The sequence below is a fragment of the Episyrphus balteatus genome, chromosome 1 (genome assembly GCF_945859705.1).
Source record: "Episyrphus balteatus chromosome 1, idEpiBalt1.1, whole genome shotgun sequence".
NCBI lineage: Eukaryota > Metazoa > Arthropoda > Insecta > Diptera > Syrphidae > Episyrphus > Episyrphus balteatus.
The window spans coordinates 116,240,815-116,300,254 of NC_079134.1; the positions used below are offsets into that span (position 1 = coordinate 116,240,815).

General features: G+C 30.2%; 2 protein-coding genes across 3 annotated transcripts; one reads left to right on the forward strand and one right to left on the reverse strand.

The window, feature by feature from the left end:
• Window positions 1–22,633: 22,633 nt before the first annotated feature.
• On the forward strand, window positions 22,634–41,318 carry LOC129913600 (GTP-binding protein Di-Ras2-like). The gene is made up of 6 exons (XM_055992364.1): window positions 22,634–23,013; window positions 35,433–35,600; window positions 37,446–37,555; window positions 38,886–39,046; window positions 40,077–40,191; window positions 40,982–41,318. Exons 1-6 carry the CDS (start codon window positions 22,849–22,851, stop codon window positions 41,058–41,060), a joined length of 798 nt encoding a protein of 265 aa, XP_055848339.1. The 5' UTR covers window positions 22,634–22,848; the 3' UTR covers window positions 41,061–41,318.
• Window positions 41,319–42,123: 805 nt separating this feature from the next.
• On the reverse strand, window positions 42,124–57,775 carry LOC129913493 (uncharacterized). 2 transcript variants are annotated; one of them, XM_055992212.1, is made up of 9 exons: window positions 57,572–57,775; window positions 49,462–49,535; window positions 48,413–49,401; window positions 48,210–48,356; window positions 48,011–48,154; window positions 47,872–47,939; window positions 43,180–43,781; window positions 42,960–43,120; window positions 42,124–42,900 (listed from the first exon to the last, which is right to left on the reverse strand). In XM_055992212.1, exons 2-9 carry the CDS (start codon window positions 49,528–49,530, stop codon window positions 42,342–42,344), a joined length of 2,739 nt encoding a protein of 912 aa, XP_055848187.1. In that variant the 5' UTR covers window positions 49,531–49,535; window positions 57,572–57,775; the 3' UTR covers window positions 42,124–42,341. The 2 variants fall into 2 exon arrangements, with proteins under 2 accessions (XP_055848187.1, XP_055848194.1); XM_055992219.1 differs by having other exon boundaries at window positions 57,568–57,775.
• Window positions 57,776–59,440: the final 1,665 nt, after the last annotated feature.

The window sequence follows — 59,440 nt, forward strand, 5'->3', positions numbered from 1 at the left end:
GGTTCCCTAATATTCCCATTTTTGTATCTTTTATTCCTCCAGTATGTGTTGTTTGTTTTAAGATTTTTTTTTTTACAGAGAACTCCTTAGTTCTCTTGATTAAATTTGAGTTAGAATTCTCATATAAGCCGTGTTTTATTTTTAGATTTAGATTTTAGATTAGATTCTTTTTTTCTTTACAAATATGATTTAACAAACTTTTATAATAATAAAAATTAAAATAAATTTATAACATATTAATTATATAAAAAAGAAATAGATAAAGATACAATCTGTTGTCTTACAAACAAGTGAATTTTACATCCTGGATTTATAAAGTTAAACAGACTTCCAGAGAGCAGTTTAAATATATTTGGATTTATTAAGATTGGATTTATGTTGGATTTTATGTTTGTTATCTCATAACTTTGGACTGAGTGAACCAATTCTGATAATTCTTTTTGTATTGGAAACCTGGTGCCTGCAGGTTTTGGCTGTAGAAACTATGAGAAAAAGCATAAAACCCAGTTTTGATCCATGCAAGTCGGTTTTGTTTTTTTTTGATAAAAATGATTATTTAATATGTACTATTTTTTTAATTTTAATTGATTTTTTATATACCCCCCTCCCGCCTAGAGGGGAGTAGATAGACCCTCCCTACACGGTAGTAAAAAATGATTGTATTGAATCCCTCTACAAAAACCCGCAATCAATTCTTGTCGCCAAAATTATCGTACTCTCCCCAAAGTAATAGTTTCTTGTTTACAGCATAAAATGTTAACTCCGTAAAATAAAACACGGCGATAACTATTAAATGAGATTTTCGTTGTTAAAATCAAAAATCGATTATTCGTGATGAGTTAGCCTTTCAGGCTAGACATATCATAATCAAGACAAAATTTTTCGGTTATAAGACTTGAATGGCCTGCCTTGGCAAATTTTCCAATTACTAATAATTATTTAAATTGATAGTGGACAAGAACGCATCTCTTAAATGGGATTAACTAACAACAACGCAAGCAATGTCCATCAAACTTCTTTCTTGCCTAACCCCTTGATCAATAAGTTAGAAATTTCTTCGAAACGTATCTACCAGATGAAAATATATATTTATGAACCTATTTCTTATAAACGGAATGAGTTTTCGTAAACGTGTCATTCCTTATTTATTAAAATGCAAAGCAATAATCGAATGTGTTTTTACTGAATCTTCACAGCACAAAATCCAGAGAAAAGTGAAATCAACACCCTAATAAAATGAATTTACATTTGGCAACATATGTAATTAATTTTTTATTAGATAGTTACCTTTCATTATAATAAAAACATTAATGAGTTCGAAGTAGATAAGTCCTTAGCCCAATTTGTAAGAAATGCAAACTACATTTTTTCATATTTTTTTCTCTTCTCCTTTAAAACATTTCCATTGCTGCCCACGTTTTCGAACTCGAAAATATTTGAGTGAAAACCTTACCAACTTCTTTCCCCAAAACCTTCTCCAGCTAGCAAAATGTTGGTTCTAAAAAGAATATATTTTCGAACTTTAAAAGTAACCCTGAACAAAATTGGACATGCGCTGCATAGAACTGGAAATACTTTTCGAAATTTCTCCAACATAGTGAATCTTATTCATCTCAGCTCCTTGTTGATACGTTTACGATAATTTGTTTTGTAAACAACAGTCATGCAGACTGTTATTGCTTGTTCCTTGTCCAGTCTGTAATTTTAATACGTCCTGTTCGGAAGCAATCACTGCGATAATTATCGAGATATTTTTAAAGATTAATTGAGCAAGTGCTGCATGTTATCTGTTCAGTTGTTGCACTTGCTTAAAGCGATTTTTTTTTCTAAAACCTTCCAATCCATATTGCGGCCACAAAGGAAATAATATTGTGTTAGTGTGTGTTTTCGTAGCATTATTTAAAATTTTTGCAATTGTTTGTTGTGAAGAAATCTCCGTGCAAAGCTAAATCCTGGAGATATACATTGGCTCAAAAGTGAAGAATTTGGTCAAATCATATAGTGTTTTTGGTTCATTGTAAATAAGAAGTTTCTAAATGTGATTGGAAGAATTGAATATTTACTTGAAAAATAATTCTTTCATATGTTGTATTTGATTGTGTTTCATGCGAATGTAATAAAAGAAAATCATTTGGATTACTCAAACTTATACTTAATTGTAAGTATGAAACATTGATAAATTTATACATATCGTTTAAATCGTTATTGTGGGAAAGCACAGTGCAAGAGGCTAAAGTAGTTAGGATTAAAGATATGGCTCGTTTTTTGTAGGTATTTAATAATACTTTTAATTCTGACGAAGAAGGAAATACAATATCCAAAGCAACGGAACCATCATAAGAAATTCATGCCAAAGTTACGAAAAAACCTTGTGAAGGAAAGAAGGAGTGGTCTACACCTTGCAAGTAGGGTTGTCCGACGTCCCGGTGTTGTTGGGACAGTCCCGACACTTGGACACTGTCCTGATTTTGTCCCGACATTCCGTTTCTTAATTCTTCTTCGTTCGAAAAATGTCGTGATTTAACTGCTTTAGTGAATCACTGATGATGTGTTACAATTTCAATTGATTTCGGCCATTTCAGGGGATTAAGAGGCTTAGTCATCAATAGTATTTATTACACATTTACAGTCATATTGATTAGATTTTTTTTATATAGACACTGTTTAACTTTTTCTAAATTGTTAGAAATATGTTTTATTTAATAAAAAATAAATATCAAATCATTCTCGGTTAAAACAATCTACTCTTTTGTAGTTAACTTTGTAGCTAATGTTAAAACTCAACGAAATCTTAAATATTAGACACCCATGATTGCCTAAGGCTCAATTTCTTCACTCTCCCTTATATTTAAACTTTTAAAGGGGACATTTAAAAATAGAGTTTGAATAAATTGGGCCTTAACCTTTTAAATGGATGAAAATTATGATGTTTTGTTTACACGCACCCAACTAAATTTGAGAATAACTTAGGTAATTGAGGACATTTCTGTACTACGAAAAAAACACAGCCAGTTTTGTAATGCTTTCATTTCTTTTTTTTTTTGGTAAGAGTTGAGAATATTGAACTCTAATGTCAATATTTTTAAATTGCTAAGATTACGTCGTTTCAGATTAAAAGCTTCTAGTGCATTTATTTAAACATCCATCAAAAGACAGTTTCTTTTAAGCGATACACTACAAATTTGATTTTTTTTTAATGAAGAATATCATTTTTTATGGTGTTTTCAAAAAATTAAATATCTTACATTTCATACATTTAATAAAAATCGAACAATTTCTAAAGAAATCCACACAAAAGAAGTAAATAAATCATAGGTTTAGGTTAGGTTAAGTTAGGTTAACAAGGCTATCCGTAGTCCATGATTAGTCCGTTGTGATACCTCAATAAACCTTTAATACTCTCTTCCTAATCGTTGAACTTTTGGGAGCTCCTAATGAAGCGAGCAAGATTGCTTGAGATTCTCCTAAATAAATAACGTTTTCGAATAACGCAGGACATTCACAGAGAATGTGAGATACCGATTCCACATATCCATCATCCATGTATCTTCTACAGATATCGTTAAAATAAATTACAAAGCGTGGTGCGTGCTTGATTTACCTATTTATTTTATTAGGCAGTGTCCTGTTATGACACCTAACGGAGTCGATTTGTGATCTGATTAGAGACATTCTATTTATAGAGCTTCCAGTTACTGGTCAGATTTGCTTTGTAGCTATGCAAGTGGTGATATTATTCCACCTAAAGTTTGTTTTGTTCTCAGCATCTTGTTATAATGATGTTGACCTTATTTGGTATTAAAGGTATCTATATTTGGTAATAAAGGTATCAATTGACAAGTTCATCAGCTCTACAATTTCCTGAAATTTCCCTGTGGTCCGGTTTTCAGCAAAAGTTGAATGTTCAACTAGCATCATTTAAATAATTTTGCAATCACCCATTTTATTCTTTTTATTTTTTTTGTACATAATTTTCGATTTCATGTGTGCTTTTTTTTTTTCTTGCTGTCCTGATTTGTCCTCACTTTTAGGACCTCTTGTCGCTTCACAATTAAATTAAACATAACAAAAGAATACCTTTTCTTTCAATTTAAGTATATTTTATACTTAAATACTCAGATCGGAAAAGAAAAATAGGGTACCATAGAACCGTAACCCTTACCCTTCCATCCTTTAGGTTCAAATCCTTCACAAAACTGGATGGGCCAGGTCAGGCATGTTTATGCGATTCACTGATCTCGTCGGCTTTGGGATGGGTTCTTTTTGAACCGCCAACCTAAAATCCGGCTATAAAATCAAGCCACATGTATCACAAAATAACAAAAATCTCAAAACCAAAAAACAAAACTGAGGTAAAAAAATACTTGACCAAACTTACAACACGGACAGATAAAAGTAAGCTACCTTAAAAAACAAAATAAATTTAATGATGCCGAACGAACGAAGAATTTTTTTTACCGATTAAGGTGGAATTAGCTCCGTTAAGCCAGAACTGCGACCTCAAAACATGTATAGTTTTTATAGTTTATAGTTAGTCTGTTAATTAAGGTGCTAAGTTATTTGAATAAGAATAAGTGCTAAAATTTTTGAATATCTCCTAAACGTAGGATGGACAAACGAAGATTTTTGGTATAGGTGAAGAACTCGAGGTGGAAAAACGACAGAAATTTGAATTTTTGAAAAAATAGGGGATTTTGAATTTTTCAGTACAAATTTCGTTTTTTGAATATCTCCTAAACGAAGGGGGGACAAACGATGATTTTTTGTTTGTATCCATTCCTCGAGGTGGACAAACGATTGCGGTTTGAATTTTTGAAATAAAATTAATTTTCAGTAGGTACACTGTGGTGTATGCGTATTTTTTTGAGAGTTGCTAAAAAAATATCATTTTGGAATATCTCCTAAGCAGAGGGTGGACAAAAGATGATTTTTGGTTTACGAAAAGAACTCGGGGTGGACACACGACAGCAAATTTGAATTTTTGGGGATTTTAGGGGAATTTTAATTTTTCAGTGCAAAATTTGTTTTTTTGAATTGCTCCTAAACGGGCCTAAACCCCCGCGAGGGGTGGAAAAACGATAATTTTTGGTATGTGTAAAGAACTCGAGGTCAAAAAACGATTACAGTTGGTTTTAAACGTCTATCTCAAAATTTGAGCGTTTTAGACGATTTTTCATTTTTCAGACTTCCTATAAAAAAAAAAGAATTTGCTCTAAAATTTTTTTGAAGGTTCGACAAACGGAAACTTTGGGTGTACAAACATGGACAAACGGTGGATAGACGAATTAGACAAGTTTGGTTCAAAAATTTTGAGGTCGCGGTTCTAACTTCACGGAGCTGGTGGAATTGGCACTCCTGAGCTCCTCTTTGTCTATCTCATAGCTGAGATAAACCCCTTGGTTATCACTTGCTCATAAAATACGACAGCCCCTGCGTCAGGTCTAAACCTTACCTTTGTTAGTTTCAGGGTTGTGAAAATATCAATTGAAAAATATGCATTTGAAAAAAAAAAATATTTATTGCAAATAAAAAAAACGCATTAAAAAAATATGTATTGCAATTGAAAAAAATTTGCATAGAAAATATTTATATTGCAACTGAAGAATATTTGCAATAAACAAAAAATTTATTACAAATAACAACATTTTACATCAAAAAAAACTTTATTACAGATACAAAATTTTCTCCATTAAAAAAAATATCAATACAAAATGTGTGCATTAAATATTTATCTGTCAAATTTCTTACAATTTTGGCTATTTGACCTTTGGTTCAATATTATAGAAAATAGCTGATGCATGGTCAAATAGCCAAAATTGTAAAAAAATCGACGAATAAAAATAAAAAAAAAATTTACCGCACACATTTTGCGTTGATTTTTTTTTCCAATGCAGAATCTTTTTTTAATAATAATTATTTTTTATTATAAGGCGTGTTTTTTCTACTACTCATTTTATCAACTCACTTTAAAAATAGAAAAAACTGTTATACTCACTTTTAGCCCAGGAAAATTAGTAAATCAAATCGCATTTTTCGCGAGACAAAATTTTTTTCATGGAATGGGTTCGGGTGGTTGTCCTTATCATAAAATTCAATTTGTTGGGATAATTGGAGGTTGGGAACAGCCGCCATCTTGGAAAAGAGATTGGTATCGTTTTTATTGAATAGCTCCATTGTTATTCATTTTAACAAAAAATGACAAAGGTTAGACTTATTAACAATAAAATTATCTAAAAAATGATATAAAAAACAATTCCGTGAGTTAATTAAATAAAATTTTATAGTTTGTCAAAGTGCGGGTTTGTATCGCAAGGTTGGGACAAAATGACATTTGTTCATATATCTGACGAACTTTTGATTTGTCTGGATAATTCTTCAAGAATGAATTATAGTACTTATAATTACCTATAAAATGAGCCCACAATTGTTATTCTAACCATCGTATTGTAGAAGTAATCTAACTCCGAAACTCTCCATGTATTAGTCAAAAGTGAGAAAAAAGCTAGTTTTTTGCTAGTAGGCCGAGAAAATTTTGGGAGTAGAGGTATAACCAAAATATAAGTACGTAGTTTTGCAGCCATACGCGTGTAAGTGTCGATTTCAAAGGTCTGACAACTCTAATTTTGTGCTTTATACGGTTTTTGGGAGGTTAAATAACGTACCTAAGTTTTCCAGTTAATGTGAATGGGCTAAATTTATGCGATACAAACCCGCACTTTGACAAACTATAAAATTTTATTTAATCAACTCACGGAATTGTTTTGTATATCATTTTTTAGACAATTTTATTGTTAATAAGTCTTACCTACGTTATTTTTTGTTAAAATGAATAACAATGGAGCTATTCAATAAAAACGATACCAATCTCTTTTCCAACCTCCAATTATCCCAACAAATTGACTTTTATGATAAGGACAACCACCCGAACATATTCCATGAAAAAAAATTTGTCCCGCGAAAAATGCGATTTCATGCCCATATTTTGACTAATTTCCCTGAGCTATTTATACACATTTTAAAATGGGCACGTTCAGGAAATATTAGGGACTAAATATTTAGGCAACGTCATTTTCTGAACGGAAATTTGAGTAATTTGGCTAAATTAGTTTGGATACACCATTATTGTCAAATTTCGAAATTTATTTGAGAATTTTACAAATCGCGTGGGGCAAACACCACATTTCACTTAACTTCAATAAATAAATATTATTAATTATAACCGATAATGCACTTTTTACCCGTTTTTCACACAAATTGATTTAATTCTGCAATAATTAAAAATAATCATCTGTCATGTTGACAAAAAAAACTTTCCTAAATATTTAGGGAGAATTTTCTTGCCTAACTTTCCAGTCAGCTTCCCAATAAAATTACCTAAATTGGAAGGATTTTTTTTGACAGTTGACCAATCAGAGAGCGAGAAATTACCTAAATATTTAGGCCCTAACGTTTCTGAACCTGCCCAATATCTTATTTAAACTGTCATTGAAGATATCCAATTTGATAATATTTCCTCAAACACGACAAATAATTGGATAACGAAAAAAAAAACGTAAGAAATCTCAAGATAAGTTTTTGAAAATATTAATTTTGTTATCGGTACAGATACTTTTGCAACTACTTTACTCTTCAAGCGATGAAGATGGTAATGAATTAAATTTTGAACACTTTTTTCGAGGTTAAGTTCAAATAACTCTGCCTTCGTTTCTTCTTTTGTCCAACGTTTTGATAGCCTTAATTTCAAATATGTTAATTAAATTGAAATTTTTTAATTAAAAATTATTAAAATACAAACCTTTTTGGCATCTTGAAAAGTTTTATTTGCACAAAATTCTAAAACAAAAGTCTAATAAATAATTTTTCTGTTTGACATAAAATTTCTTTATTGATTCGAGCGCTGCCTGGATTTCAATATAAGTATTTTATCCTCAGTATTCGTTTACTGAAAAAATATTACACAGTTTCGTTTGTTTTTGTTTCTCGTTGAAAATAAAAAATGAGTAGCTACTATAGGTCGTTTCAAATCAAAAGTCCCATAGAAAATTGAGCAAAAATAAAAAAAACTCATTCGCTTACTGGAAGGAAGCATTTATGAGGCAGCTCAACTTTTTCTAAAATTTCTATAAAATAATGAAGAACAGTTCTTGACATCCCTATTTTAATTAATTGATCTGTCTGTGAGGTTCACTGGGTTAGCCTCAGAAAGCGGAGGCAAGTCTCCCGGGCTTGCATCACTTCATATCCGCAGGCAATACAAATAAAACATACAATTATTTAATTATTTATCATTTGAAGGCAGTTGGGATAACTTTGCCGAAGATATTATTATAGGACTAGGTGAAGATGGACCAGAAATGTCCCGTTTATAACTTAAAATTCTATTCACATCTTTTCATTTGTATAATTGGGCAGTAAATATCTTATTTTTATTTTTCAATTATTTTGGAGTCGTCACCATAGAAATCGTTAATAAACAAATTCAGATTTTTCGTTTGTTTATATTTTTCTCTAGCATTTCTTTCATTCAAACAAGCATGATTTGTTGTTATTTTTGAGTTTGTTTGTAGCAATGAGCCAATAAAATTGAGTTTTTTGTTTATTTGTTCTCAATTTTATTGGAAGGGAGAAAATAAACTCAGAGTCAGGACTTTTGATTTGAAACGACCTATAATAATAATTATTTTTTATTATAGTCGTTTCAAATCAAGATTCCTGACTCTGAGTTTATTTTCTCCCTTCCAATAAAATTGAGAAAAAATAAACAAAAAACTCAATTTTACTGGCTCATTGCGACAAATCAACTCAAAAATAACAACAAATCATGCTTGTTTGAATGAAAGAACTGCTAGAGAAAAAAATAAACAAGCAAAAAATCTGAATTTGTTTATTAATGGGCACGTTCAGGAAATATTAGGGACTAAATATTTAGGTAAGGTCATTTTCTGAACGGAAATTTGAGTAAATTGACTAAATTTGTTTGGATACGCCATTATTCTCAAATTTCGAAATTTACTTGAGAATTTAAGAGACAGCATGCGGCAGGAAGTAAATAATAATAAATAAATAATATTAATTATAACCGAAAATGCACTTTTTACTCGTTTTTCACACAAATAAATTTAATTCTGCTACCATAATTCTTTAATTAAAAACAATCAGCTGTCATGTTGACAAAAAAAACTTTCCTAATTTGTTAGGGAAAAATTTCTTGCCTAACTTTCCAGTCAGCTTTCCAATAAAATAACCTAAATTGAAGGCCGAGAAATTACCTAAATATTTAGTCCCTAACGTTTCTGAACCTGCCCAATGATTTCTATGGTGACGACTCCAAAATGATTGAATAATAAAAATAAGATATTCACTGCCCAATTATACAAATGAAAAGATGTGAATAGAATTTTAAGTTATGAATTGCTATCATATAAACTGGACATTTCTAGTCCATCTTCACCTAGTCTTATAACAATATCTTCGGCAAGTTATCCCAACTGCCTTCAAAAGATAAATAATTTAATGTTTTTGTGTATTGCCCGCGGATATGGAGTGATGCAAGCCCGGGAGACTTGCCTCCGCTTTCTGAAGCTTACCCATTGAATCTAACAGACGGATAAATTAATTAAAATAGGGATATCAAGAACTGTCCTTCATTATTTAATCGTAATTTTAGAAAAAGTTCAGCTGCCTAATACATGCTTTACTTCCAGTAAACGAATGAGTTTTTTTTGTTTTTGCTCAATTTTCCATGGGACTTTTGATTTGAAACGACCTATATCATTATTATAATCAATAAAAATTTTATTTTCAATACAGATATTTTTAAAAATTTTTCACTTGCAAAAAAAAAATTCTTTTTAATGCAAATATTTTTCTGTTGCAATCAAAAGTTTAATGCAAATTTTGGCACTTGCAATAAATATTTTTTTAATGCAATTTTTTTTTATTTGCAGTAGGTACATATTTTCTTTAATTTGTAATGAAAAACATATAGACCGGGCGGCCACTGCAGAAACGCTCACTGCTAAGCTCGATGAGTTGAGCGTGTCAGCAGTGGCCCTCCGCTCTAATGTACATTAAAAATAAAATGCACGGCTAGTGTCGCACGTACTTGCTCTAATGGTAAAATCAACTCTAATGTTAAAGCTTTTTACTGAACAAAATTAGGGAACATTTAAAATTTTATATTTTTAATGAATTTCACAAGTAGTGTAAAAAAATAAAATCTAATTAAACACCGCACAGTGCGGTATTTTGGTTTAAAACCTGGCCAAAAATATTTGGGCACATTTTTCACTTCAAATAGCTACCAAGTGACTAAAAAGTTATTTGGAAGGAAAATTTTTCATTTTCTTGGTTCAGTAAAACCAACTTAAGTGCTTACCTCTCGATTAGCCATGAAAAAAAAACATATCAAAAATCAAAAAATGCACGTACAGTCCTGTGCTATTACTTTTCTTAAAGCTGGTAGTTTATCCTTTATTTTGCTTTCTGACTCAAGTTATTTCATTTAGTAGTTTTCAAGAAATTAAGTTTAAAAGATGAAATTTAGAAAAAATTTGTTTTCTTTTTTTAACTAATTCTGTATAAAATTTTGCATTATTATGAACCTTTTTTATAATTATTTAATGACCTGGTAGTTTTTAGTCAGATTCTAAAGAATTCATTCGAATAAATATCAAAGTTCCTAAGAAATTAAAACAAAAACTGAAACATAATTTTTTCACGGAAACCCTGTTCCTTTTTTTTATTTGCAATAAAATTTTTTATTTGCATTTTTTTTTTAATTTTTAACTGAATGGACTGTATTTTAAGAATGTTGTGTCAAAATTTTAGGTCGATTGGAGCTAAATTGACTATGTTATGAGTATTTTAATACTTCGCTTACAAATGTTTTATTCCAGAGTTCAAAATTTAGATCGTTCTCCCCACAACTAACGTTTTCAAAGCCTCATAAGTTTAAAACTACAACAATGATTCTTATGAAATTTAAAACACTATTTCTGTACATAGTTTCAAAGGTATCCCTGGAGAAATTTTCTCAATGATATAATACATTCAATGGAATAATATAAAAATCTTTTAATAATAGACCAGTGCCAATAATTTTTGAAAATTTAGGATAAATGGTATATGGAAGGGGAAAAATAAATTGCCCACAAACAAATTGGGTCAAAGGGGGTGGGTGGGCGAAATAGTGGGATGGGTGTCAAAAATCGTGTTTTTTTACGATTTCTGTCAAAAGTAAACCTCCTATTGAAAAAAGTTAAATGCAAAAGTTGTAGATAGTAAAAATGTCTACAACTTTTACTCAAATCATTTTTTTGTATAACCTCAAAATCATTGAGAGAAATGCAAAAATACGATTTTTTTATTTCTTATTTTTATCTTTTACAAAAATGGTTGGTTTTAACAAAACTTGGTCAAAAATGACTTTGTTATTTTTTCTATCCATTTTAAATGTTTTTTGGACAAAAAGTAAATTTTTGGATTTTTGACGAATTTAATTTGAAAAAATAGCCTATTTTTCAAACAAAAAAGTTATGGAAAAAATTTTTGATTTTTGAAAAGTTTGAAATGAAATTATTTAGATCAAAACCTATTATTTAAGATTATTTGGAAAAACTCTACTTTTGTTTTAGAAAATATTGAGAAAAATTGAAAAAAAAAAAACAAAAAAAAAACCATTTTTAAGATCGATTTTTCGGTAAATGACAGTAATATTGGCGAGAAATAATTTTCCATAGAAACTAAATTATACTTTTCTAATGGCCTTTGACCTTCTTAATTTGAATCTAGTATTAGAATAGCTCTTACGTGAAAAGTTTTTGAGATATTGAATTTTGAACGTCTAAAACACTATTTTTGTGATGTTTGCATGGTAATATCTCAAAAACGTGATGACTTCGGATTCGAGCTCAACGTTCAATGAAATTGAACAAGGCATTCGATTTTTTCTGCCCTGTTCGATTTCACTAATCAAAAAGTTTTTTTTATAGAAATCAAAATATATTTTTCGAATGGTTTTTTGTGCGCTGAGCACAATTTTTCGAATCCGAAGTCAGAAAAATTCTATCACATCACGTTTTTGAGATATTACCATGCAAAACATCACAAAAATAGTGTTTTGGACGTTCAAAATTCAATATCTCAAAATCTTTTCACGTAAGAGCTATTCTAATACTAGATTTTAAAAAATCGGTTAGCAAATTGTCGACAGAAAATATTGACTGGTTGAAAGCCGATTAAGACGACTTAGAATTTTTTTTTCTCTAGTCACAAATAGATATTGCGTGGATTCGAGGTTTGGGTTTATGTTAAGTTTTTTTTTAAAACCAAATATTCCAATAAAAAGGGACTTTTGTGAAGTGATTTCAAAATTTACTTCTCTAGAGATGTTAAACATCCATTTAAAAATTAACAATAACTAAGTTGATGGACGCTTTTTTTCTTTGAAAAAAAAAAACAAACAAATTTTGTATCGTTTTAAAAGTAAGTCCTGATCAGCTGATCCTGTATCCTAGGTCCCCTACTTATAAGTAACTGCTTAGGAAAAATATATTTATATTGTTTATGTTAATGGTTATTTTTCAATTTCTCTCTTTTTTGTTCTCTTTTTTTTTCTTAAAAATCCTCTTTTTTTGACGACTCGAGAGTAAAATGTTTTCTTTTTAGTAAGGTCCCAGATGGACACCCTATCGTAATGTCATGTCTGATTGTTATCTCGAGTCCAATTTTTTTGTTTCGAATTCTAAACTTGCAAGTTAAAATGATTTTTTACAACCCTGGTTAGAAAAGGATGTATTTTATAAAAAATGGAAATTCCTAACTGAAGGAATTTTAGTTTGTATGGGTATTCACTTATGTATATCTAACGGATTGCATCAAAATCTTTTAGTAAAAAAATGTAGTTAAACACTTTGGGCGCGTAACAGATAAAGTAGGCTTGATTTTCGTCGTTCTCCACCATGACAGCGAATGCTTGCTAAATCCCGGTGGAAAATATTCATGTAGACTCTTGTAGAGTATCACAAACTACACGGCAAAATAATAAACTTAAAGCAAACACAAATCGCAGAATATTTTTCCGTTGAGTTTCGTTTGGAATTTTCGAACCAGCAGCGAACTAGATTTTAAAGCAAAACCTGACGACCATAGTCGTATTTAGGGGGCTCGAAAATCTCCCTTTAAGTCTATTCTAATTTTGTCGCGGCTTTGAACAAAATAAAATATCTGAAAAAGTATTTTTTTTTTTTTTCAAAAAACACCGCTTTGGATGGAATTTTCAACCCTCTTATAAGTGGTAACTATAAGTCGTATACACAAAAGCGGATAAACATAGATTGAGTGTCTCTTCTTTTAAAAAAAATTGTTTTTGCTAAAAGAGTTCAATTTTGGAATGTCATTCCTATAGTTGTATACTGAATTATTGGTTTGGTCAAATTCAGATTCGTGCCCAGCACCCCACTGACCTGTTATGCCAGTTGTACAAACGCGGTTCAGTCTCGGATCAGAAATAGATTTTAATCTGAATTCGATATTAAGGCCTTTTGTGAATTGAGTTGAATATTTAGCCAAGGATGTACATATGTAGACAATAATTCCTATCTTCGTGTCCTTTTTTTTTTGAATACAAATTCAATCCTAAGTGGGCTTGAGGTCTTATGTTTATAAATGTCTGCCTATCTTTTTTTTTTAATTTCTTAAAAAAAATAATAATTGGCCCTGAAGAAGACTGTAAATCGAAACGTCGGCGTCGGAGAAAAGACAGACAAACATTTATAAACAAGACCTCAAGCCCACTTAGAATTGAATTTGTATTCAAGGATATAGACACTATAGAGGTGAAAAGATGAAATTTCAGCTGTTAAAGATTAATCCTGTTCTGGGTACAGGTTAAATTTGTATATTTTTATTAAAAGGGTTTTGTGTATTTTTGTAAATGTTCAACATTTTTAATAAACGAAGAAATTTGAAAAAATAATTCAAGAACGTTGACCAAACATAAAACGCAAAGCATAACGCGTTTTAGGAGTTTAAAATTGTAAGGACTTACTAATATGTTACACCATTAACGGCTATATTCTTCACTCTGGATTTAGGTTGGATTTAAGTTAATTTTAAATCTAATCACTTTAATCTGAATTTAATAAATCCAATTATTTAATTTTTTGTTCATATTATTCACTCAAAAAAAAAATAATGTGATTATTCAATAAATTTTGTATAATTTGCATTTATCTTTACTTTTCCTTTTCAAAATGCTCGAAAAATCAATTAAACGCTGTGAAAATTAATTTTACATCTGGATTTATTAAGTTAAACAGACCTCCAGAGAGCAGTTTAAATTAATTTGGATATAACAAGATTGGATTTAAAAAAAATGGATTTAAGCAGTGAATATTATGGATTTGGATTTATTTTTGACATTTGACATTTTTTTACATCCAGATGAATTTTTAAACAAATCATCATTAACGGCCATATTATTCATTAGTTTAAAAAATACATCTGGATGTAAACAATGTCAAATGTCAAAAATAAATCCAATTCCATAATATTCACTACTTAAATCCAATCTTAAATCCAATTTTTTAAATCCAATCTCGTTAAATCCAAACAAATTTAAACTGCTCTCTGGAGGTCTGTTTAACTTTATAAATCCAGATGTAAAATTAATTTTCACAGTGTTCGGTTGTTTTTTCACGTATTTTGTGGAGGAAAAATAAAGATAAATGCAAATTATACAAAAATTATTGAATAAACACATAATTTTTTTTGAGTGAATAATATGACCATAAGAGAAAAGTCCATTTGCCGTTTTATTGCTGTTTAAACCTTTGATTATATCTAGGTTTTTTTATATGATATTTTATGAAATAGTTTTTTGTAAAAGGCTTATAGACCAGTGCCAATTATTTTTGAAAATAAAAAAATTATTAGCAGCATATGGGATATGGGTGCTTGGAAAATTTAGGATAAATGGTACATATATGAAAGGGTATGGTATTCTAACAGGGCAGACAAAATCGAATGCCTTGTTCGATTTCACTAGTCAAAAAGTTTTTTTTTATAGAAATCAAAATACCTACAACAGTCGGAAAAAGTATTTTGACAAAATGAACATTTTTCTATTTGATGAGAATAATCTTTAACGGTTAAGCATAAAATAAGGAAGTTGACGGTTATTAATAAAGTATATTATGGTGAATCTCATGATGGTCAATGTCAGTCATATAGTTGGTATTATGCTTCGAGGCTGCATTTTTTGTATAAAAAGTGCTAATTTTTGAGGGAAAAAAGTATTTTGACAAACGTTCTTTTTCAACGTTGGTAAGGTAAGGTAATGCATTTTACGTGTTTCAAGCACGTATACAACTGACAGACTTGTTAAGTCCCCGATTTGTAAAAAATTGGGCAAAACGGCGGAACTTAACATTGAAATTAGTGCATCTTCTGTTGCGAGTCATAATTTCTGTGTGTCTGTTAAAAAATCTGTGGAGAACTGAATTTATCGCGGGAAACTAAAAATTACCAAATATACAAACCAGAAGATGCACTAATTTCAATGTTAAGTTCCGAGTCATAATTTCTGTGTGTCTGTTAAAAAATCTGTGGAGAACTGAATTTATCGAGGGAAACTAAAAATTACCAAATATACAAACACAAAATATAATTATACTATTCAAAATTTACCTCAAATGGACAAAAATGAAAAAAATGCACTTAAAAAAATTGAAGCATTTTGAAGAATTCACTTTATCGCGGATTGACTCCAAAAAGTCTGAATTTGGAAATGCCATTCTTTCATCAAAAACTTTGTTAGCAAAAGTACCCTTTGCATTGAGCTCGAAGAAGACAATTTTACTATGTTTATGGGAAGATAATACAGTACTTACCTCATAAACAAAAATTGAAAAAAACTGAATTTTCAAAGGAACATATAAGTATGCTTCTTTCATTCAAACACAAAGTTTTATGGACCACATTCTCACAAATTTCTATCTCAATGAACCGGGAAACGTAAAGGAACTGTTGAAGCTCCGTAAAATTTTGGTCAAGTTTGTTCCAGAAGCGAAAAGCACAACAACATGTCCCTTTGAGAATTCAATTTTCTTCGATTTTTGTTTTATGAGATAAATACTGTATTATCTTCCCATAAACATGGTAAAATTGTCTTCTTCGAGCTCAATGCAAAGGGTACTTTTGCTAACAAAGTTTTTGATGAAAGAATGGCATTTCCAAATTCAGACTTTTTGGAGTCAATCCGCGATAAAGTTATATATTGTTTTATTGTAGCAAAATTTACATTATTTTTTCTTAAAACTATATTGCACAATTTACAGAGATTGGTATATAAGCTACCTAACTGCTGCCAAGTTTAATTTATTTGAACAAGTTAGTGATTTATTTAATTATGTTTGAAGGAAAAGCTACTTGTAAAAACCTTCATTAAAGAGAAAAAAAAAATAATAATAATTACAAAAGAAGTTATAATTAAAATAGTAATACAAAAAAAAATGGATACTAAAGATAGGAAAATTTGTTAAAGATGGAGAAGGGGTGGCTTAAATTTCAAGACCAACAATGAGTTTTCAAAATTAACTTTTACATGTATATAAACTAAGATTATCAGTCTTAAAGGAGTTATAACTAAACGTAGATGAATAAATAAACAAACGCATGAATAAATAAATAAATAAATAATAGATAACAAACGAATAAATAGAAAAACAAAAAAAAAAACAATGAATAAATTAATAAATAAATTAAAGAACAAACAAAAAACAAAAATATGAATATGTAAATAAATATATAAATAAATAAATGAATAAATAAATAAATAAATAAATAAATAAATAAATAAATAAATAAATAAATAAATAAATAAATAAATGAATAAATAAATAAATAAATAAATAAATAAATAAATAAATAAATAATAAATAAATAAATAATTAAATAAATGATTAAATAAATAGATTAAAAAATAAATAAAGAAATCAATCAGTAGATAAATAGTAATTAATAAGAATATGATAAGTAAATAAATAAATATTTAAAGAATTAATTTGCAATTTAAAAAAGAAAATGCATATTGTAAACAAAAAACAAAAAGTATCATTTTAGTAAGTTAAATTTGAAATCAGAACATTGTCAGACATAACGCATGACAAATTATAGCGTTCTTTAAGATTTAAGATTCTGTTGGAGACATATTCAACATTTACTAACGCGTGCAGTTCAGAAGTTGAAAAACACCAAGGAAGGTTTAGCATCATTTTTAAAAGTTTATTTTGCATGATTTGGAGCCTTTTAATATGGCTTGTAGCACAACTTCCCCAAGCAGGTGATCCGTAAAACTTGAAATATAACTTTGAAAATTATAAGTTTGTTTTCTTCACTTAACTTTGATTTCCTGTTAATAAATGGATAGAGTATTTTGATTGTTATATTAAGTTTTCTTATAATTTCTTGAACATGAAGACCAAACGTTAGTTTTTTATCTAAATGAACCCCAAGATACTTTACATTTGATTTCCAATCAGTCGGTACGCTGTTGATAATAAGCGAATTACTAGGTAAGAAACAGGGTTTTCTTTTTCGAGTAAAAAAGATTGCCTGAGTCTTAGAAGCATTTATTTTAACTTTCCAACTGTTGAAATATTCTTCCAGGATATTTAAAGCAGATTGCAAATTGGTTCCAATAGTAGAACCAATTGAATCCTAAGAAAAGATACACGTATCATCAGCAAATATAGCTTTTTCGCAATTTTGCAATTGGGGAAAATCTGACGTAAAAACTGAATACAATATTGGGCCAAGAACAGATCCCTGGGGAACACCCGCAGAACTTACAAAATCATCGGAACAACAACCATTGACAAACACGACAAAACTTCTCACAGACAAAAAAGACTTCACCATTTTAATCAAGTACATAGGAAAATTAAACATTAGAAGTTTGTGTAAAAGCCCTTCATGCCAGACAGTATCGAATGCCTTTTCAACGTCTAGCAACACCATACCTGTACTTTTTCCTTCTACAAAATTGTTTTTAATGTGTTGAGTAATGCGATGAATTTGTTGCACAGTACTGTGATGTGAACGAAAGCCAAATTGTTCCAAGGGCAAAATATTATTTGAGCTTATATGCTCCGTGAGTTTATATTTGATTATTTTTTCGAAGCATTTACTTATGGAACTTAGCAAACTAATAGGCCTATAACTAGTAGGTAGAATAGCAGATTTTCCTGGTTTTAGAATCGGAATAACTTTTGCCTTTTTCCATTCATCGGGAAAGTAACCTAACTTAAAACAAGAATTGAATAAGTTTTGTAGGAACTTCTTTCCTGACCTCGGAAGGTTTTTCAAATAAAGATTTTTGATGTTGTCAAATCCAGCTGACTTTCGAGTCTTTAAACAAAAGAATGCATTTTCCACATCTTCGATGGTAACATAAACTCGATCGTCATTTTCATAGTCTAAACTTGAATTAATTGTATTTATAGAACAAGATACTTGAGTTTCCACGCTACTATTGGGCCTTAAACTTCTACAATTAATATGATTATCGGTGAAAGTTTTTGCTAAGATATTTGCCTTTTCCACAGTTGAAATTGTTACTAAACCATTTTCAAGTTTTAGCGAAGGCAAATGAAACTTAGGTTTTTTTATGACCTTGACAATGTTCCAAAAAGGCTTGCTACCTTTTTCAAGCCCTTTTAATTTATTGTTCCATTCATTGTTCCTAAAACTCGCAATTCTATCTTTAATTACGTTTGTCAAAATTTTCATTTCAGCTAAATAGAAATTGTTTCTTGTTCTAATCCACCTTGTTCTATAACTATTTCTTATTTTAATAAGCTGAACTAAGTTTGATGGTAGAGCATTCGTACTGTTAATTTTGATTTCTTTCAAAGGAACGGATTGTTCTACACTTTCGGTAATAGCTTCAGTAAAAGAAGAAACATTAGAATCGATGTCTGACTTGTTTATTGTATTTGTGTTTAATGGAGGAATATTTCTTAATCTTGCTCGGATTTGATTCCTAAATGTAGCCCAATTTGCTTTTTTGAAATCCAACACTTCATTTCTGTTTTCATTAGGGCGGGAAAAAGTACTTATACACACAGGAAGGTGATCGGAACTTAATTCGTTCAAAACCATAGGTTGATTAAAAAAACCAGGCATGTTAGTCAAAAAGATGTCTAATGTAGAGGGGGTTGCACGATTATTTGCAGGGTGATACGTTGGATGTGGAGGAAATAGTATGTCAAAACGGTGGGTGGTATTAAGATTTGCAAGTATATTACCCCATGAATTTGCTCTTAAACATCCCCAATTTCTGTGTCTGCAATTTAGATCACCTCCGACCAAAAAAATATCATTTATATTTACTAATTTTTGCAGATCGTTATTAAATTCATATTTAGATTGTGGAGATGATGATGATCCGCGATAAAGTGAATTCTTCAAAATGCTTCAATTTTTTTAAGTGTATTTTTTTCATTTTTTGTCCATTTGAGGTAAATTTTGAATAGTATAATTATATTTTGTGTTTGTATATTTGGTAATTTTTAGTTTCCCGCGATAAATTCAGTTCTCCACAGATTTTTTAACAGACACACAGAAATTATGACTCGCAACAGAAGATGCACTAATTTCAATGTTAAGTTCCGCCGTTTTGCCCAATTTTTTACAAATCGGGGACTTAACAAGTCTGTCAGTTGTATACGTGCTTGAAACACGTAAAATGCATTACCTTACCTTACCAACGTTGAAAAAGAACGTTTGTCAAAATACTTTTTTCCCTCAAAAATTAGCACTTTTTATACAAAAAATGCAGCCTCGAAGCATAATACCAACTATATGACTGACATTGACCATCATGAGATTCACCATAATATACTTTATTAATAACCGTCAACTTCCTTATTTTATGTTTAACCGTTACAGATTATTCTCATCAGTTAGAAAAATGTTCATTTTGTCAAAATACTTTTTCCGACCATTGTATATTTTTCTAATGTTTTTTTTTGTGCTCTGAGCTCGAATCCGAAGTCAGAAAAATTTTATCACATCACGTTTTTGAGATATTGCCATGCCAAAATATCACAAAAATAGTGTTTTGGCGTTCAAAATTCAATATCTAAAAAACGTTTTACGTTAGAGCTATTCTAATGCTAGATTCAAATTAAGAAGGTTAAAGGCCATTTGAAAAAAAATAATTTGGTTTCTATGAAAAATTATTTCTCCCCAATATTACTGTATTACTGGGAAAATCGATCTTAAAAATCGTTTTTTTGTTTTTTTTTTCAACTTTTCTTAATATTTTCTTAAACAAAAGTGTAGTTTTTCCACATAATCTTAAAAAATAGGTTTTAATCTAAATAATTGCATTCCAAACTTTTCAAAAATCAAAAATTTTGTCGGTAACTTTTTTCATTGAAAAATAGGATTTTTTTTCAAATTTAACTCGTCAAAACATTTAAAAGTAAAAAAAGAAACATTTGAGGAGAAAGTACAATAACTTAGCAGCCAAGAATTGATAGCGGTTTTTTGAAGAAGGGTTAAATACAATCATTTTCATCTCATCCCAAATAAGAGACACAACCAAAAAAGTAAAAAAACTCAAAAAATCGAATTTTTTTGATATTTTGTATGTTTGTTTTGACTGTTTTGGTAAGGAATTTTTTTTATCAATTTTTGAAAAACATTATTGTTATAGACCAAAACTAACGGTACCTGCCATATAACGGAAATAGAAAAGTTAATTTTTTTCAAAAACGGCTCTAACGATTTTGATTAAAATTTTTGTGTGTAGTACTACACATAAGAGCCAACTTTTGAAATAAAAAAAATATTTTTTGTACCGTTATTAACGGTACCTGTCATAGAACGGTTTTTTTCGTTTCTGAATATCTCGTACAACATTAAACCGATTTAAATGAAAATTTTTATACAAAAGTGCTAAAGTAAAAATAATATTAAACTTTTAGAAAATTTTCAAAAAACGCATTTTTGGATTTTTAAAAAATATTTCAAAATTTTCTTTTGAAAAATCAATTTTTTGAAAACGGATCATTGAAAAATTTTGAAATTTAGTTTTTATGTGTAAATTAATTATTTCTTCAAAATGGCATACCAACTTTTTTTTGAAAAATGTTAAACATTTTTTATATATAAAAAATTATTTTTTTAAAAAACGGCTCCTACAATTTTCGAAAATTTTTTTCTAAAAATACCTTTTTATACAAGAAATAAAATGGCATATTTTTTTTTTTTTTTTTAAGATCATTTAAAACTGTCTTTTAATTAATTATAAAAACAGATTTAATTTTTTTATACTACTTATGAAATTTCTTCAAAATATCAAATTTTAAATTTCTTGAATAAAAAGCTTTAACATTATACACTTAGGAGCAAAAAAATGGAATCAAATTTTGCGTTCTGTAAAAACGATAATTGGTTGTGAAGTAAACGACATACATGAATGCTAATGGTACCATTGAAAAGCTTGAAACAAAAGCGCTTTAAGTCAATGCTAAGAACTCAAAAATCCGTTCGTTGGTTCCATCCATCCAACATAAATGAAGTATGTAAGGAAAAAAAAAACTGAAATTAAAACACAAATTATCTGGAAAATTTAACATTTAAAAAAAATTAAGTGCAGTTCATTGACAGACAACGCTAATACTATCGTTGAAAAAAAAAAAACTGAAATTAAAACAGAGAGTATCTGGAAAATTTAACATTAAAACAAATATGAAGTGCAATTTATTGACAGATAGCGGTAACACTATCGTATGCATTTTTATGTTTTTACCAACAATTCAAAGTAAAGAATACAAGCTTTAAAATGAGACCATGAGACTTTGAAAAAAAAATTTTATCCATGGCAATTTTTGTTTTTAATATAATATAATTTATTTGATTCCGTTTTTCTGCTCCTAAGTGTAGTTACTTTAAGCATAAGAGCAAGTACGTGCGACCCCAGTCGTGCAATTTATTTCAAATTTAACTCGTCAAAACATTTAAAAGTAAAAAAGAAACATTTGAGGAGAAAGTACAATAACTTAGCAACCAAGAATTGATAGCGGTTTTTTGAAGAAGGGTTAAATACAATCATTTTCATCTCAGCCCAAATAAGAGACACAACCAAAAAAGTAAAAAAACTCAACAAATTTTGATATTTTGTATGTTTGTTTTGACTGTTTGGGTAAGGAAATTTTTTTATCAATTTTTGAAAAACATTATTGTTATAGAAAATTTAATTCTCTACAAAATGTGTTAAGTGCAATATCTCAAACATTTGCTTTGTTTACGAGATATATTGAAAAAACCAAAAAGGGGGCTTTTGCACCCCTATCTTCAGTTTCCACCCTCTCATTTAATAGCACTCCGCGGTTTTATCTTCTTTTATAATCCATTGAACGATTCCTGCAATAAAAACCCGTGAACGTCTTACTTCCTTTCTGAAAGACATAATCAATAGCTTATCAGTGAATAACTCTGATTTATTAAACTTGCTATCGCTAGATTTATTTGTATGCAGACTGTTTTGAATAAAAACGAACAGAAGTTCTTATTTTTAATAACATTATACTTTTTTCACTTATTTTCAGGAATAAAAGGAGTTACATAACTTAAGTACAAGGCCAAAATTTTCAAAACGAGGGCATTCTTTTGATAACATCAAAAGGACGAAAATAATAAAAATCCTTCAAGGTTTAACTTTTTCAAACAAAAGCATGAATTTATTAGCATTAAACTAGTTAATGTTCGAATGCATTTATTAAATCAAATTCATGAGGTAAAAAAAGGCCAAAAGTTCAAAATAAATTATATATAATGTCAGATCTGGAACGAATAAGACTGGTAATACTAGGTGGCGCTGGAGTAGGAAAAAGTAGTATACTAAAGCGTTTCCTATTTAAAACGTATACAGACAAATATCGATCAACTGTAGAGGATTTATACAACAGAGAATATGAAGTTGGTGGCGTAACATTAAAGGTAAGTTTTCTAGCAAATATTTACTTAATACTCTTCCGTTCAGTTTACTATTCATATCTACCTTATAACAAGTTAAAACCATTTTTTTTTATAAACTTAAGTTTCATACCATACCTATTTGATATGTTGGTTATTTTTCCAGGTCTTAGAGCCCAGTTGTAATTCATATACAGGGTGTCCGGTAGAAAATGGATAAGCCTAAAATGGCTGATAGGTGCACTTTTAACTGTTCTGAAACCGAATAGAAAAAGTTTCTATCGCAACCAGTTTAGAAAATATTAGCTTTTTTTCGTTCAGTGTACTTTAATTTTCATCATCTTACGTTTTCTTTAACCACAACCACGAATGAATGAATTTTATCAATTTCTTATTTTTATAATTTTCTACAATAATTGGCTCACTACATAAGAAGTTAAAAGTTTTTAAAACTGTTGCATCTTTTCTTAAAAAAAATTTTGAAATTAGTTTTTCGATGCAATATGTAAAAAAAAATATTTTATGAAAATTTTCAAACACCTGCGGTATAAAAAAAATCCATAGGAACGTAGGTGGCCAACTTTTTTAAAAATATGCGCGTCCAAAGGGGATTGCATAATGGTAAAAGTTTTTATCAAATCTAGAGTTACTAGGAAGTTATTGGTACCAAAGTGCAAAAAAAGCCTATTATTTTAATAAATTATTTTAACTGTAAACTCTTAAGTTTTTCACATTGCTGCCACAAATGCATGGACTCCATCAGTTTTTTTTTTAATCAGTCATATTTTACAATAATTCTTCTTACACATAACTATTAAAAAAGTGTTATAACCGTTGAAAAATGGCTATACAAAAATAATTTAACTTTTTTTTAATGCAAAGTACAAAAAAAAATATTAGTTTGCTAATTTGCTAATAATAACCAGTCTAAAAGATAAAATAAGAATTGGCTCACAATATTAACTGGAAATTAAATTGCATCTAACAAATATTGGATGTTTTTCGCAGCCCAATAGGATTGGGAATTGAACACTAATTCGAAAACATTGCAACATTTTTGTTGAGGTTGCATTGGGCCAAAGGGACCGAAAATCTCAATTTTTCTTTAAAACGAGATCATCAAGAAGTCAAAACTCAAAACAAGCTGTCCTGATGCACAATTCTATGCCCATGCTTAAACTGAGCAAACTAATATTTTTTTTGTACTCTGCATTAAAAAAAAAGTTAAATTATTTTTGTATTGCCATTTTCAACGGTTATAACACTTTTTTAATAGTTATGTGTAAGAAGAATTATTGTAAAATATGACTGATTAAAAAAAACTGATGGAGTCCATGCATTTGTGGCAGCAATGTGAAAAACTTAGGAGTTTACAGTTAAAATAATTTATTAAAATAATAGGCTTTTTTTGCACTTTGGTACCAATAACTTCCTAGTAACTCTAGATTTGATAAAAACTTTTACCATTATGCAATCCCCTTTGGACGCGCATATTTTTAAAAAAGTTGGCCACCTACGTTCCTATGGATTTTTTTTATACCGCAGGTGTTTGAAAATTTTCATAAAATATTTTTTTTTACATATTGCATCGAAAAACTAATTTCAAAATTTTTTTTAAGAAAAGATGCAACAGTTTTAAAAACTTTTAACTTCTTATGTAGTGAGCCAATTATTGTAGAAAATTATAAAAATAAGAAATTGATAAAATTCATTCATTCGTGGTTGTGGTTAAAGAAAACGTAAGATGATGAAAATTAAAGTACACTGAACGAAAAAAAGCTAATATTTTCTAAACTGGTTGCGATAGAAACTTTTTCTATTCGGTTTCAGAACAGTCAAAAGTGCACCTATCAGCCATTTTAGGCTTATCCATTTTCTACCGGACACCCTGTATATATATCATTGAAATGCATCAAAATTGTTATTTCTGATTTAGAAGCCTACAATTTTGAAAAAAAAATGTTTCGCAAAAACCGTAACTGACTCACTGACTCACTGATTCACTGACTCACTGACAGATCATCAAAATTATGGAGAACTTCCGAATATCGTAGAAACTTGAAATTTTACACGGTGATAGGACTTGTGGTGTATACAAAGGAAAAAATCGAAAATTTGAGATTTTCAATTCAGGGGCGTGGCATCCGCCAATTTCCGCTGAATTTTCATCAAATATTATAGAGCACTTCTGATTATCGTAAAATCTTGAAATTTGGTAGAATGGTAGAGCTGGTAGTTTATACAAAGGAAAAAATTTAAAATTTGAGAATTTCAGCCAGGGGGCGTGGCAATCGCCCATTTTCACTGAATTTTCATCAAATATTATAGAGCACTTCTGATTATCGTAGAATCTTGAAATTTGGTAGAATGGTAGAGCTGGTAGTTTATACAAAGGAAAAAATTTAAAGTTTGAGAATTTCAGCCAGGGGGCGTGGCAACCGCCCATTTTCACTGAATTTTCATCAAATATAGAGATTTTCAATTCTACAGCCATACCTTGCAAAAAGTAGTGAAATCAGAACAAAAACATTACTGCCAAGTTCTCCTGTGTTGAAATTATGCTGGCACAAAAAGTATTGAGATGTAAAAGTGTACCACACGGAGAAAAATGAATCTAGTATTTTATACTCCATATGACTAGTAAGGAAATTAAAGTAAAAAGCCCTAGATTTTAAGTAAAATTTACCTTACGTATTGAACATTTCTTGGTTCCGTAAAGTAATTTTTACAAGAAAATTATGGTGAACAAAATAAAGTAGTATATACCTTACGAGTAGCAATATTTTCTTTACGTAGAGTAAAATAAACCTTCATCCAAAAAAGTGTATGACTCTTTTCACTTTAAGATTCTAGTAAAACATATTTTACAAATTTAACTATTCTGTGAATAAGTTTTACCTTACACTAAGGTAATAATATTACCTAATTCTAGGAATTTTCCCCTATACATAGTAATAACTCTTAATTGCTGTCATTGAAAAGTCTGCCATTTTGTCTTCCATGTGTTTTGGAAATTTTTTTTTTGTCAAAGCTTTTAGGTGTGCGGGTGCGGAATAATTAATAAAGAAATAAAATCTAAAAAAATTATTTTCTCATTTGTGTTTTTCTTTTGGAAGTGTAATGTTTTCATTACTTTTTGTGTTCTTTTAGGCGTTGTTATTGGCTCCGTAATTACGGATAGCATATTTTTTTCTTGTGTTAGAAAAATATATAGGTATCCATATGGATTAACATCATTCAATCTAATTAATTCATGAAGAATTAGATAAAAATTGGATCAAATAAAGTCAATTCCATTTTTATTGATGATATTTTCCTAAATAAAATTGTTTGTTTGCACCTTACAAAATTATAATAAACTAGGTAATTTATGTAATTATTGAAAAACATAACAGGGTCATACGTTACTTACTTCTAAATAGCTTTGAGGATTAAGTACGTGTTACCTAGTTATGCTTTTCAATAATTACAAAATTCAACTTTTTTATTTTAATTTTTGTAAGATAAATGCACACAATTTTATTTAGAAAAATGTCATCAATAAAAATTAAATTGACTTTATTTGATCCAATCTGGAACTAAATTAGGTATATACCTTCCATAGAGAAGTTCAATTTACTTTAAAAATCAGTATTTTCAGCTTTATAGTAAGGTACAATATGTACCTAACTTTCTAGTAATTTCTATTAGAAAGTCATACAAAAAAAGGCTTTACTGTAAAGTTAATCCTAAGCTATAAATTTACTAGAAAAGTAAGGTGAATTCCATTTTATTGGGGAGTCATCCCTATTTAAACTTTACATTAAAGTTAAATATACCAGAAATAAGGTAGCTCATACCTTATTTTCTCTCCGTGCAAGTTCTAAAGTTTGGGTTCAAATTCCTATCAATAAAATTTCGATTGTTTACTTGGCAATTTTTGAAATAACTTTAAAAATCGGTAATTAAAAGAAAAATTGTCAAGAGAACAATCAAAATTTAATTGATACGAATTTGAACCCAAACTTTAGAACTTGGTACACTTTTACATCTCAATACTTTTTGTGCCAGCATAATTTCAACACAGGAGAACTTGGCTCTTTTTTAACAGTAATGTTTTTGTTGTGATTAATTTTTCAAAAACTGTTTAATTAAAATAGTACGTTGAGTATCAGCTTAAGCCTTTGGGGTTCGGCCCAGTTATAGCTTTCATTCAAATCCATTATAGTCTTTCCAACAAAATTTGTCAGTAGGTACATCCCTCTTATGAAAGCTTTTTTCAAATCAGTAGGAAACGATTTCACAAATGTACACACTAAAATATGTGCCCCTGAAATACATAAGAAAACCACAGACGCGCCATGGCATCGTTATTGGGCGCATTCACAAACCTAGGTGCTACGTAGTCGAACTTCAACTAGCTTTTTGAATTCGAATTTGCACTACAAAGTTAGTCGAACGCAATCTGTCATTTTTGACAGCTAAAAACATATGAAATAAAAAAATTTGAGTTTTGAGCGATTTGAATAGTTTTTGTTCCCAATAAATTAAATTAAATTAAATCAAAACGAAATTGGAAGAATTAAAATGAGTGATTCGGAAGAAAATGAAATCAAAGGTAAGTTAAATAATTTAATTCTGATTATAATCATAAAAGCAGTTAATTTATTGTCCAAATAGCTAGAGCTGTGACCGTAGTAAACGACCTCCTCCTTGGTTCTTTATCTGAGGAGTATCAAGAGCACTTAAAGGAAGACCGCTTAAGGAATACGAACTATTATGAAGTTATAATCCCAGGATATAGTTTAGAAGAATTCAGGTGTCATTTTCGAATGAGTCGGGGTTGCTTTTCGGTAATTTTTTTTTACTGTCTGGGTTTTAAGTAAACAAGAAAGTTTCTTGTCCTCTGGCGATCGTTTTGATTTTGCACCAAGTTCAGCACATAAATCATTTTGCGAGATTCTGGATTTATTGTGTTCCCTTCTGGGTGAATATATTAAGTGGCCATCAATAAGCCAATACATATAATGAAATATGCGGGGATCGCCATCTATCGTAGGTGCGATAGATGGCTGCCACATTGAGATTAAACAGCCGGTGAAGAATCCTATTGACTACTACAATAGGATTCGATTATTTTACAAGGTGATTTAATATAATCGTCCCCATCATAAGGGGGACGATATATAAACCTTATTCAAATACATTTTCAATTTTATATAAATTTCCTTAACAGGAGTTTGTGACCATCGAGCCGTTTTAATAGATATCTACATATGTAGGCGCCCCCGGTCGCCTACATGATGCGAGAGTTTTCAGGAACAGTCCTCTTTTTGATCAATTGACCCAATTGTTACCTGCTGACTATCATCTTGTGGGAGATGCTGCTTACCCTCTTGGTCAAAATTTAATAACACCTTTCAGGGATAATGGCCACCTAAACGAGAGGCAAATTCATTTTAACACACGTCTCAGCAGTGCGAGAATAAACAATTGAGCGAACTTTTGGATTTCTCAAAGGACGCTTTCGACGTTTAAAATATTTGGATGTGGCAAGTCCTATGATGGCCAGCAAAATTGTTACAGCTAGTTGCATTTTACACAACCATATTCAGTTATTAAATGAACCTGGAGAAGACTTACCAGATATTGAATCTGAAGATGAAAACTATCATGGAAATGATTCAACATCAAATGAGGACGTTGAAAGAAACAGCTCTGCCAGAAAAAGAAACTTTTTACTGAATAATTTTTAAAATTAAAACAATTTGTTTCGATTAATTTTTTTTTATTAAAAAAATAAAAGAAATTCTTTTTCAATAAAACAAAAACAAGAAGAACTTATTAATTAATATTGAACACAGGAAAAACATAATTCATTTAGAAAAAAACTAACACAAACGAAAAATGTATTACTAGATTCTAGATTCATACAAACATAAATAATAAAACAAATAACGATTCAGTCTAAGAGGACACTTATTACTAAATAAACAAAACAATATAAAAAAAAAACAATTCATGCAACAATTATTCATTTCAATAACCGATTTAGAGCCGGTTTGTTCACAGTCGATTATCCTTTAATCAAGGATTATTCCATACAAAAAGAAAAAGCCGTGATTAAAAGATAATCGAGTGTGAACAAACCGGCCCTTAGTATCAATTTGTTCAAACTCGATTACCTTTAAATCAAGGATTATTCCAAGGAAAAACCTTGATAAAAAGATAATCGAGTCTGAACAAAATAGTCGCTTATTATCACAATATTAATATCACAAATTGTTACTATAGTGAGGCCTAATTTGTTCAAAATCGATTATCTTTTAATCAAGGTTTTTCCTTGGAATAATCCTTGATTTAAAGGTAATCGAGTTTGAACAAACTGGCCCTTAGAGCACCATCCCTTTAGTTGTGTTCCACTTCCACTCCCTTCTCTTCATTATATTTTTTCAACTCGAACTCAAATTTCCTTTGCCTGAGTATTCTTAACTCCTTAAGCTCCCCCAACACTTCTCTTGCAATGGAAACCTTTTCCTCCTCCAGAGCAACCAGTTTCTCACGTATGCTTGTTGGCTTTTTCGTTGTTTTCTCTTGCATGGGAGAACTGGCAGAGGTAGGGTTGAGGGAGCTTACCGTAGGAGCATTCCTGACACTTACTTCCTCTTGATATATCATGGACATTTGGTCAAAGTAAGGCCAGGAAATGCGGCCACGACCTGTGGAGGTTTTTTTATTGTTATCCAAGATGGGATTGTATCTTATCTTCATATTGGAAAGTTTTTTTTTCGAGGGTACTCTCCTTAAACTTGTACCCCTTTGAATTCAACACGTCTTTAATTTTTAGGAATATGTTTCGTCTCCTTATTTTGGGATTCCTCAAATCCTCTTTATGCTTCCGGCATTCATCCAAGAAAAGCTGCACGGAGCGGTGTTCCCAAGAAGATTCTGAAGATAAAAAAAATCATAAATTAATTTTGTTTTAAGATTGAATATTGTTTAACTTTACCTTCTTCCAAACTATTACTGTTTTGGGTACCTAAAACACCCCCATGTAGGATGCGCCATGCACTGATGGATCTGTAAAAAAATAAAAAAAATCATAAATTAATTTTGTTATAAGATTGAATATTGTTTAACTTTACCTTCTTCCATATCATTACTGTTTTGGGTACCCAAAACACCCCCCATGTTGGATGCGCCATGCACTGATCGATCTATAAATAAATAAAACAAATCATAAATTATTTTTATTATAAAATTAAAGAACATCTAACTTTACCTTCTTGGGAATAATTTACCCTTTGTGCACCTACTTTTCGTTCCATGTAGTCTGCGGCATACACTGGATCTGTAATGACTTAAGGGCCCAACCCATAGAATCCGTCGCATCCGTTACGTCGACGGATTTAACTGACAGCCTGACCGACCGACCCATAAAACGCATCCGTCGAGTCCGTCATGTATGGGTCCATTCTCATAAGAACCTTTGTATTTTATCGCGCTGTCAGTTGAAAACTTCAACGTAACGCACGCGACGGATTCTATGGGTTGGCCTCTTTATAAATATATCATTTTGTTTATAGCAATAAAAAAAAACATTACCTGAAACGATTTTGTGAAACAAACATCTTCTTCGTCCTTAAATTCATATTTTGTATTATAGTCCAGTAATTTTAGGTTTTATCTGCGGAAAAATTCCTACTGGGCTGAATTTTGGTATGCAGCTTAATGACGGATTTCTTATGAAGATGTGAAAAATCGACATTGATATCGTGTCCGCGTTAAGAGTTATTGGGGTCAAAAGGTCACAAAAACTGGTTTTTCACGATTTTCAGCAAAACGGTGAGTCTTATCAAAAAATTTTCGATGCAAGAATTGTAGACCAAATTATTATATATAAAAAGTGTCATGACACTTTTTTTCCTAAGACCCACCGTTTCTTAGGTATAACGATTCAAAAAGTTGAAGTTTAGTTGTAATCGTCATAATCCTATTCCTGAAAAAAAAACTCCTAACTGAAAAGTTCCTGAAATTTCATTATTTTTTTAGCTTGAATTTCGTTCCTCAACTGTTAAGAATATGGGGAAACCAAAAAAAAAATGGAAATTTTCGCCATTTTTCCGATTGGGGCCCTTCTCCCGAAACCATTTCCCTGGGAATTTTTGTTTAGAATATGTCTGAAAATATACAGGGTGTGCAATAGAGAATGGACAACCCTAAAACGGTTTATAGCTACACTTATGATTGTTCTAAAAGCAGATAGAAAAAAGTTCTATCGCAACCAGTTCATAAAATATGGACTTTTTTTCGTTCAGTGTATTTTAAATTTTATCATCTTATGTTTTCGTTCACTACAACCACGAATGAATGAATTTTATTTATTTCTTTTTTTTATAATTTTCTACATTAATTGGATGAGTACATAAACACTTTAAAAATTTCATAGCTATTGCACATTTTCGTAAGAAAAATTTGAAATCTGTTTTTTGATGCAAAATGTAAAAAAAGTATTTTATGAAAAATTTTAAACACCTGTGGTATAAAATAAATCTATAGAAACCTAGGTGGCCATCTTTCTTAAAAATATTCTGGTATAAAGAGAATATTTTTAAGAAAGATGGCCACCTAGGTTTCTATAGATTTATTTTATACCACAGGTGTTTAAAATTTTTCATAAAATACTTTTTTTACATTTTGCATCAAAAAACAGATTTCAAATTTTTCTTACGAAAATGTGCAATAGCTATGAAATTTTTAAAGTGTTTATGTACTCATCCAATTAATGTAGAAAATTATAAAAAAAAGAAATAAATAAAATTCATTCATTCGTGGTTGTAGTGAACGAAAACATAAGATGATAAAATTTAAAATACACTGAACGAAAAAAAGTCCATATTTTATGAACTGGTTGCGATAGAACTTTTTTCTATCTGCTTTTAGAACAATCATAAGTGTAGCTATAAACCGTTTTAGGGTTGTCCATTCTCTATTGCACACCCTGTATATTTTCAGACATATTCTAAACAAAAATTCCCAGGGAAATGGTTTCGGGAGAAGGGCCCCAATCGGAAAAATGGCGAAAATTTCCATTTTTTTTTTGGTTTCCCCATATTCTTAACAGTTGAGGAACGAAATTCAAGCTAAAAAAATAATGAAATTTCAGGAACTTTTCAGTTAGGAGTTTTTTTTCAGGAATAGGATTATGACGATTACAACTAAACTTCAACTTTTTGAATCGTTATACCTAAGAAACGGTGGGTCTTAGGAAAAAAAGTGTCATGACACTTTTTATATATAATAATTTGGTCTACAATTCTTGCATCGAAAATTTTTTGATAAGACTCACCGTTTTGCTGAAAATCGTGAAAAACCAGTTTTTGTGACCTTTTGACCCCAATAACTCTTAACGCGGACACGATATCAATGTCGATTTTTCACATCTTCATAAGAAATCCGTCATTAAGCTGTATACCAAAATTCAGCCCAGTAGGAATTTTTCCGCAGATTGGGCTTAAAAATGACTAAAATGACTGGGCTATTACACCAAACAACTATTAATTTCATTTTGATTGCTTTTCATTAAATTTCACAAATTCAAATTTCACAAAAAGAATCAAAATCAAAATACATCAAACAGCTGACTGAGAACTGTCAACTAACTTTGAAGCTGAAAATTTTTAACCTACGTCGGAGGAGAAATTTTAACTAAATTTGTAGCTGTTTTCAGCCAATCAGAACGAGTCGATTACGTAGCACCTAGGTTTGTGAATGCGCCCATTGTAATTTCTTTATAAAGCGACGTACATCCTTCTATGTATGACCTATCTGCCACACGATCGGCGACCGTGACAGACTGAATATGAAAACTGAAACTCAATCAGGCAGCAAGGGTGTTTATTAAAAATATTCACAATACATAAGAGTTACCATTGGTAAACTTCCTTCATGAAATACTCCCTTTTTCTATTGTTTTTGTGAAAGAGCTTTCAGAATTGATGCTTTTTTAAGCCGGGTTTCTTGAATAAGTAAATTAAAAAAGTTATTTGATTACATCTTTCTTTTAAAAATTTGTTGTTATGAAATTCTACCAGCAAAGGGGTAACGCTGGTACTTTTTTTGATAGGTTAAGTTGTGTGTGCGAAAGGTATCATAACAACAGCTAACTTAAATTTTATTAAATTTAAAAATTTTTTGAAAAAGTTTTGGTTGGTATAAGAATTAAGAATCTATAAAATGTACAAAATTATCTTGAGTGAAAGGGTGTTTTTTTTTTAAGAAATGGTGAAATTCGGAATAAGTACCAGAAAAACTGGGAAAGAATTGTTATACCAATGAAAATTGGTAAAAATATTTCATTTATAACAGAAACCAAGAACCCTCACCCTCACGAAATTCAATAAATATGTTCTATTTCTCATGGGGATTACGAATAAAAGAAATTTATAAACTTTTTTCTTGTGAAAGGGTGTTTTTTTAGGTGTAGAGTAAATATGGGTATATTTGGAAAAGTGTGCAATACTAGAGTAGTACTAGTGGTACCCTATTGCAATTCAGGAATTATTCAATATAAGTTCAAGTGACCTCAACTCCAAAAATTTATAAAGCGTTTCGCTTTATAAATTTTTGGAGTTGAGGTCACTTGAACTTATATTGAATTATATTCAATCACTCCACTTAAAATAAAAATAATTTTAATAATTTTTTATTATTTTTGTTATTTTTTTCTTCGTTATTCAGGAATTATGTTACTTTTGAGATTAGATTCTTGTCTAAAGTGTCTATAAAAATTTCATGGTTGAAAGGGTGTTTTTTTTTATGAAAACAAAAATGATGGACCACCCTAATGAAATTTGGTGAAAACATTGAATTTGGGATAGAAAGTAAGAATAAAGAGTTTTTATAAAAAAAAATTAGGTTAAAGGGTGTTTTTTTCGAAGAAACAATAAAATCTGTAGTTGGTCCCAAAAAGCCAATGATTCGTGTAAAACGTCTAAGAACTTAAGTATAAACGTTGAATTTGTCATCAAAACCAAAATTTCTTTCATTTGGTTTTCGTTGTTGTATAATCTGTATGTACCTAACGTACATAAAGTACCTACAGTTAAACCAGCAGTTGATCGAAAGAAGATTTGTTTCAGGGGAGTAAAGTTTTTCTCAGTGTACTCGTTGACTTTATTAAAAATTTGTTTATACCTATATATTTTAAATTGTATAAAAGGTGATAAAAGTGGTTTTTTTAAATATTTTTACTATATATCGGGTTTCCCATTTTGCGTGGATATGGACCTCGACAAACGACAACACTATAACGAGTTATTCGTTTCCGCTTTATGTAATTAAAATTGGTAAGTTGGTTCCAATAATACAAACAAATAAAAAAAATGCTTTAGGTAAAAGTAAATTGTAAATAGCAGTTCTTAGATTTTCTAAGAACAAAATCTGGATCAGGGTTCGGACTTCAGTTTCAAAATTTCGAAGCAACTTTGAAAAAAAAGTGAAGAAGATCCAAAATTTCGGAAGCAGATCTCAAAATTAAACTTTCAGAGCATTTATTTACAAAAAATTATTCTAAAACAAATTATTTTTCAACAAAATTATCTTTCTTATCATTTTTTTATTTTGTTCTTTTCCAAAAAAACCTCTCTCATCTAGTGGTTGCAACGGTACTGTGGGGTAAAACGGTTAGTTCAGCATAATCTAACAAATTTTTTATCAGGAATTCTTCAAAATTAGTCAAAATTACTTTGATACATTTTATTTATACCTTGAATTCGAATAATAAATTGACCTCCATTCAGCTTTTGATATTTCAGTGCAACTTTATTTCTTAATGCCTCGACCAGATTCAAAATTGAAGTTATATCCCTTTCTCTAATTTCTCGCTTTCTCTTATTTCTCTAAATTTATTGTTTGAAAAATATTTTTCAATCAAGAAATAGAAGTAGTTCTTGAAAAAGTGATGTAGGGAAGTAGATTTTATTTTTTTCCCAAAATCGAAGTAAATCTACTTCGATCGAAGTAAAGTCCGAACCCTGTCTGGATCCTTTATTACTCTCACAATACTTTTAAAAAAGCGTGGCTGCAGTAGGTGGAAATGAATAATAATATTTTCCTACGACTTTAACTGTCATCCCTGAAAATTTCATCCAAATCGATTCAGTAGTTCAGTTTTAATTGAGTTTTTTCCGCACTCCCATACAAATTTCCCCAGTGTGTGGCGTCCCGAAAAACCAGGACTTAAGCTTTTCTACTCTTAATATTTCTAAATTTTATGTAACTACATACTTGAATATATTCAAAACATCATTAGGTTAATGCTAGGATTTCATACTATTAAAGTAAAACAATTGATAAGATTTGAAAGCTTTTGGTATACTTATTTGATCAATTTTTGAAATCATTACATAACCAAGTATGTATGTCAATATTGATTCTAACTAAATAGATTTTTTTCCAAACAGGTTGACATTCTGGACACTTCAGGAGATATGCAGTTTCCTGCTATGCGTCGTCTTTCCATAGCAACAGCAAATGCTTTCTTGCTCGTTTATGCGACCACATCTTCCCCCAGTTTTCTATGTGTGAAACAATGTTTTGAGGAGATCCGTGAACAGAGAGCCGATTTCCAAGTAAGTACATACGAGTAACTAGGTATGTATGTATTTTATATTACGTAGCCAGATGTTTTTTTTTTTCATTTATTTCTATTTTATTAATTAAATTACGTAGCCAGGGGGGTTATTCCGTAATTTTGAAAACGCCCTATTCTGCTATTCGGTTCACGTGAATCGAAAGATTTCCTTCCTTTATCACGTCAAACTGGCTTTCAAATACTTCTTACTTTCGAAAGTAAAGCGTTGTTTTCGCTTGTTTTAGAAATTTTAAAGAAAAAAAAAATTGCTTAAGTTTAATTTTAATCCCCATTGAAACGCTTCTTATTTTAGACTTTCACGTGCATCGAAAATAAATGAAATAAAGCACAACTTCTTTTGAACTTTTTTGGCAAAATGAAATAAAACTCCAATTTTTCTTTTTCATAATGACCTTATTTTAGATTATATCGCGCGATTTTGTCAGCTATTCTGTTACTTAATAATGCTTTTAATGTAAAAATCTTGCTGCAAACCATCAGCTAGTCAGCAATAAGTAGTACTTTGACAATTCAGGATCCTTGAAAAGCGGAATTTCACTAAAGTTTTTGAATAACAATTCAGTTTAGCATTTTCATGTAAATTATGAAAAATGAAATAAGGCCCCAAATTGTTTTTAAAATAAAATGAAAGTTAGCCCCAAAATTAGTGTTTGGGTCTTATTTTATGGGAGCCTTATTTCATAATGAAATTATGCCTCAAAAACAAAATGAAGGCCCCAAAAATGAAACAACACCCCAAAATTTGAGAAATTTCGTTTATGTTGTTTTATGTGTCTTTCTTGGGGCCTTATTTCATTTTTGTATTGCGGCTTAATATCCTAGACCGCTGAACTCGAATCCGAAGTCAAAATATTTAGGTACTTTTTTCGTTTTTGAAATATTAACGCTGTGCTGGAAAATGCAAAAAAAAAAGCGTTTTTTACTGTTTTTGGGGTTATGCTCTAATGTACCGATTTCTCTAAAAAAAAAGTTGTCTTCTGTCAAAACTGTTTAAATCTTTCCGATATTTTTTTTATTGTCTGAGATATCTTCAGTTGTTTGGCGTATTATAATATCATAAAGGATAATGGAGAAATACAACGCCTCGGTAGGGCATTTTTATAAAGGCAGCCTTTTTGAATTTAGGGTATTTTGAGAGCTAGAACATTTTTGAAAGTAGGACTTTTTCATAAGTAGGGCATGTTTTAAGGTAGGACATTTTAAAGGCAGGGAATTATTGAAAGTACGGCATTTTTATAAGAAGGTTATATTTGAAGGTAGGGCATTTTTGAAAGTAGTCCCTATCTGATTTTAGGGCACTTTTGCTTTTCTATGTTAAGTTAAATAGCTATGTTCTAAAAGCAACCTGGGTTCGAATTACGGAATACGACTACGATCATACGTTTACGTTTTGACTATAATTGCTGGCTCTAGGTATTTACTCATTAAAAAAAATAGAGACGTACCTACATATATCTCTAATTCGTTAAAGTATGTTCGTAATCGTATGCCGTTATTCGATCCCTGATTTCTTTAACATTTTTTTATGCAGGCCAAATTAAATTAATTATAACTCAATTTAAAAAAAATTACAATTGGAATGAATGTATACATCGCAAAATACTTTCATATATATGTATATATTTAAAATTTTTAAATATGTAGGAGTAGGTACCTTTATAAGAAAACAAATTCAAAACTTTACTTATATTCAAAAAAAAAGGATTATAAAGTCTTTAACATTTTGCAAAATGGCTATGTATTGAGCTTTATCCATCGTAGTCGTATGATCGTCTGTTAACAACGACTTATTTAAAAACTTTTATTTATTATTTACCTTCAGGACATACCTATTGTAATAGCTGGTAACAAATCGGATCTATCATTATCTCATCGAGAAGTGAGGTTGGATGACGTGACCGATTGGGTGAATTGTGAACTTCCGAAAATAAGGTAAGCTTACCAATTTTTACAGGGGCTTGTAAGCTTTCCATTTTAAAAGATTGAGTTTCATAAGTTTTCTAGTAATTTTAAACAGTTATCAAGTAATCTATCAACTTTATTTACTTGTTAACATTTATTTGAATAGAATTATGATATGTAAAATTGGACATCGTGAACTTATTCCATTTAAAGATGAAAGGAGGTTGTAAAGTTACAATATTTTAAATCCGAAATAAAAACAAAAGCTCTGATAACAATCAGGGGAAAAGACTTAGTTGGGGTCCTCAAATAAACGCCTGGATAGTCTCGTCATGGTTTTCAAAATCAAATAGAGTTAATTTGTTTTTGTATATAGGTACTATTAAACATTTAATTTTCTGGGGGCCCAATTAAGGTATGGGCTCCATGCAATAGTGTGGCCAGCTTACAATGTTGGGCGCAAAAATTGCCTTAATTTATATTTCTTGTGCTTCTGGTGGACATGAATCCTTTAGATTGGTTAAGAAAATTATATAAACAAAAAAAATGCACACCTATTTTGGGTTGTCTATCTATAATGGAATTTTAAATTTTCGTGTTTTTTGTATTTTTTTTATTATCGGTTTTCGTGAACGAATGATGATATTAATTTGTTGCTATAAATAGCTTGAGAATCTTAATTAAAAGAAAAACGGCCATTTCAAAGTAACTGAGAAGACACATTGACCTTGTTTCCAGTTTATCTCGTTGAAGAAGCAATCTTTTTTCTTAAAACTTGGTAGGTCTTAAGGGCTCATGATAAAGTTGTTGTTCTAGAAGTTTCACGAAAAACTTACTAAACGTAGCCAAATTATTCACAGATAAACGGTAACGGAGAAGACGCGCACAAATCTTCTCCGTTACCGTCTTTGTCTGTTAATAATTCAGCTATTTTGAATTAGTTTTTCTTGAAACTTCTAGAACTTTAACTTTATATGGAGCCCTTAAGACCTACCAAGTTTCAAGGAAAAAGATTGCTTCTCCAACGAGATACACTGGATAATAAGCGTGAAAATGTCCTAAAAATGCAAATGGAATGGCCGAAAACAAGAAACTTTGATATTTATGAATGTACACCAACCTTCTCGGTTTTTAACCAAATTAAGATCATAAAACGCTGTTAGTAATTTATAATTCCGGGAACGTTTTCGTTTTTCATGTTTGGATTAAATATTTTCGACTGAATGTTTTATAGTTCCTGAAATAAGGTTTTTTAAATGATTACGTATCTTCATATTATTCAAAATTTGGCAGTATATTATTGCTTTGTTTTTTACTTTTTGTTTTTTTTTTTTAAATATCTTGTTTATTATTTTTTCAGAACCAAGGTGTTAGAATGTTCAGCGAAAGATGACTACAACACAACAGAACTATTCAAAACTCTACTTTCACTCTCCAGGTACCTGCCATTAGGTAAAAATGAGGGCACATCTGGTCTTAAACGAAGATCATCAGCGTATGTTAGTGCATCGTCAAGCAGAAGTAAGTTTTATTTTTAAATTATTATTTTGTAGCACCTAGCCTTCAAAAATATGATTTTTTTTAATAAATAATATTTCTTACTTCCAACTAAATTGAACCTTAATGCCACTATTTATTGTGTAACTTCCTTATCTTAAAAATGAAATGGATACATTTCTATCAATTTGTTACATGATATTTCAATTTTGTTTTGCTTTATTTGTTTAACGTTTTTAAAACTGAATCGTCTCCAATCTAATTATGTACACTTCACAAGAAAGATTTAAAAAAAAGTTCAAGGGTTGAAAATTGTTCCTTTTTTTACATTTTCTTTTAGGTACGCGACATTTTTTTTTTTTTTTGTAAGACCCTTGGGACCAAAAAAAAAACATCATTACTTTATATGTAGATTCTTAATGCTTATACCAACCAAAACTTTTTCAGGAAGTTTTAAAAATTAATAAAATTTAAGTCAGCTGTTATGATACCTTCCTCACACATAACTCAACCCATCGAAAAAACACCCTTTCACCAAAAATATTTTTAAGAACTTTTTGAATCCTTTGTCCGTGCTTTATCTAAAACTTTAATCCCGAATTTCATCAGTGTAATATGTTTTCCACATGGGTTTCGGTTATATTTTACCTGTTGAAGTGAAAAAAACAAGCACCCTTCATTTAAATCGGCTATAACTTTTCTTAGAGCAATCGTATTGAATTTATTTTTATGTCACTAGATTCAGCATCAAAAAATACCTTAAAAACATGTGTCATATGATGATATTCCACAAACAGTTTTGTTCACTATATTTTTGACCCTCTTGTCCGCGAAAAAACACCCTTCCACCCAACTTTTTGTATATACTTTTTTATCCTTGGTTCTTATCCCCAAAGCGAACTTTTTGCCAAGTTTCATGAGTGTAACAATTTTTTATTTTTTAAATGACTATTTTACCTGTACTATAAATCCAGGAGTTTTTGGATCTACCTCTTCTTAACACTCTAAAATATTTCGTGACCTTATTTGGATCTATTTTTTTTTTTTTTTTTAGACAAGAACCGCACCGCCAGCCCATCCATTTCTAACGACAAAAAAAATAACCAATCAACAATTGGTGAAGCTGATACTGGAGTTAGTGGAGAATCCAACTTTAAACCAAGATCAAGGTAAGTAACTACACTTAATTATTATAAGACTTATTGTTTATGTTTATTTTTTTATTTTGATCAGTTTTCTAAGTTAATATTCAGTCCTATTGTAAGTTTCACAAAGAAATTTATTCACACAGAATATTTTTTTTCGCCCGGAATAATATTTAAAGCTATTGCGAGTTTTCCCGAAAAGAGTTCACATTTTCCGCTACACACCAAAATTTGTATGAGAAAAGAGCTGTGTATTACCTCGCATATTTCCTGAGAAAACGTGAACAAATGTTCGACCGGAACTCACAATAAGGGAAAAATTAAAAAAATTTTAATTAGCTTCATCTAAACTTTCAAGTAGCCGTGTCTTCACACAGTGAAGAGCCTATCATAATGCTTGTTTAATGCACAAATTACCTACACTTTGCAAGTCAAAATTTCACACCTCTGCACTATTGGCTGTTTCATCCTATTTCGGGCCCGAGAAATCGATTGGCATCATGACTTTTTCGATTTATCAGCACTGCTTTGAAGTTTGAACAAAACTTTTTTCGGAAGTTTTTTTTTGAAAATATTGCATTGTTTAATGTCATTTTTCATCCAAAAACAATTAATGTATAATATTTGTTTTTGTTTTGCTATACTACTACGTTAGTTACTACTAGTAAAAAGAAAATATAAAAAATTTCGAGTCACTTATTTGAAAAAAAAAACAACAAATTTTATAAAATGTTTTATAATATACTTACTAGTATTAAGTTATTAACTTCAAAAATCATTCCATTAATACACATCTTTTTTACTTTCATTTCAGGTCACTTATTCGAAGAGCATCTAGAAAAACAAAACAACAAATAAACAATGCTGCAGGCGATGACTGTAACGTGCAATGAGTTTTTGTCATCTATAATAAATAAACGACAATTTCTCACTTTACTCATAAAATATAAGAATAACTTTAAAAAAATGTTGAATTGGATAAGTGTCTTGACAATTCCACAGTCCAGAAATTAAAAAAATACAATTTTTCATTGTTATTACATACATAAATGTACATGTAATTGTGAAAATTAGACTCCAAATTGGATTTTTTGTCACTAACTTGACTTATGTTTAACTTAAATTGAAGTCATATGATTATTTAAATAAAAATACAATTTTTAATTAGAACGTTTTTAAAATGCACCTATTCATATCTGCGGCAATAAGGCAGAGTAGCTTAGTAACATTTACTCATTACATATAAGTTTTAATTTAAAAACAAAATTACAGAAATAAGCTACTCTGTCTTATTGCCACAGATATCAAAGTAAAGTAAATTCCAGTCATTTTAGTTAAATTCGCTCGTTAGGAGACATATCGCACGGGTAAGCTAGTTTTAAAGGAATATACAAATTTGTGTTTTTTCATATACAGTCCACTCCCTCTAAGTCGAATTTCCCTCTAAGTCGAATTTCCCTCTAAGTCGAACTTTTTCACCACTTTTAATGAACAATTTTGAAGAAAAAATATTAAATAAATCCCTCTTATTCGAACCGATTTTTGAGTCCCGTGAAAGTTCGACTTAGAGGGAGTCGACTGTATTTTAATATTTCCTTCGGAATGGATACCTTCTATATTACGTCTTCGAGTTATTAAAATTTGCTCGAAAATGGTTCTCGCGATTTCTATGGTACATTTGGTATTATTTGGTACATGTGATCGAACAAAAGATTTCCATTGCCATTTTTGATAATATTTTGTTTGGTTATTAGCGTATATTTCATTAACTAGTGAACTGATCTTATTAAAAAGTTACCATTTTTTTCGAAAAACTTAACGATTTTACCAAAGTTTTTCTTCATGTACTTTGAACTACAAGGGCAAGAACTTGCGACCCAGTCGTGTATTGTTTTTTTTTTTTTTTGGCTTAAAGAAATAACTATTTTTTTTCTATCGCAATTTAATATTTTTATTTAAATAACAATACTTTTCACTTTGACTATCAATAAATACAATTTTCATTAAGATAAAGCAATGCATGTATGTTGCATGTACATACTCCTTATAAATTCAGTTTAACGTTTCTCACAACCATTTATATGTTTTCAAATTTCTTGTAATTTAAATTACTTTTCCATTTAAAAACAAACAATTGTGCGATATCAAATTAAGTTTTATTTAACAAATTAAGTTTATAAACTATCAAACGATATTTGCCTTTTTGCTTTGGCAGCGCTATTATTAAGATCATACAAGCTGCTTTTAAATGATAATGTTTGTCCGGACGATCGAACTGTTGGATTTGCATAAGGGCTAACGTTTTGTTGATCAATTCCAGTAAAACATTTTTGTGCGGACCAACGTTGCTCGCAATCCACGTTCTCCCTAAGAGCTATTCCATCGAGGTTATTTTTAGAGGAACTATTTTGCAAACTAGAATTCGGTTGAATATTCAACTTAATTGCACTTTTTGATTCCATCAATATATCTTCGATATTTTTGATATTATGGGCGGGTTGGGTTATTGATGAGCTTTGACTTAATGCAAACGAGTCCATTGAATTCTCAAAACTGCACAGACTGGTTTGAGTCATTGCTAACTTGCGGATTTCGAATTCGTCGGGTGCAATATAACCTGTTAATCTTGAAGAAGAAATTTTCCTTTCTTCTTCTATTTTAGACTTTGCAAATATATATATTTCATCGGCACTCTTTCCGGAAATCACATTGCAGACATATTTTTTCGCCAATCTAAAAATTATTTCTTTTTATAATAAAAAAATATTTTTAATGTAATGTTATGATAAAACCTTAGCATGGTATCACTGGTGCTGGAATTTATTTTCATAAAATACTCTTGAAATATCCTTTTTACAACTCTGGCCAAGACCGAAGCGAACTGTTTAAAATTTACATGTGTAACATTTATTTGCTTTGACTGCAAGGCTTGTGAGACTGCCCATAGTAATTTCTGTTTACAAGTTGAAAACCATTTAAAAAAAATCATTAATATTAGAGCCAAAATATTACCTTTCGATGGTTTTCCGTTAACAGGTTAGAAGTGTTGAATGTTGTATCAGAAAAAGCTTTCATTATTGGCCTTCCATTACTGTTTTTAGATAGGTTAACATTCGATGTATTAATGGTATTTTTGCTTTGCAACTTATTAGTGCTGCTGCTCATAACGTTTGTGGAACCAGCCGCAACACAAAAACTTTGGCTTTTTATTTTAAGTGAACGTGGAGTCAAACTTTGAGTTTCTTGACGGAAGATTTTTTTACTGTTTTGTGTGGCATCGAGATCATCATCAGTACGTTTTCTTTTAAGCGTTGTTGAAAATTCTAAATTTCCACCAAAAATACTCGATTGTGAAGCTTGACTAAAACTACGAAATTCACTTAAAGAACTTTGAGAAGGTTTATCTGGAGAAAACAAAGCTCGCTTTGATTTTTCTACACGATTAGCTATTTCTGGCTTCACGGATGGTTTGAGAACGGCAGCCTGTGTTCTTTGTTGTTTCGCAGGACTCTGGAAAAGTGCTCGTTTGGAATTTTCTCTCGAAGGACCCGGCTTTGTTATATCGAACCGAAATGAAAGGCGTTTTCTTGCAGACGATGAAGGAGTTTTGCGACCTGGAAAAATAGAATTGAAAATCAAAAATTAAAGATTTCGTCTTATTTTGCTATTTTACTTCATTGTCGTCAGCAGGAACCCAGAATTGTTCTAAGTCTTTAACAAATCCTATGGAGTTAAAACAATTTTGCTTTCAGCCGACGACAAGTTGTTAAAAATTTATAATGCTGAAAGTCCAAATCTTAATATGTTTTATAATTTAAAATAAAAGACTATTTAATTTCCTATCAGAAAGGCTATCATCAAATTGTTTGTACGATGAAGTACCATCGAAATTTTGGTTGAAATTTTAATTAAGTGATCCGAGAAAGGATATTATGGATCATTTTAAATATTTGAGGGGGTTTGCGGGAACATTAAGCTTTAGAAAAACCTTCAAATATTACGCTTTTAATCAACAGTGCCAATAAAAACGGAATATTCAAATAGTGTAACTTTCGATTCAGAGCTGACTGAGAAAAAAATTTAAACGATTTAATCTCCTGCGAGGGTTATAATTATCATGAATAAATAAATATCCGCTAAGACTGGGGGAAAACTGGGTTTCACAGTGGAATTTTAAACTTCCCTTTTGGTTTAAGCTTTATGTCAACGATTTATTCGGTTTCATGGTTTCGTTTCATAGAATTTTTTTGTGAAAAAGGTCAGTTTACATGGCAACGAAGTGTTATAAGTTTTTTTTGTACATCGTTGTGCACATACGAAACTGGGAATTTTGACCCTGAAAAGCTCACGGAGGAAGCGAAACTTATTTTCTAGAATTCATAATAATATATTAAACGCTTGAATTTCTGTTGTAACTCAAATGTTTTTATGTATACTTCTTTTTTGTATGTTGGTTCCTTAAGTTCCCCTGAAGAAGGCAGAAATCCCTGCTAAAACGTTGGAGAAAAGAAAATTTAAACTTAATTGTCACATTTATTGTGTCCAAAAGAAACAAATCGAAAAACATTTTTATATTCTTATCTTTCCACTAATCTATTTGTTTGTCAATAAATCATTTTTAATTTCTTATATATAGTGGCGGTCATATTATCAGGAAGTTATTAACCAAAATATTTCTATGAATCAGCTTATTTAAATTGACTATTAGCAAAATGAGTTAAATTCGTTTTTTTCGAAATGAGTAATTGATTTGAAAATAAAAATGAAGGATCCAAATGAAGAATATGACTTTTTTCAGCCTTATAAAACTGATATTATATTTATCCCGAGAAAAATAGATTAAATTTTGGCACAAGTTTTTTTTTAGAAATGCGATGAAATTTTAAAGTCTTTACTGTCCTTAAATATATGACCACTACTGTACATATTTGTGTTGGCGCTATGCTGGTTCGAATAGCAGTAGTGCCTAGAACTGTGTTCACTCGGTCGAGTTAAGATCGCCTTCATACATAAAAACCACAATAAAGGAAATGTATGTATTTGAAAATCGAAGCAATCAATCGCGCTCGTAGAAATCGTTTTTACTTCAAACAAATAGTAAAATTTTTGAACTATCTCAAATATTTTGCGTTGACCTAAAGATATAGTGACCACAAAGCCAAAACCACGAATCTGCAAAATTGAAGTTTTGAGAAAAGGGCTTCAAAGCTTTAAAAACATCGGTTGAAAGTGGAGGTCAAGATACAATGTAGATTGACGTGTTTATGAAAGCCACATTTTCAGACATCTAAAAACATAGCTGTGACTTGTTTAGGAACTTATTAACATCGAGGCACCAACTCATCTAAATAAATACAAAATGTTGATAGTACCTACTCCTACATATATTTTCTTAAACTCGAATTTCAAATTTGTACCCATTGACAAAAACAAAGCCTATAAATAGTTTTAATACAAAAATTAAAGTATGCGCATGCAGTCGCTACTTTTTCCTTAAATGAATTCCAATGAAAAAAAATTCACCTTACCCCGAAGAATCGATCCTTTTTTAAATCTCTTTTGTGAGAGGGATTTACACAGATTTTCACATACACTACAATTTGGACAAATGCGAAACGTCAAACGAAACTAATGTCGTTTTCGATTGGACGTCCAGAAGCGTCCGGAAGCATTTGGAAGTCTTCTGAAACCGTTTTATTGACTTGAAAATGACAGCAAGAACGCTTCTTAGGGCCAATTTATTGAGCCTCCATTAAATATTAGATTTTGTCGTTTTAGTTAAAAGCGTTATTAAACTATTTACGCCATTAAGGACACTCCATTAAATATTCATTTTATTCACTCTTCTTTAGTTAAATTCTTTGTTGTCAATGAAAACTTTAAATTTAAAACTCTTTTAAAAAAATCCCAAGGATTTTTTATTTATTTTGAAAATAGATCTGTCAGAATCTAATAATTTTTTAAATAAAAGAGATTTGATTTTTGTTTTCTTGTTTAAAATGATGAAGAAACGCGTATAATAGAATATATGTAGATACTTTTAAGAGTGATATGTATATATGTGCATCAGTTCTCTAAAATTAAATATGCGTTACATGCTATCGGAAAGTAAAACAACGAGTTAAGGAATGTTTTAAATAATAGCCGGAAAAGCCAGGCGAAAAGTAATTGCAACAGTCGATCACATCACGAATGCAATTTATGATAAAGGCTGACCATAAGATGAAAATATTATGCAGCACAGCAACGGCAACCGTATTTTTTTTTAATTGGAGTAGCTGTTCTAATAGATGTGACAATTGACAATGGCCCACCTAACGTTAGCTGTAGCATACAAAAGGGATACACCCACAAAATCGGCAATGGAAATTCGAATTGATACAAATGCATAAAAGCCTTATTTAATGAGCAGTTGACCATTTCACATCATAAATTTTAAACACCATGTTAGGCTTATAAAATTAAATTAGTCTTGAGCTTTATCTACTCCACACCTGTTCAAATAATTTCAAACCAACGATGGTTTGGTTTAACAAAATTAAGCCATCGTTTGGATTCAAGCGAATTTTCTTCATCCTCATCACATAAATCCAATTAATATCCAAGACAATTATCCATATTTCATGCTTTTTGAAATGATTGATATCTTAATTGACACACAAATTTTCAAATAAATAATGAAACAATAATTAAAATGACAGTTAAAGCTAATGGAGAGTGAATAAGTAGAAATCCTGTTTAAAACCTCAATTTGCTCTAAAAATCCCTCTTAAAAGGTCGAATTTGGCGTTTTAACTAAAAGGGCTTTAAAATTTAATGCTCAATTAATTAATGATGTGAAACTTCAAAAAATCCTTTAAAAGAGACTGAATTAAACGAATTTTGTTTTTAAATTTAAAATTCCCATTTTTAATGGAGATTTAAGTTTAATGGAGAGTCAATAAATTGGGCCTTAGAAGATAAATTCTCTTCTCGATTTAAAATCAGAATCAAATTTAGAAGCAATAATACATGAATATTAAAAAGTCAGAATAATCACTCAATCACCATTATGTACTTACTTAAAATATTCTGCTAACCAACTGTACCATTAATTTGTTGAATATTACCGTTTTTGAAAATTAATTTATAATATTTCTCTATTTTTATTATTTTTATTATTGTCAAATTTCGAAATTTAATTGAGAATTTTACAGATCGCATGGGGCAGACACCAAATTTCACTTTACTATTAAAATAATATTAATTATAACCGATAATGCACTTTTAAATCGTTTTTCACACAAATAGATTTAATTCGGTTATTTAATTCTGTAATTAAAAACAATCGCTGTCATGTTGACAAAAAAAAATTTTTCTTAAATTTTTAGGGAAAATGTTCTTGTCTAACTTTCCAGTCAGTTTTCCAATAAAATTAGCAAGTTGGAACGGTTTTTTTATCATAGACCGAGAAATTACCTAAATACTTAGTCCCTAACGTTTCTGAACCTGTCCATTTTACGTTGTTTTGTTCATACTAAGAAGTTATGCATATTTTTTTTTTGTTTTTCATCGGTCACATGGACAAACATACATTCGCAAAAAGTGATCGCTACCTTTTTTAATTTCCTAAACAGACTTTAGTAACGATTTTAGTAGTGACTGCAAGGAATTGAAAGGAATTCTACAATAGTTAATTGATTTACAACTTTAAAAATTTCTTACCAGCTTTCTTTTTACTTGAGGGTGTCATTCTTTTAGGTGTTGTTCCTTTTCGACGGCTTTTTCCTTTTCTAGAAGAAATAAAATTAAACAATAAAAAAGTGTAAAAATATGTTAAAATAATGAGTCTAATAAATTATACTTTTTATCCAATAAGATTTGCATTCCTCCAAAAGAACAACTTTGTGGTTTAAACAAAGTTGTTGCCAGATTTGCGGATGAAAATGCAGCACGCCGTTTTGCCAAATGGCTAAGCCTATTGTAACCTGCAGTTTGTGTCAGCATTCTAAAAGAAAGATTTTAAATAAGTGTTACTACTCAATAAAAAAAGAGTATTTTACTTTTGTCTAATGTTCCGTTTTTTAGCACTTGAAGGAGAGGTTGCGTAGTTGGCAGTGTACGAAGTTGAAGTTTCAGCACCAACAAACCTTTCAATAACTGCCAAACTTAGTAGTTCTATACTCTCTGACGCTTTACACAAATTATAACTGAAAATAAAAAAATATATTAAAAACGTTTTTACAAACAAATTGTAACTTTATACTTCAATCCATGTCCTCGAACACCCAGGGTATCTTTAAACGGCATTTCCAAAACTTCATCAAGAGGATGAGATGGCTTGAATAGACCTTCTTCTTCGCAAACAATTACCGAGGCTACTGTTTCTATTTCCGTTTTATAATTGAGTATTTCCTCTTTATTGTTTGCAATAGCAGAAAACAAGTCTAATTGTGGAATAGTTAAAGATGGGGGTGGTGGTATCCCCGACAAACATGTTTTGATCCGCTTTAAAAGTTCTTTTTCTCTTTTTATGTTTTGTCGAAGTAAAAGTGCATTGTCACCAGCTATGTTTTCGATATTTTCTTCTGCAAAGCTTGATTCCGTCGGACAATTCAGTGATTTATTAATTTCCTCGGTAAGTCTTTCTTCGTTTTCATAAACCAGGGAATCTTCGTCCCCATCTTCGTCTTCAAACAGATCTGGAGACCTATCATTTGAATACCTATTATATGTTTTGCCGGGAATTTCGAACACAGTTTTGAGAATTTGGGGATTTTTAAAAGTCGATTGGTTTTGAAAATTTGTTTCGGTTTGTGAAACCGTCAGACTTTTGATTTTCCCGTTAAAGGACAGTTCTGCTGAAAGTTCTGGAGACATATCTTGTTTAGCTTTCGAATTTTTAACGTGGTTTTTATCCATTAGCTCTATGTCTACGGCATTGCAACTGTTCTGTTCTATCATTAATTCATCGTAATTAAGTTTTTTTGTAGAACTTTTACTTGTTTTCTTAAGTTTGTTGCCTTTTTTATCCATAGCAACCGTTCGTTGATTTATTTGATGGTCTGTAAAACCTTCGAAATCCGACTCCTGACTTGAACCAAGTCTTGAATCACATCTTTCGTCAAAAAGAGAATATTGTTTGCCTACTTTTGAACTATTTGCACCATTAAACAAATTTGGATTCAGTTGAATATGTACATTTTGAGCTCTTCGTTCAGAATTTTCAAACTCATTAGCTTCACTGATAGATGACTGAAATAAATTTTAAGTCAACATTTTGCTACAATAGATTTATAAATAAAATGCACTCACCCCGCTTCCAGATGATGGTTCTGATTCATAGCTGTTATTAATTTTAATTTTCAATTTTACAGTTGTCATATTTTCTGCAAGTAGAGAAAAAAGAAAATATAGGTACAATCACAATAGTTGGAAAAGATGGCTAACTAAATAACATAATACAAAGAAAAGCTAACATTAGAAATAATAGGTCTGTTCCAGACTTTTTGTGTGCTAAATTAGGAAGTCTGTCAAATTAATGAGAGTTGGGAGAGAATTCTCTCAGTAGGAAATAAAACTACGAAAGACTGCCAAAAAGTCTGGAACAAGTTGAACACCATTATACAACATAATTTCATATTTTATGCTTTATTCGATAAACATTAACACATTTTTAATGCAAAAAACACGAAACGCGATTCAATTTGAAAAATCACTACAATATGATTTGTTTTCTTCTCTATTTATTTGTTTGACATACGTCAACTTTTCATTTGACAGAACTCATATTTCTGCCGGAAGAAATTCTTTGGGCTAAATTTGTCAGGGTGGGGAAATTTTTTACTCTCTCGTGAGCGCTCTCTTCTACACAATTTTTGAAGTTGGGAACAGACTGACCAAAAATAACCAAAAATTACTAAATTCGGCAGTTGCAAACTGAGTGTGGAACGGACCTAATCTTATATAACATTCCTAACAAACAACAAAATTTTATCATTATGCAGAATCAGCATCGCACACAGTGGAGAACAATTTTCTTTTTCGATATCAAGTTTTACCTATGAACATGTCTTATAGGAACCAATACAAACTTTCTGATATTTGCAATTTTTACAATTTTTTTTTCTATGCGTAAGAAAGAAAAGAAAAATAATTTTTTTTAATAATAAATGTTTTGTCATTGAAAATTTGTTGGTTAAGGATGTGTTGAGACACGGTAGGCAGGATTTTTATTCAATCGGCATTTTAAGAAACCAGAGACAAAGACCCAGCAAGACTTTTTTTTTCAGTTTAGCCGAATTTTCAGCGATCTAGCGATTTCATTTTTTTTCAGTTTTGTTTTCAAAAAAGAATCTGAATCTATAATCTGAATTACCAGAGCTTAAGATAAAATGAGGACGTCGCGCCTTCAGTACGAAAGCGGCTATTTTTCTTGTACATGGATTGAATGTACATAGGAACTGATAAAATAATTTATGGAGTTTTCAATGGGTAACATAAATCAATTTATTTTTTATGTAAATCTGTCAAAACAAAAATTTCCCCTGTTTTTGCATTCCATGGAGCCAAATAAATTGATTTAATTTTGATTTAAGATCAAATCTGCAGATCTAGATTTTTCGTGAGATTTACTACTCTTTGCACTACATCTTATACAACTTCCAGCTGGCAGACAGAAACAAGTTTTTCTTTTTATTTGTAATTTATTTCGGTCGGTAAGAGTTTGCTTCTACTTATTTTCAACTAAAAACAGGCTAAAAATTTTCGAAAATGTGAAAAAAAGCCTCTCTCAAAAGATGACCTCTTAATTTTATATTGAGATGTGCCTGCCGTAATTTTTAATTTCAGTTCTACGAAAAATCTCAAAAACATTTTTCATTGATTGAGCCCGACTGAAGACATTCAAGTTCGATATACATACATACAGCTGTGTTCAAAATAATAGTAGTGCCTGCAACAAAATAACATTTTTTATATTTACGGTGCTTCTACGGTTAAAAATTTAATTTCTTTGATGTCAAAGTTTGTAACGGTCAATTACTAATAAATGTATCGTAGTTTTAAAATGAAAAAGTAGGTGCTAAATAATTTTTCATTGACCTTTGGTTGTTCTTTCTAATTTGGCCTGTTCAAAATAATAGTAGTTAAAGTTATTTTTGAAGAATTTAAAAGCGGTTTATAACTTAGAATATTTATTTTTGCTTTAAAAGTAAGTACTCATATAATTTGAACAATTTTTCAACAAAAAACGATTTGTTTCGGTTTTAATCTATTTAAAGTTCGAAGAGCAAAACACTGCAGTTCGGATAACGGAAACTTATACGAAAGCTGCTTGAAGAAGGGAAAACCTACTTGGAAATTCAAGGTTATATTAGGATGGTTCCCTACAATGGTAGCCAATGCAATAAACTCAACAAAGACCCCAAACGCGCGGTAGTAAAAGAAAAAGGACCGTCGCACAGTGGTAAAAATGATCCATCTAGGTGGACATTTGGTTGAAATTTTAATGCAATTAAGAGACAAACTGGACTTTTCACAGTTATAAGGAATGATTGACAACTATGAAACCACCCAATTTATTTCATTTGAGAAAATTTCTCCAGCTTAACAAAGCAGTCTTTTCAAAGCAAAAGATGATTCCAGGACTTTGCACATAATGCAATTTTTTTAAGATTACGTGTTTTAGCTCTGTTTGTTTTCAACCGAGTTTATTTTTTTTGAGAATTGTCAACAGTTGTCAGCACTATATGTGTATATGCAACACTTAAAGAATTTTTTGTTAACAATACCCAATAAACACTGGAGAACCATTTGATAGAATTAAGAGTCTATACAATTTTTGAAGTTCTGTAACTTTTTTTGCCCACCTTTGCCCACCTTCCGGGTTTCGTTGTCCGGACGAGTAATTCATATAGATTACACAACGGTAATATTTGAAGCCATACACAACCATAAGCGTGCTATATTGGAAATTTTCTTTGAAAATTTAATTTTTACGGAATGATTTAATTAAAATCTGGAGAGAACAAACCGCTCAAGAAAAGGATTTTGATGTTCGCAACTATGTGAATGAACAGATTATTTTTAAAAGTTTTGATAATGAGAACTTTTCAGTTTTTTGAGAAATGGGTTATATGACTTTTAAGCCCAAAGAAGAAAAAAAAAAAAAAATCAGACCAGTTTTATGCTGTGGTTCCCCATGAGTGTGATTTAAATTTTAGTGCCACAAGTAACGGCGCATGAGCTCAAATGGATTTAGGTTATTCAAAAATATGTAGTTTTGATCATAATTATTAAGACGAATTAGAAATACATAACTTTTGGTATACAACCTAATTTTCTCAAATCAATATTGCTTTCAAGCATTCAAAATGATTTCAAAAAGCACGATTTTGACTTTACTCCGACATTGAAAATAAAACTACAGATTCGTCAATTTTTAACCAATTTAATATTTTTTTTATCTATTAAGAAATATAGGTACCTATATATATTTTATGGTTAATGATAAAAATCGAAAGCCAGTTGAAGTTGGATTGTGTGCACAATAGGTGTCAGAAATCAATTAAAATTAAATGAAAAAAGAAAATCCGATTAAAATAGATTTTTCGAACAATTTTGTTAATTTTTTATCGAAAACTATTCGAAACTATTTCAGCTGATATCGAAGCAGAAGTAAAGAAAAAAAAAAGAAATCCATTAATATAAAAGGTTTAAGATAAGTATAAAATTTTATTTATAATAGCAATTTTTAGAAATATTTTTCTTAGATCCTGAAGAAGATTGTAACCACAATCGAAACGTCGATCGAAAACTAGGTAAAAAATATATATTCAAATCAGACCTGTAGCCGACGAAAAAGGACAAAATATTGTAAAGTAAAGAGTTTACTGGCAGCAATAGTTTTTTTTTATTAGTTATAACTTCGAAAATAAATAAAATCAATAAGATAATTTTCAAACACATGTTTCAATTCTATTTCGAGTAAATGTGAAATGTAGAAACTAGCTAATAATTGTTAAAATCTGCAGAAAATAATCCTCTACAGTTAATAAACATATACTCAGTATTTGTAGTAGATAATTTACAATTTTAATGCAGTTTATGAGTAATGTCCACCTAAAAAGTCCCTTTTTACCAGTGTGCGTCGTAGATGACAGGCGTATTGTCCAGATGAGCAAAGTTGAGCCTACTGCATCGCCGTTTCAAATCCAGAAGGCCTTAAGACTGGATTGCAGTGCAGTGAACATTCGGAGGCGACTGTTAGAGACTAATTTGTACGCTTGAAGTCCGCGGAACATATTAAAAAGCGTATCCAGTTTGTAAAAGACCACATAAACTGGCCAACGAAGTAATGGCGTAACATATTGTTTACTGATGAGAGCAAATTTGTCCTCTTTGGTGGTACTGGATCTCCACAATACGTCCGACGTCCACCCAATACGTAATATGTTCCAAAGTATACGACGAAAACAGTTAAACATGGAGGGTCAAAAATTTTAGTATTTTAACATATTTCTTTGTTTACAGCGGAACTTTTCGTGGACTTCAAGCGTACAAATTAGTCTCTAACAGTCGCCTCCGAATGTTCACTGCACTGCAATCCAGGCTTAAAGCCTTCTGGATTTGAAACGACGATGCAGAAGGCTCAACTTTGCTCATCTGGACAATACGCCTGTCATCTACGACGGTCCTTTTTCTTTTTCTACCGCACGTTTCGGGTTTTTCGTTGAGTTTATTGCATTGGCTACCATTGTAGGAGAGCATCCTTATATAACTTTTGAATTTCCAAGTAGGTTTTCCCTTCTTCAAGCACCTTTCGTAAAAGTTTCCGTTATCCGAACTGCAGTGTTTTGCTCTTCGAACTTTAAATAGATTAAAACCGAAACAAATCGTTGTTGAAAAATTGTTCAAATTATATGAGTACTTACTTTAAAAGCAAAAATAAATATTCTAAGTTATAAACCGCTTTTAAATTCTTCAAAAATAACTTTAACTACTATTATTTTGAACAGGCCAAATTAGAAAGAACAACCAAAGGTCAATGAAAAATTATTTAGCACCTTCTTTTTCATTTTAAAACTACGATACATTTATTAGTAATTGACCGTTACAAACTTTGACATCAAAGAAATTAAATTTTTAACCGTAGAAGCACCGTAAATATAAAAAATGCCTTTTTGTTGCAGGCACTACTATTATTTTGAACACAACTGTATGTACATTAGGGTGGACCAGAAAATCCTATATTTCATCTTTTTTGTTTGTTCTTCTTTTTATAGGTTTTTCCTTTGAGAAAACCAAAGTTACTTAATTTTTTCAGATTTTTTAAGTGATTTTTTTAAGGTCGCACGCTAGGATTTTATCAAAAAAAGTAACAATGGTTCAAAAACAGTTTTCTCACTGACAAATAAAATCATAAATACAAATTTTAACAGTTATTATTTTATCAAATGGAAATCCTAACACATATGAAAAAGTTTCAATTTAGATACATACCTAAATAGCATTCAACAACGTCTCTAACAAAATGATTCAACTAATTGTGTTGTGATATTGGCTTCAGTAGCAGGAAATTAAAAATGCTATGTTGAGGCCCAAATCCACAGCGGATTGTAGCCGCCTTACGGCGCTGGTCACCCTAAGTAAGAATATAAGCTATATCTAATAAAAAAAATGGCTTAATTTCTTAATTCGAATCGGATATGGAAATCCGATATGAAATATGAAACAATTCGGAATAAAATCATATTTTGGTCTTGGTTCAACTTTCGGGTGAAGACTAGTAATTGCCACTGTATTTATTTATGTACTTTATTGCAAAAAAAAAGAAGAAAACGGTCTCCGAATTCTAAAAAAACAAGGAAAATGTTGTACTTTGAGTTTCGGTCCATAAAATCTACACCCAATTTGGTGCTTGAGCAAAATAAAAAATTATTTTCAAAAAGAACAAATACTTCTCTGTTTAGAAATGTAAATCTGAAATTGACCGAAAAATGACTGAGTAAGAAATGTGAAATGTGTAAACATTGAAAAACTGTTTTTTGACGATAACTTGAAATTTTGAGGGTCTTTGAAAATTTCAAGTGCCGAAATATGATGTACTCAGTAATACCTACAAGCTCTGCTAGGTCACTTCCAAAGTAATTAACATGATTTTTATTTTGTAACAGTGTTATTTTCTGAGATGTCTGGCTTTTTTTGATGATAATAGAAAGTGTATGTTACTTACATGTAAAATGAGACTAACATATAAGTTTTCCTATTTATTATTTTGGAAAATAAATTGTTGCTATTCAAACTTCTTATGTCGAATTCCTTTCAATCACTTGCAGTCACTACTAAAATCGCTACTACAGTCGAAACTTTTTGGCTGTTTAGGAAATTAAACAAGGTAGCGATCTCTTTTTGTGAACGTATGTGTATCCAAGTAACCCATATGAAAACAAAAGAATATACATTAGGTACATAACTTCATAATAAGAATAGAAAACAACTTTATTTTGTTTCTTAAAAATGATTTTGATTTCACAAATAAACAAAAATTGCCACTGGTTCTTCATTTCTTTACAAAATTTTATTTTGGTTTGACGTTTTGCATTAGGTAAAATTGAAGTGTTTGTGAAAATCTGTGTAAACCCGTCTCAGAAAAGAGATTTAAAAAGGATGGATTCTTCGGATAAAAGTTGCTAATTTTTTTTCATTAGAATTCATTAACCCTTAAATGCATATTGTATAATTTTTGATTCGCACATAATTTTAAGTAATTTAAAATGAAATTGATTTAATATAGCATTGTTTTGTGAATGAATTAAATGTTTGGGGTTAATATTGTTAATGAAAAACATTTTTTCATATATTGTACTAATTTTTAAGAATATTTGTGTGGATCAGAATCAAAACCCATTTTATCCATTTTTTTTATTTCGAGTAAATCGAGAAAAACTTGTATCTCGTAAAGGAAACATTTTTTAGTACTTTTTTAAATGCAGGATTGATTCAATTAGGATTTCCTACAGTTTAAGTCCCGAAATCGTGATCGGAGGGTTTTAGTTTTAGAGTTATACCCAAAACAAATATGGATAGAATGGATTTTGAAAATCACCTCTGAATTTCAGACCAAAATAAGAAAATATGGCATTAAAAAAACTCAATTAAAAACGAGAAAACTTTATTTACTTTTTTTTAACTACGCCTACTTTCTTGAACAAATAAATTCAAACCTAAATGCCGGAATTTTTTTTTTCAAAAATCCGTATAAATTTTCGGATATTCCCATCTAATCTCATCCCATGGAAAAAATGGTTTTTGTATTTAAAATTTATTTTAGAAATAATATTTTGAATGGATATAATGGATTTTGATGCGAATAAAATTGTTTGGACATAATGGGTTTTGAAACAAAAACTCAAGTGGATAAAATGGGTTTTGAAATTAACCTCTTACTTTGTGGTCTGATTTCTACGCCAAAAAATCTAATTAGAGACTCAAACTTGGGCGCAACGTATGTATTTGAAAAATAGAAACAAAACCTCATACCTAAGTCCTTTTTTTTTTGAAAAGTGGATATAATGGGTTTGGATTCTGATCCACACATTTAAAACTTAAACCAAGGTTTTGTCTAAAACCGCTTTGATTTTGGGAACCCGAACTTTTTTTGTTAGTTAGAAAAAGAGTAATTTAAGCCGTAATTTTTTAATTCAAAAATATGAAAAAGAAGCATATATATATTAGCTAATTAATACGGCAACAAAAAATTTTAAATATTGAAATGCAAGAGAATTATTGATGTTATGACCTTCAATAACAAATGCTTGTTTTCTTATTTTTATGAGAAATTTTGCGAAATTTTCCGTGTTATTGGGGTTTAATTATTTGAGTAACTTTTTTTTCAAAATTGGAAAAATCATGCATTTAATGGTTAAAGAAATATTAGCGACTGCAAGTTGACTGCAAATCGAATTTTTGGTTGTTTGGAATTCGAGAATAAAGAATATACGGAAGAAAAGTTAAAATCGTAGCGTTTAGTATTATTTGATATGTACAATGCCTATATTTGAAAACCAATTTGATTCTCTCTACAAACCTAAAATAACAAAGGTAATATCTCTTTAAGTGGCAGAGGGAAAAAAAATTAATATTTACGTTTTTCTCGCCTTTGGCTTATGAAATATTTTTGTGAAATATGTGAAGGAAACTGTGTATTTCTATATTCTTCATAAGAACATTAGAAAATTTTAATTTAGAAATATATTCAGAAAAATAACTCCTCATTTAAATAATTCCTAATTTTCTGTTGTTTCCATCTTTGTTTCATTATCATTAAGTTCATAATTCTTTTATGTATAAATTTATTACTGGGTCATAATTTTTTTGTGAAATAATAAATATATAATTCAGTCAGTACAATGTACTTACATACCATAAAATTATCAAAGGGCGGTAAATAGGTGCTTTTATTTTCAGTTAAGTAGAAGATGCACTGAAAATATCGCGATTTTCAATTGTTTTTTTTTTTATAGTTTTCAATTCATTGCATTTTAAATATTTATGTTTTATAATACTTAAAATTTTTAATAAAATAAAACAATTTTTTATTTGCCCTGCTGGCTTCGCGCGTTTTGGAATTTTGACAAACGAATGACAGCTAAAATTTCAACCCTTGATGCAACTAGACGCGTTCAATTAAAAATTCAGAAATTTTCTTGAATTTGATTGTTAGCACGACTCCTAGCAGTCAAAATGAGTAACACATATGTAAGTCTGCTTTTACATGTAAACTCACCTAGCAATAAGTCTGTTCACTGACGCTGTGCTGGACTGTTCTAGGCAGAAAAGTACAGCTTTTTGCTGTTCATTGAGATTTTTTCTGTGCTGAACTGTTCTAGTTTCCTGTTCATTGACAAAACTAGAACAGTTAAGAACCACAGTACACATAAAAAGGTAATATATTCCGAACTGACATTGGTCGCCAGATTGTCAAAACATGACACTTTGGCGACCAATGTCAGCTACCGAATTCTTAATTGTTTAGGCTTAACTACATACACCACTTTTTGAAAAAGTACAAAAGTGAAAATATTTTTTTTCTCGCTAGCGCAATTGTTTTGTGAAAAAGAGTATACAAATTGTTTTTTAGACCAAAAAATAAGCTTTCTGCATCATTAGTTTTAATTTTCCAGCCCGAAAAACTACACAAAAATGCATTTGAAAATTTTCACTTTTGTACTTTTTCACTTTTTGAGCCAATGTAGTTAGGTATACCTTTTAAAATACCGACGAAAAACGCACAAAAACCGATAAACCACGCACACCACTTATTTTTAAACAATTATTTACCATTTTCCGCGATGAAACACGAAGAAAATTTGTTATTTTTCAATTTATAATATTTTTAAATGACATTTTATAAATTAAAACAAAAACAAATTTCCTGTTTACTGCGATTGAAATATAAAAATTAAAGGCCGACCTGACAGATTGGTGCCCATTTTTGACAAACAAATTTTGACAACGTTCGGAATATATTACCTTATTATGTGTACTGTGGTTAAGAACAGGATTTTCTGTTCTTGCTTTTGAGTCAGATCAGGTTAGAACAGATGCGTGAGAAGTGTCAAAAGCAAAGCTGTCATTATTTGTTTTTGTTTTGATTTAATTGTGCGAATATTTCTCGGGTTCTCGTGGTTTTTCTAACTAAAAACAATTCTTAAATATATTTTCCGCAGTAAAAACTCAAAAAATATGTAAAACTAACAAAAACCGATAAAGCCTGGTACGCTGCTCGCGCTAAATTTTAGACGTGATAAAATTCCCATACAAGTTATCGATAAATTGTATGGGATCCATTTAAGCTCAGATAAAATTTTTCGATAATTTGTATGGGAGCTAAAATTTAGCGCGAGCAGCGTACCAGGCTTAAGCAAAAAATTCATATAATTTACAATTTGTTTTTTTTTTTTTTTATTTTGACAACTGACGTTTAAATGACTGTTCTAACTTGATCTGACGTTTCTCACGAAACTGTGCTGTCCTGTGCTGTCCTGTTCTGATCTAGAAAAATCCTCGCTGAACAGACTTAATATATTTTTTGAATTTTTCCTTCTGACGACTCATGCGTCAGCTTTTAACACTAGGTGTGTTTTTTATTACCACCGGTCTTAACTGGACAAAAAAAACGCCTCGGGGCTTAACCTGAAATCTTGGCAGCACTGTATATTGAATGTTCCGAAAACAGCAGACACAACAAAAATTTAGAGTTGTCATATTTTTCGCTTTCGTCATTTTCTTT

Excerpts from the sequence above, each read along its gene's own strand:
- LOC129913600 (XM_055992364.1), top strand. The coding sequence starts at position 22,849 with ATGTCAGATCTGGAACGAATAAGACTGGTAATACTAGGTGGCGCTGGA. Across the intron at positions 23,014-35,432 it reads TTGGTGGCGTAACATTAAAG|GTTGACATTCTGGACACTTC; the intron begins GTAAGTTTTCTA and ends TTTTCCAAACAG. Across the intron at positions 40,192-40,981 it reads AACTTTAAACCAAGATCAAG|GTCACTTATTCGAAGAGCAT; the intron begins GTAAGTAACTAC and ends CTTTCATTTCAG.
- LOC129913493 (XM_055992212.1), bottom strand. The coding sequence starts at position 49,530 with ATGACAACTGTAAAATTGAAAATTAAAATTAATAACAGCTATGAATCA. Across the intron at positions 49,402-49,461 it reads AACCATCATCTGGAAGCGGG|TCATCTATCAGTGAAGCTAA; the intron begins GTGAGTGCATTT and ends AATTTATTTCAG. Across the intron at positions 48,357-48,412 it reads GTTCGAGGACATGGATTGAA|TTATAATTTGTGTAAAGCGT; the intron begins GTATAAAGTTAC and ends TTTTATTTTCAG.